This window comes from Ixodes scapularis, unplaced genomic scaffold, assembly GCF_016920785.2.
Source record: "Ixodes scapularis isolate PalLabHiFi unplaced genomic scaffold, ASM1692078v2 PGA_scaffold13__105_contigs__length_92229423, whole genome shotgun sequence".
Classification (NCBI taxonomy): Eukaryota; Metazoa; Arthropoda; class Arachnida; order Ixodida; family Ixodidae; genus Ixodes; species Ixodes scapularis.
In genome coordinates this window covers 53441337-53512344 of record NW_024609839.1, presented here as the reverse complement: position 1 = coordinate 53512344, position 71008 = coordinate 53441337, and the positions used below count along the sequence as shown (strand labels likewise).

Here is a 71008-nt window from a genome sequence, read left to right as displayed (position 1 = left end):
GAATGTTGACCTTAGGAGACCATTTGTTATAGGGACATTTCCATGGAATTTATTAAGAATACGAGATAACGGACAAACCCGTCAATTAAAGTGACGTCTGTCCTCCCTATAATTTCCAAATAAAATTAAATGGCGCAAGAGAATGGGCCTTCAGCAAGCTTGGCTCAAGTCAAAAGCCAGGCATCATTTCATAGATCTGTGTAGACAGATTTTTATATTATTTTTATTTATTTTTTTACCATATATTCTTCTTCCTTTTAGCAGCGCCGAGAGTAAATCCGGTAACGACAACGCTGCACCCGAGTGATTTCCAACGGCTTCTTTTTGGCTGTCTTTGACACGTTTTTCACCCGGGGAGCCCAACCATTTGTGCCTAAATAAGTTAATTGAATTGGATCTTCACAAAATTGAACGAGTGCACACATGAAACCGAGCACATTTGTCTAGTTTCTTTGAATTCATAAATCAATTGATGAAACGAATGCTTATAGCGGAAAAATTAATACCCTATATAATTAAAAGCAACTGTTTTGGATTTGTTATAAAGGCAGAACACGATATTTTCAAGAAACACACAGTGACTCCTTGCGTTGACTATATTTGCTTGTTCTTTGATATCATAGATATACCTTGCGCTTCTTAAGGTGGCACTATGACTTAGCCACTATCACTGAAGCAAATTTCCGTTGACATAAATAAATAGCCTCTCAACTCTCGTGTGTCTTAAAGTTGGTTCACACAGGAGCGTTTGCTTACGATTTTTTACATTACGTGAGGAGTCACCAAGATTTTCGAAGATCTCGTGCAAAGATGCTCCTTGAACCGGACGCCACGCTTCATTGGAAGCACGGATGTCCCGGGTGACTCGCCACGTAAGCGGTCGGAACGTAACGTAACGTAGGAAAGAGTCCCTCTACGCACAGTTGCGTTTGACTGCGTTGCGTGGCCAGAAACAAAAGCGAGTCAACGGCCCACCTGTGCTTCGTATGAAGCGTGGAATTAAATCCAAAGAATAGTGTGGCACGCGACATAAGAAACAGGGATGTCCTGGTTTCTCGCAGCCGCAACGCAGTCAAACGCACTCAAACGCAATTGTGCGTAGGGGCCTTTAGAGTCATCTACGTACGTGCGCCAGTGCCACGGTAGAAGTATTTCTTCCACCGTGGCCAGTGCTAACGCTGATTCCTTTGCTCACGCGTATCCGGTACGCCGACGGTGCAAATAGACAAAACGTGCTATAATGACGGCATGCAGTTGGGCAGTAAAAATAAGTCTAAAGGCTCGTTCACACAGTTGCGTTCCGAGCGACCACTATGCTTACGAACGAATGCAACCGGTTGGCACGACAAGTTACCATATATAGCACCGAAGCGCCAAACGGTCGTTTCGTTCGTGTTCGTTTGCAACGCAAGGAGTTGAGCAGGGCTAAACTTTTTCGTTACGTTCGGGCACGACCACAACGATAGACCAATCACAGGTCGAGGAGAGCTCGGTCGCGCGCGTTGCATGCCGGTCATGCCGGGCTCCTTCTATCTGCGAACATGGCGTCGGTGGTGATCGTCGATGTGGACGGCGTGGAGGAAGCTCATCGTTCCGCGTAAAAGCGCTAGCTATCCTTCACTGTGAATTTTCGTCGTGTGTCGTTAGGATAACCCAGCACGTACTGGAAGGGAAGATTCACCTACTCGTGCGGCGATCTCGTGGCGGCACTGTCAAGACAGCAGAAACCCCCGTGTCGTCGTGTTTGTTTACTTCGACTACAGTGGTGCTTTCTTAGCATTTGTGTGCGCGAACATCACCCGGATTTCTTTTTTGGGCGCATTCCATGCGTGTGCTCAAGTTCAAGGTATTGCTGTTGCGTACCGTATAAAGGATGCGAATTTTCACGCGTTTTCATCATCCGAGAGAGGTGATGAGTGTTAGCAATTCTGAACGCTCGCAACGTCTATCTGATCACGAAATTATATTTCTACGTTGCTATATCGCTGCTAAGCTTACCTCGTTTTTTAAGATCCTAGAAAAAGCGTGTGGCGAGATTTGTGCTGTTGAATACTGAAAGCGTACCTTTCAGGTATAACATGATTTATTAAAGTTTCCGGCCTCATTTCTTTTGTTATATCAATGTATCTTAGTGTAATCCCACTATTAGTGTTTGATTGTTTTTGTTCCTATGTTTCTGTACGTTGTGCTGCTGACTGTACAGGGGGATGGAGCCCTGTCAGGCGATTTAAATCGCCTTTTGCCCCATCCTCCTAGACACTTGTCTGAATAAAGAATATTATTATTATTATAAATTTGAAATATTCCCGTCGTGTTCAAAAAAAGGTTGAATATGATCCACAATATCCGTAAATGACAATCGCACGTTTGTATTTTGAGCCTGGTGGCTGTATTTTTCGTTATAAACGGCCCACTCTGGCAAGCGCTAGGAGAAGGCCCAGCGGAGACCACGTGACATCCAACGGAATCGTGACGTAGGTCGTCTCAAGACGAGCAAAGCTACGGCGAGGCTGACGTCGAGAGGATGGCCTAGTCGTTCCAGCCACCGAAGCGGCTGCTTTTGTACGAATTTTGAGTGACGGGTTAATCTTCTATAATCTTGTAGGGGGACAATAGCGACTTCTGCGACACACAAAAGGCAATTTCGGGAAGAGGGGAGTTCCTCCTGCCCCTCTTCTCTCGTCGTGGCGGAGACGAGACAACCTCCGTCACTAGCTGTCAAGGTTCCTAGACGGGCATTACAAGCGAGGCGTTAGCGACATCCACCAGGTGCTCTTTGCTAATCGTTTAATTCGTTTTAAAATTCCTTTTCGTGACTTTTTTAACAAGATATTGATATATTCGATGTGATGCTGCTTTTTTGAACACATATAGACCAAAAAATGAGCGCCGAAATTTCGTTGTAGTATCCCTTTAAAGCTAATTAAACGATCTTTCACTGTGCTCCTGGATTATGCATGTGGAGCCTATTTGGAAGGTAATCTAGCAACGTTGGGGAACTTGCTACTTAGTCATGACGTAGCAAGCTCCATGGGAGCAGCGCCGCTCTTTGGAATTTCAACGTTTTCCTTCTTAGCTTTCCTCCTCAACTCACAAATCGCGCATTCTACCAAACAGTCCAAGAAGACGGAAAGAAAGGACTCCCTAGAGTTCCTGTATAGGCTCCCTACGGGAGCCAGAGTTGCGCATTTGTTTTCCCCGCGCCGCCACGCCGCTATTCGCCGAGATCCATCACGTGAGGAGCAAAGCATCCGGTGGCGTGCAAGAAAGCCACCTTTACGGTCGCTCCGCCGACGTTTCTCTTGCCCCGGCGTATGTTTCCCTGCTTTCCGCCTCCTTTTCCTCCTCTCCTGTTTTCCATGCGCGGCGGCGCGCGCGGCGCCGCTATTCGCCAAATTTAGTCACGTGTGGAGCAAAGCATCCATCTCGTGCGGGAAAGCCGGCTTTACGGCCACGCGCCGAGGCTGAATGCGCAACTCTGCTACCGTAGGTAGCATATACAGGAACTCTAGGACTCCCATCTTTCTCGGACCCTCGTTCGTGCAACCGGACACAGCCATGATCCCCCTAGAAGATTAGTCCGTCGCTCAAAACTCGGACAAAGGTTGCTTTCCCCACCCCGTTCAGCCCTAAAGTGACAGTGTTGTGGAAGCTACGTGCTTCTTGAGCCAGCCACACGCTCGTGACCCCACGGGTACTTCGAACGGCTCGGTTGTAACGTCACACCACCACAACGCTGACAACGCCACCAAGGGCAAAGCTCATAACCACGCCAGCCTTGCCACGTCACGAATGTGGGGAATCTTTTTTTTTCTGTTTTTGTTTGCGACGGATATCCCATGACGCATCACGCTCTACGTTCGCTTCTCTTCGTACGCTTGCTCGAATGCACCGTTTGGAACGAAAAATATAGCCAGTCGTTCAAAATACAAGCGTGCGATTATCATTTACGGTTATTATCCGTCATGCTTGACTCATTTCCGAACGAAATTTTAATATTTCAATTTTTGTTTCCGTACCTCTTTAAGACGACACTTCAAGAAGCAAGGCGAAAAAGCGCGGTAAAACGCGAAGTCCCTCAGGCGCGGAGAGGAGAGAAGGGCGACGAGTTGAAGGTTGAAGCCACCTTATGGCGGACGCGTCACGTGATTCCAATATGGCAGCGCCTATGCAACGGAGGGTGAAAAGTCCACAAAGAAAAACGGCCAGTAAGGCTATGGACAGCAGATAGAAAATAAAGACATTTTCTTTTAAATATGTATGGCCTCTATTTAGACTATTTTCGAGATATTTTTTTTTTTTTTTTTTAGAAAGTGGATGAATATTTATTGTTTTGTAGCGCAGCAAGCGTCCCAATGTGGAAGACGGAACGGATCTTCACAATAAGAAACCACCACGCTACCCGCACGTGCCAAGAGCGGCGCAATGCGTACACCCCGCGACACCGTTAGCGAAAAGCCGCAAACAAACCATTGCCGGTTTTGATTTTTTTATTTTTTTTTTCCTTTAGTATTGGAGGACCGGCATCAACACTGCTACAAACCAACACGCTGTCTACAAACATGGCCGTGTTTGCCCACACCAGGCGTGGTCCCTTCACGTGCGCAGAAACCCGATTCGCGTGAGAGGAAAAGTCTGCGCATGAGCCGTAGCGACAACAGCGCCACCGCAGGGACGTGACGTCATAGAGCTCAGTTGGTGTGTGTATGCGTATGTTTTCTTTAAGTCCCGTGTCCCCGTCTCGTTGCCCTGGCCGGCACCTTTAACATCAGAGGCAAGCCTCAATCCCAGAGCATCCGTTCTTCCTTCGAGCGACCAGGTCTTGACGAGACCCGTTGCATTTGATTCTTCTCTGGTTTATCTCGTGGTTTCTCGGAAGTCGCTGACAGTGAATGGCGACCGCCAACCCCGCTAGAGACGCATTTCTTTCTGTGCTCGTTGTTTTGCGCTGCACTGTAGTGCATTGCGTCCGCTTCCCCACTCTGAATGCTCTGCCGCCTCAATTCTGTCGCGGAGAGTAAGGTCGCGTCGTGGGTTCGATCGAACGAGACCTTCTCAAAGAAGCAAGAATATGGAGCGAGTTAGCTCGCCGACCGATTATTTCTTCGGGTCCGTTCAGGAGACAACGCGTCGTTTGCCTCAATCAGCTTTCGACGCTCCCATCATTTTCTTGCACAGCGTACTCACAAGAACAAAAACACACCGACCAGTCTCTTTGACAGAGTTATAACTTATCTTGTATGCGTTTCTTTCGATATAAGACTCATCTCGGGGTCCTTGATATTATAGTTATTGACATTTTAAGAAACAGAGGGCGTGCCCTGCATTTATTAGCCTCAAGAGGAGCCTTATATCTAGCAAAGGCTGTATCTGTCGGATAATGAATCGGATAATTAATTTTTAATCAGATTTCGCTATCTTGTCTCCTGGCCTTGGAGAACTTTGTTTTCCTGCAGTTCGGTCGGTCCTGTATTCTAATAGCCTCCGAGTGGGACCGGTTGGAGCGCTGCGACCGCTCGATGGTGACGTAATAGGCAATATCACGTGACGGAGCCAGGTATTTCTCCGCTTCACTTTGGTCGTGTGATTTAGCGCGTAACAGAAAAAACTGTTTGCTAAGTATCTTTGTTGTTTTTGTTTTTGCTGACGCAAAACATGCGTAGGGCGAAACCTAAAAACAAATCCGAATACGCCAAGCGAAAGGATCGGAAGCTGCGTGTAGGTCACGATGGAATCCTGCGATAGCTTCATGGGCGCCAACACCGCTCGGATTCTTCGCCGTGGACACCGACGAGCACACCTCTACGTGCTCTTCCCCACTACAAGCAGCGAACCAGAGGCAATATGTACTCGACACTACAATTTCCGGTGAAGGCCGCTCGATTCACGGATTCCGTAAACAACGACACCAATCCCACCGACTTGAGCGGCCGGACAGGTCGCTCGGAAGGCCTACCAAGGCTCTCGTCGCTCGCTGCCTACAGCAAGCTGCCTTGTTAAGTAAAAAATGTTCGCGCGACCCTTTTTGTTTGTTAAATGGATCCTTTACGTATGAATAGTTTGAACCTTGACCTAGATCTTCCAGTTAGAAGCTAGGTGAGTCTTTTCTCTTTGATGTACCCTCGTCATTTTCGAAGCTTTGTGCGTTGTGTGGCGGTGGCGGACGCTCTCGTCACCGGAACACATCGAATAGACATGGTATGAATTATACTCGCATCATGTGGTACTTGCACTTTATTTTTCGTGCTTCTAGAGCCACTAGAGCAAACTGGGAAAAAAAAACGGCGACCGGAATGCCAAGTTCTCGCAAGTGATTTCTATTTGCTCTGTCTGTTTTTTACAAACTGAAGAAGGAGGGAAAGAAATGAATTTGGGGATTTATGTTGTCCCAGAATCTACATGTTTGGACACTTGACAAGCCTCCAAAGCCACGACGACGGCCGTCTTGGCCGAGGTCAGTAGGATAGCACGAAGCTGGGTCACTGGGTCCTGTTCTGTAGGTCGCGCGACGCCACTGCTGACCACGCTGTTGTCGCGCTGCTTGAGTTCAATTTTGACAAGCACAACGAACAAAAGTAGATGACAAAGCAACTCTAAACTTTCGTTCAAATTAGCGAACTAAACATGAATTGTGAACGATGCACCTCAACCTACATGCTACCAACGAAGTGCGGAAGCGTTCACGTAATCCTGGCTATATACGTTACGACGAGGGGCCGTCAGGTGGCGCCACTACGTCTTCTCGGAGCTAATAGCTTTGGATTTAGTCGTGAAACTGTTCCAATAACAAAATTAAAAGCGAACTAAATTGCCATTACTATAGCTACTCAAAAAAAAAAAAAAAAGCATCACTCGAAATGTTTTTTATAACCTTTTCCACGCCCAAACGATAATCTAAAAGAAGAAAAACCGGATGACGCCGCACTATCTGTCTCGGAAACTAGATCACCTGTTTAAAGTCGGGACTCTGTCACACTGTTATTCTTTTTCTTTTTTCGTACTACAAGAAACTGAATTGGTTGCCACCCTCACTATTTCCTGTATTATATTCACCACGTCGTTCCTTCTTCAATTTTTTATATAATCATCTCCCGGCTATAATACCCCAAGGGGCGCAGTAATATTGAGTGCTAATAAATCAATAAGAAGTAACACCCTTCGTCCGTTTTCCGACGATAAATTTAATGATCATCTAACATTATTGCCGAACGTCTAAAATAACATTACCTGATGGCGTATCTAGGCGGTTCTTCTTACGAACCCAACTTTTATATATAGTGCGCATCTTCAACGCACAAAGCTGCGCAACGGTTTCAGACGGCCTGTGATTCTGACCTGTTGTCGGCGAGGTTATGCGGAGAGCGAGTCGTCCGCTTCTTGCGAAGGGGTGCCGGTGATTTCAGAAGGACATCCAGTTCTGATTGGCTTTGATTGGAAGGATAGTGTGTAGACCTCAATGCTAGATGCTTTGAATTGTACCCACTATTTTTTTTTTCAATCAGAGCTCGGCGCTCTGACATCGTTGCAACCCCGGCACAATTGAAGCAGACGAACTTGTGCTTCGCATACTCACCGACAACTCAAGACATTCAGGGCGTGGCAAGTCCCGTGCATCTCATTATCGCTTCACAACCAATCAGATGGCATAAATTACCATTAAAAACGTCGAGGAACCAATCAGGAAGCAGGAAGATAAGATGCCACGCCCTTGCAGGCCGGAGTGACACCGTTCATCCGAGTCCTGGCCGAATGCTGACGCAACGCTCGTGTGCAATGCGGAGCGCAAGTTCTTCTGCTTCTTGCGCAGGAGTTGCGGTGACGTCAGAACGACGCCGAGCTCTGATTGGACGAGAAAAGAGTCAAAGTAAAGGCTAGCTGGTGGAAGTCCACCATTTCGTCGATTACCCTGAGACTGGGGTTTTTTTTTAGAAGAGCAGAAGTAACAGAAAAAACAGACAGGTCTCAAACTCAGCTACCAAATTTCCAAAACATGCCTTCTTTTGACATACCACGCACGGTCGAAATGTGTCCTCATAACGGCGCTCCAAAGATGGTAGTCTCCATGCCTCCTGAAGTTCTTTCCGAGAAGAAGATTCCAGAGTCTGTCACAGGCGCTGCGGATGTCTTGAACCCGTTGACCCGTTCCAGACCTGTAGGCTTTGATGACCTTCCTCTTGTCCTTTCACGGTATCCCGGAGGCGGCCAGTTGTTTGAAGAATAGCGGGTCCACATACTTTTTTCCGCAGACACATCCCGAAGAACGCAACGTCGGCTTCCAACTCCGCCATCCGACGTCCCATCTTGTCCAGTGCCACGTACGCTTGACTTATTAGAAAGGCCGGCGACGACGAAAACGTTGGTTCGAAAGAACCGGTAAAAGAAAATGGTAAGAAGCCTGCTTCAGGTACGATTAACGAGAAAAGAGTCAAAGTACAGGCTAGCTGGTGGAAGTCAACCATTTCGTCGATTACCCTGAGACTGGTTTTTTTTTTAAAAGAGCAGAAGTAACAGAAAAAACAGACAGGTCTCAAACTCAGCTACCTGAGTAACAGAAAAAACAGACAGGTCTCAAACTCAGCTACCTGGTAGCTGAGTTTGAGACCTGTCTGTTTTTTTCTGTTACTTCTGCTCTTCTAAAAAAAAACCAGTCTCAGGGTAATCGACGAAATGGTTGACTCTGATTGGCTTTGACTGAAAAGATAGTGGGTAGACCTCAAAGCAAACTGCCTTGAGGTCTACCCACTAACCTTTAATGAGAACCAACGTTACTAAAACACTCAGTTGGGAAACTCCCATAGAGACAGCTTTAAAAAAATGGCCCCAATCTGTCTCCGAGCACCGAGCTAATGACGAACACAGCGCCCCCATTTCTCCCGCAGCGGCCACTCGAGGAACTGCACGTGACTTCTATTTTGGCATTAGGAACAGATACAGAAGTAGAGGTTACAGGGGTGCAACCCCGTCTCCCCAGCGTTAAGTTAAAATGCACCTACCCCGGGACGCGCTACCTGAAAGGCCCGCTGAGGCATGGTTGTATAAAAACGATATTATTTGTTCCGCAAAACCTTGCGAACTAAAGATGATAAAAACATCACGCGCCCATCATTTGGTACTAAACTCCAATAAATTTCATACAAAAAGTGTCTTCTGCGTTTGTTTTTACGCAAAAACAGGCTTTAAAAAAAACTCAAGGTGACCATAGTACAGACAAACGATAAAGAGTGGCGCTGTTGTCGCATTTAGCTCGGTCTCGGTGGACGCCAGCGGCCCAGGTTTCGACGGCGAGTTTCCCAAATGAGTGTTTTAGTAACGTTGATGAGAACCAATCAGAGCTCGGCGTTTTGACGTCCCCACAACCCCTGCAAAAGAAAGCAGACGAACTTGCGCTCCGCATACACGCCCAGAGTTCGTGCCAGAACAATGGACGACTCGGATAAAATGGCGCGGCAGCTACTAGATCGCGAGAACCTTTGAAAAGGATCTATGTACCCCATCTAGCCATGATGCCCCGTCTCTCTTCGGTCGTTTCGCATAGGGGGAACTATCGAGAAATCTATATATAAGACGAGAACCGGCAGTGGGTATAAAAGAATGCCCTCTGGAGCCAGACAACTCATAACGGAGCGGGGAAAGCCCATCATTTCTGTATTTTTTTTTTTTTCTTCTTTCCGCGGATGGAGTTATTATAAGCGGGTCGGATTCAAAGTCTGTCTCAACAAGGTACACCCGCCATCTACCCCCGAATGTCTCCGATTCCTCTCTCGTACAATTTGGGATATCGGCGTTTCGGGGGATACGCTTGAAAACTCGGTATCCAAAGAGAGTGCCTAGGTTCCTTCGTTTCGATCAGAAGCAAGTTTTGTTAGTGTAAGGACGAATAACTTTGCGTGTTTTCTTTGTAACCGTCGGCTCCATCTGCTGGCATTTTATCGGGTCGACTATAGTTCCGACAGCTAACAAGCCGCCGTTGTTATTTTGTTTCGTTTATATGACCATCAGATATGTACCGGCTGCGATGATGTTCCAATACAGGTGTGCCTTTAAAATTAACAAGGTTAAAAGCACCTCAATCGAAAACTCAAAAGAAACAAACATAACATGATGGATTCCATCAAGACTTTACAGATGACGAACACGAAATTGGGGTCAATAGCAAGTGTTATACAGAGTGCGGCATGATAAGCAACCCCTTGCGTTTCTGAAGTTTTACCAGTGACACAACAAGATACGAACATTTAGGATGTTTGTCACTTAAATGAATATTTACATAAGTTTGGTCGACGTTTACATCGATCCGTTGCAATCCAGCGCGTCTACCTAACAGCACACACACTTTCGAAAGTACAATCTTCAAGAAAATAATTTAATGTTCTGACGTCTACAGTCCCTGACAGTTTTATAATCTTTACCTGGGGAGGAATTAGGGTTACCACCCGTCCCGCGACTTGCGGGACTGTCCCGCATTAAGGGCTCGTGTCCCGCGAGAAATTCCCAAATCTTCAAAATGTCCCGCATTTCACACTGTCGTAAAATTCACTCCGCAACTCTTGGTGCTGCCGAACAACGGGACACGGGGAAGTGTGGAGGTCGCTGGTAATTGTGTGAATTGAAATGGTACGCCATTTTCTATCCAAGCACTGCAGGAAGCGACCGTCGTTCTTGCAGGAGAGCCGCCGCGCAAGCGCCATTGTGCCTCTCCCCTTGGTGGCAAAATATTGTAAGAGAAAACTGCTCGGAAAAAGTTGAAATATAAAATAATGTAATTATTTTCAAATCTCTGTGTCAGTGCGAAAGGGTTGCTGTGGATTTCTTTTAGTCAAAAATATCCACACACACAACGGTCGAAAAAGAACATGATGTTGAAAATTGGGGTTTGACCAAGTTGATAAAAGTAACCGTTGACGGGAAACAATAACCCGAAAAAGATTGACTGCTTGTTATTTCCATTTGATGCACTGAGTTTTGATACAGTTGATTTTTATGTTTTCAACTTCGACACATTTACTAACATATTTGGCATAAAAAAGTATATCACTGGGAGTGAAAATTATTTGAGCTTAATTTCTGCAATACAATTAGTAGGTGTGTAAACATTAGAGGATCCCCCCCCCCCCCCCCCCCCCGCATTTCGCCAGCAGGAAGAGGATCACCCTAGTTGGAATGAAAGGATGGATGCCAACGGCTGTACCCTTTATAACAGCGATAGCTAGCGCCACCTAGCCTAGAAACTAAACACCAAACTTATGATTCATTCCTTTCACCCCACTAGAATATATGTTTACAAGCCAGTCCGTGGACTCGCTTGTAAACACCCTCAGTAAAATTGTTTTTGCATTTTTTTCTTAGGCCATTTTGAGGAGCGATCGCTTGAGCTTTAATTATTGAAATCAATAAACGTATTTCATCATCATCGTCATCCTTCGCCATTCTAAGCCAATTTCCTCCCCCTATGCAGTTTTCTAACTATCAGCAGGTGGTGAGGCATATTACCAGGGTGATCTATGTGGGATCGTCAAAAAATCTAAAAAAAGCATCACCCCCCCCCCCCCCCCCTCTCCTAGTCTGCGTTGCCTTTGCGTAACGCTGTGGATGGCTGCTTCGAACGCAGCTTCAGGCAGGCTGTCAGTCTGAATGAGTCCCGGCACTTGGCGAAACTGAGCGCTCATGCCTTACACGACATGAAAGAAACCTACCCTCGCGATATACGTCGTGTCATCACACGGTGCGCGGCGCCGGCACATTGCAATGTATTAACATGATCCATCACCGCGCCGCTGCGACGAAACCAACAAGCAGGCAAACAGGGCTCGCAAGGCGGCTCCACAAAACACCGGGTTCCTGTGTTCCACGAACGAGCTCATACATATCTACATCCGACTGCGCACCTCGAGTTTCCTGAAAAAAAGAAAACAAAAACAAAGAAAGGAACAAGAAACAAAAAAAATGCAATATGTCTCACCTGTGTTTTAAGACGCGTTCCACGAAGGACGCGAGCGGCGCCATAAATCAGACACCCTGTCAGGGATCACTCAACTCTAAACCGCGGGAGCGGTTGAAACAGTGTAAAGAGAACAAAGTAAAAATAAACCTCAAGTTCTAAACAACAAACAAAGCGGGAAAAGGCTAGAAATCGATCAATTCCCTCGTTTTCCGCGACTGCGTTTCATATTATGTAAATTGACGGATGGTAAATTTATGCTAACTAGATCCGGAAACCAGGAAAACGAAACAAAACAAAAAGTAATAGGTGTATGAGAAGAAACCGAGGCATTTTGCTAGAAGGTACCTTTCAACCGGCATCAAAAGGCAGTCAGCCGATAATTGCTACAAGGAAATAAATTGTGTAGAAAACAGAACGCAAAAAGAAAGATTTGGGCATATCGACAGGGTCACAGTACGCGAACGATCTGAAAGGTTATGCCCAGTCATTAAACCATTTGCGGGGAGGGCGGCCAGCCGGTATTGTTTTACAACCTGCGAATGCGGTTTGCAGAAGGATTATTGCCTATGTTGCTGTTGTTTTTTTCGCACATTTGTTTTGGTTATGGTTTTTATTATCGCGTGGTCGCCGTTTAACATTTTATAATCCGTTTACGAGTCGGCGAGCCAAGCGTAGCGGCGACGAGGATCCGTGATGGTTACGATAAACCGGGTTTACGACAGTAATGTTTGCGTTCCACTGGTGTTTAACGATCTCATTAGAACTACATGGCTGTAGTTAAAATATGTCATCATATACAAGCCATTACCATCTGGCAACGGCTGCGAGAATCAATTGAAAAGTTCCTGCCGGAGTCGAAGACTATAGACGAGCAAGTTCGAAACAAATCACTAACCATTGAAACATACAAAACTTGAAAGTATAAAACAGAGAGGACGAGGACGGGAACGGGACGTCTTTCACCTTTTGAAAGATGTCCTGTTCCCGTCCTTTCTGTTTTATACTTTCAAGTTTTGTATCTATTAACCGACACGCTCGTTTTCAATTGTAACCATTGAAACGCATCATTATCTTTCAGTTGCCTTGAACTCAAATGACGAGTAGATAAAAGCTAAAAAATAAATTCAAATAACGTGACGAGGCATAGTCAAACCCCCCTCCCCCCCCCCCCCCAAACGTGTCTAAATTGACGAGTTATTATGATCAACTTTTGCAATAATAAAATTCCTCCTGGATGATACTTTAATTCAATGAACCGTACAGTTCATATATATATATATATATATATAACGATTGATTACTCGAACCTTACAATCATGTGCCGCTACATTCTTTTTTACAAAGTGTATTTGAACAGCTAAGCAACCCGATAAAACCAAAGTGAAAGACGCACTTACCTAGCAGAAGACTTCCCTGCCCGACAAAGTCAATGAGCACACAAAAACCAACGAAACAAAGTTGTCGAAACAGACTCCCATAGTTAGAAGAGAAAAAAAAAAAAAAAAAACTCTTCACAGTCCCGTCGGAAGACTTCACGGTCCTGTTGCCGCCGTCTTCAACTTTGTCAGATCCCCCTCAAAAAAACAGCCGATGCCACCGAATCGAAAACTCCAATCGAACACCGAGAAAAGCACTCCCTAAACCGTGAGTAAAAACAGAATACGAATAAAGAAACGGCAATCAATCATCAGGGAGGTTCAAAGCCCATAACGCATGTCGGGGGCAGCGTTGAACACTCGGCAGCGACCCTTGCGTCGGGTCTTCACTTCTGGCGGTTCTCCGTTTTTCTCCCGATTTCTTCCCCGAATTTCCCTCTCCCCTTCTTCCCGTCCTCCTCTCCGATTCCCCTTTCCCTCACTCCCGCTAAACGGAAGAGGGAGAGGAGGGTTGTCTTCTCTCTCTCTCTATCTCCCCCTAATCCTACAGGCGAAGGTAAGCAACCCTTTCTCGCTGTTCGCCTAATGTCACGCCATCAGTTTTTATATTAACCAAATGTGGACGAAAACTCGGTTGTCGTTGCGTAGAAAACACGTTATAAACGATTACAAACCCCAAAAAGAAAACACCGTCACTCTTTAATTTGGTTTTTGATAATCCTGTTTGTTAAAAGTGAGTGATCGCGTTTCTGATTGAAATTGTTTGTGTTGTGTGTGTGTGTGTGTGCGTCCTTGGGTGAGGAAGGTGACTTACGGAACGATGTTGACGGCGAGATTTGGTTCCTGGAACATGATGATAATAATGCAGTGGCTCCAAAAATAAATTAACCGTCCGTTGCATTTATTTTTTTTTATGATTATTTTTACTTGATCCCTTCGGCGGTGCTGGCTTAACCCGGTCGCGACTGCATTTTGAAATTAATTTACCGGGCTATTTGAGGAATAATTAATCCAGCGCTGGATTACGACGGTCAGGAATATAATTATAAAGTTAAATGTGGAGGGACGTTCTGCTGGGTTCATTCCCGAGGTCACCCGCTTCTTTGTCTGGAGTTTTGCGGTGAGTGCATAGCGAGAGATTAACGTGACGGGGTCCCACTATTTTGCACGCTGCCTTGATCGGTATCGAGCAGTCCGTGAGTTTCCCATTGTGGACATGTGTCGATGACGTTCTCGAGAAAACAATTAGAGCTCAGATCTTGAATGTGGCCACTAAAATACAGTTCATACGTAAGCCAAAAAAAAAATAAAAAATACATGCACCATACGCATGCGCCTAGTGAGGACGGATTGCTTAAAAAATGACTTTTCAGACTTTTCATTAGTGAAAGGAACAGCCTTACCCACTTACATTACAGGCGCTTCACTCATCCAAAAAATTTGCGTCAGAACTTTATGATTACGTTTCAATTTCATGCTCCTACGCATTGTTCGTTGCTTCATTTCTGCACGGTTGAATTTCTTGTCGTAATAATGTCACGAATAAAAACATAAAGTTAATTAATAAAAGTTAAAATAAACGTTTAATGCGGCGAAATTGTGCCGAGAAACATAAAGTAACAAAGACCCTCTGACGGCCACGGAAGGACGACAAGCAGCCATGCGAAGTTCCTTTTGTAAGCGCGTGGGTATTTAGTAGTTTCCGAGCTCGAACAAACAACAATAATCTCGAGTCATCTGGAACATTCCAGTCACGCAAATAAAAGAAAGATAAAAAGGACAAGCGCTGGAGGGGATCGAACCTCAGACGGCGGTGTGGGAGTCGAGCACGCTGCTGAATCAGCTATTTACACACGCCACCATGCCCTCCTTTGCTGCCGAGTTGTGGCCGTTTTTCTTTCTTCTTTATTGCATAATCAAAGCACCATCGGTCAAACTGCGTTAAAACACTCTACAAGTCTTTTGCAGAGTACATTAAAAGCTTCCCATTTCAGTGAGCAGTTTGCAAAGGTTCAACAACTCGGGTTTGATAGTCCGGTTTGAAAACACACTTTCCACCTGCTTAACCAGATTGAAAAAATAAAGCCGTACTTCCTTCGCATTAGAGTCGGCATGGTAGACGGCCATGCGCGACCTCCAGATACTACACAACCCTAATGACATAAACATGTCGTAAGGAACTCCATCATCATTACTTACATTCAAAAACCGTATGCCGGATCGGGTAATGCACAAAATGTTTTTTTCAGCGTGCGCTGAAGCCCACCCCCCCCCCCCCCCCCAAAAAAAAAAAAGAAAAAAAACAGCGTCCCAGCAAAATATAAATACATGTTCGTTGGTCTCGGGTTTCTTACATAAAATACAGTCAACCGACCATGGCACATCGATACCCTTGGCTTGAAGTCACACTTTGACAGGCAACGTGCTAGAGTAACTTAAAAAAAAAAAAAACAAAAAAAAAAAAACACCCCTGCCCGTTTTGATCTGGATGAGCATCGTACCGGCGTGCGGTCGTGTATCACTACTGCGTGGTGCACGCTAAAGACCCCAGGCTAGCGGCTGTACCGCACTGGCTAAATTTCTCATCTACAGCTGGGAGACTCGTCGCCCCTGTGAGGCAGACCAAGTTCTAGGCTGTATAAACACACACACAACCCAATTTTTTTTAACTTAAAAAAGAAAGTTTTTACTGAAAGGGGTCATCCTTTTTACTCCCTTGAGCACATTCTGGCCCCCACTAGGAACGACACTTCTATACAGGGAAATTGGAAATAAACTGGTTAACAAATCGCGTGTAAGCGTTTTTTTACTGACACCCGATAATTATTCAAAAAAAAAAACGTGCAGACAAAAACAGAACTGCATCAACGGCCTCCTTCTAATATCCAATGAATCTTTTCTGTTCGCCGCCATGGGACGAAACTAGAAAAAAAATGCAAATAAGGTGACACTTTTGTTTGAAAGAACGTTATAATGAAGGGATGCTCTTGGTCTAACAGCGAAAATAATCGTGAAACCAGCTGCTTGACAAACAAATGCGACAGCCCGAGTCCTCCCTCACGTACATGGTGGAAGAGGTTGTCTTGTCTCATCCGCTCAAATTCAGATCTCCAAAAAAACTTTGCAAAAACGCGATGAAATTTCTGAATATCCACGCGCGCACAATGGATGCCCTGCAGTACGTATCAAAGCTTTGCAATCGAAAAGGTATTACAGACTGCCGCTCTAGCGAAAATAGACAGTTCACGCTGCTTCCAGCGGGAAGCGCGCCTGTCTAGGTCGGTGGCGACTGGTTTTCAAGGTGACAGCCTAGTAGAACACCAAGGTAAGTGCACGGCATCCGGTCCCAACACACTCCTTCAAACATAGAAGGAGTTGTGGCCCACCCTCCGTGCCAAAAACCGCGGCACTTGCTCAGATTTATGGTTGCCCTTGTGGCATGACAAAAGTCTTTTGCCAACGTAACGGCCGCACTGACAGCAGGCTTATCAGAACAAAACAACGCGATGTTGTCTGCGTAGCTCGTTATCTTTATCTCTTCGTTTTCTAGCTGGAAACCGCGACATTCCTTACTTCCGAGAACAAAATAAATCCAAATGAAGGTTGAACAATAGCATCGACATAGGGCACCCTTGCCTCACAGATGTTCGTACGTGTATTGGTTCCGTCAACTCCTTGTTGACAATGAGCCTGGTACTGCAATCTTTGGTATGCCATCTTTACTCCCTCAAAAATAACTTCACCGACATTTACACATTAAAAATAACGTCATGCTTTGCTTAACATAATCAAAGGCTTTTTCTGAGTTCAATTGCAGCATGGCTACTTGGTCCATGCCATCGTCGCATGCTTCTAAAACACTACCGGCAACGAGCACATTGGTCAAGATATATCGACCCTGGATGCCACATGTCTGGTGGTCGCCAATAAGTTGACAGACGACACTCTGAAGCCGACGCGCTAAAATGTTCGCAAAAATCTTGTAATCTACGTTACACAGGGTGATTGGGCGGTAACCAGAGACTTGGCGCACATCGCACAGTCATCGCTTTTGGGCAGGGATGGGCAGCATTTCAAATACAAGTATTTGAAATACGTATTTCAAATACTTTGTGTATTTTGCATTTGTATTTAATTACAAATTGGGTAATGTATTTGACGTGTGTATTTAAATACTAAAACGTGGGTATTTCAAATACAATTGTAATTAAATACAATTTTGTGGGCGAAAATACATCCCTCAAATTTATTGTCACTATTCAGAGCAGGAAGAAAACTACGTTCTGCATCGAATGCAGTCTCTCAATCAATCACAAGCGTTTAGTGAGTTTGTGATTACGGTGCTAGTCCAGGGCAAGAATAGTGACGAAACCTACGTTCACAGGCAGACTGGCTAAATAAGTGCCTGTGACAACTTGTGATGCTTTCCAGCCTGATTTCCATCCATATTTTTTCCTGGAAGATTCTAAATGCACGGATCGTTCAGATTTTCGTAACTAGTGCGAGTTGCAACAATAAAAAATTTTCTAGCTAGTGCTGCGCGTCTTGGTCGTCTCGGTTCTTTGTTGGTCTATACCAAAATGTAATCGACAAAAAAAACTGCTTGAAGCTCTGTACTTTTTTCACTACTACGTCCAAGCTGATTACATTTTTTTTTTTTTTTGTGATTATATTTCTATTACGTTACTAGAGCCTCGCACACTGACTCCTGAGTGTGCGATGCAAAATTAAAATGAGATACCCAGAAACCCGTTGCAGGTGCCCTGAAGTCGCTGACGCAAATTTTGAGGAATGTATTTGGAAAAGTATTTGGGAGGAGACCAAATACATTTGGTTGTATTTGTATTTTGTAATTAAATGCTTTTTTGGAAACGTAATTAGATTTGTAATTAAATACATTTTTTACGAAGTATTTTGTATTTGTATTTCTATACATATTTGCATGTATTTTGCCCATCCCTGCTTTTGGGCATTAAAACAGTGTACATGCGCAAAAAAGACCAAGGCAATGTTTTGCACTCGTACGCTTTAGAAAACACTTCCAGTAGAACACTGGAGACAGTATATTTCCACTTTTTTTATGAAATTCACAACATAGCCCATCGGGTCCCGGCGTTTATGAGTTGGGCAGCTCGTAAGTTGCTCTCTCGACTTGTAAAAAAAAAGAATGTGCGAGCTTTTTTTTTTTTTTTTTTTTTTTTTTCTCCTCTGCCAACTGCCGGAGGAAGTCAAGAATTTTCCCACACATCGGATCCTTCCTTTCAATCCCATGCGTTCCAAAAAGCTTTTTTTTTAGAGTGGTTGACAAATGATTGCTTAATGTTACTTGGGCTCGTGCTTGCCCTCCCATTGTGCTTACGCAGCGCGAACCTTCTCTCATCTGCTAAACTTCGTTTTGTCGGTTGCTCTCCCATCTGATACTTCTCAGCGCGAGCTCGAACAGTTGCTCTCCGGTAGCGCTCCAGGTGGAACTTCTCCAGCCGTTCCTTGACGTTTCCTAAATCTTCAAGAGCTATAAAGGCCTCTCGCACCCCGCTCTCGACAGCGCTTTTAAATCGTTGTTTAAGTTGCGTTCTTCAATTCGCGCCTCGAACGCTAAAATGGAAGACCCTTCCATCGCTAGCATCTTTAACTCCTGCTTGATGATCTTCCACGTTTCAAAAATATCGTCTCTCATGCTTTCCAAATGCGTTTTAAAAAGGTTATCTACCTTTCCAAGGAACAAAACATCCTCGAGAAGCTTCGCGTTTAGCATCCAGAGATCCCAATTAAACTTATCCTTCCTCGGTGTCATTTCCCCTATCGTGGTAGAAATGGGTCTAGGACTTTTCGGTGTAGGGCGTTTCGGTGTAGGACGTTTCGGTGCGGTCTTTTCGGTGCACGGGAGTTTCGGTGTACGGACTTTTCGCTGTACGGACTTTTCGGTGCACGGACTTTTCGGTGCACGGACTTTTCGGTGCACGGACTTTTCGGTGCACGGGCCTTTCGGTGCACGGACTTTTCGGTGTGGGACTTTTCGGTGCACCGACTTTTCGGTACACGGAAAATCCAAATCACGAGTTTTGTGTGTGTGTGTGTGTTTTTTTCTCTAAACGTAATGAGCACTATTTTAGCTAAAAATTAATTTTTTTCGCACTATGTAAATTCTTAGACTTGGTCATCTATTTACGGCCACTTACTGATATACCACCTAAGTGACTTTGTTAGGCGTAGTACCATCTTACGTGAGGATTGGAGACGTTGGACGTTATGGTTCGTTTTGTCGGTGTCTCTTTTCCAACGTACGCACTAGTGGCATCACATGTCTCGGGTAATTTTCAACAATCTTAAAGGGGCGATGCAACAATTTCTGCACTTTTCGCAAATACCGCTTAGAACGGACCCCTGACGTTAATGACCTATGAAGCACGCGTTCGTTTTTCACTCCACGCAATAAAAGTCCCAGAAAAAAAAATTAAAAAAAATGACCAGCGTTTACCCCCTCAACTCGCAGCCAGAACAAGCGGCCACGTGATCTGGAGTCGATTATATGCCGTCAATGTTGATCATAGCTACGCGCTGGGGTTGGCAAAGCACAGGGCACTCGCCGAGTTCCAGATATTGTTATGGCTCGGCTATTGTCGTCGATGCAGCGATTGGACACGGGCCACTAGCCGAATGCTTCTAGAGCTAGTAATTTTCACGAGCCCAAATTGAGTGCCCACGCAATGCTCGGGTCCAATCTATAAACCACATTCAAATATCGTCATTTGGGTGCACTGCAATCCACATGTTACATCATCAGATTTTGCGAAGGAGAGATTGAATGAAAATGATCGCTTTTGTCCTTGAAATTACGCCGCAACAAAGGAGTTTCTTGGCTAGTGGCGTTGCGTGCGAGTATCCAAGGGTCCCACTAGCGCCAGTAAGCTCGTGTAAAGAGAAAAACATTCCAATTGAATATCGTTGCACCGCTCCTTTAAGCTTCTTGCTGTTGGTGCCTTTCCTACACAGATTACCAATAATAAAGTTCACACCTTTACAGAAGGCACCGAGAACGGCTGTACCGACCCAACGCGTAAACACACGTGATGCGTCTAATGCGTACGTTGGAAAAGAGACACCGGCAACTTAAACATATTGTTCAACGTACCCAGTCCTCCCGGAAGACGGTGCTGCGCCTAACAAAGTCACTTAGGTCGTATATGAGTAAGTGACCATAAATGGATGACCAAGTCTACAAATTTATAAAGTGCGAAAAAATAAATTGCTAGCAAAAATCGTGCTTATTACGTTTAGAGAAAACAAAACAAAAACAAACAAAAAAACTGTGATTTTGATTTCCAGTGCACCGAAATGTCCGTGCACCGAAAAGTCCGTGCACCGAAAAGTCCTTGCACTGAAAAGTCCGTGCACCGAAATGTCCGTGCACCGAAAAGTCCGTGCACCGAAAAGACCGCACCGAAACGCCCTACACCGAAACGTCCTACACCGAAATGTCCGGATCCCGGTAGAAATAAGACAATGGTCAGAAAAAAATTGGCGTGACCCGGTACTTAACACTATTGCCAGGGAGGCTGACACATATACTCTGTCTAGGCGACCGTGCGATGATGTTTGGAAATGTGTGAAGCGGATCTCGCCTGTTTCGTTTTTCACAGTTCCAGCATCGATCAAATCAAAGTCACTCAAAATGCTGACACTTCTATCGTCATTCTGCCTCGGGGGAATTCTATCTGCTGCCCGAAGGACGCAGTTAAAATCGCCACACAAAACAACCGCTCTGTCACAATCGTAATCCGTTAAAAAAGGCAACACGGTCTTTAACCGTACTAGGCGCCTAAACGCAAATAAGGCGCCACGTAATAAGCGAAAGCAAAAAATTACGCATGATGAAGCGCCCTTCCGTGTCGGCAGTAACGTTTAACTCCGACAAGGGGCAGGGACTTCTTCATAAAAAGAAAACAGCCGGCAGAAAAACCAACGGCGTGGGTGACACATATCTCATACGACCGCAAAAATGGGCTAGGTGCAGTGGCGACCTGCTCCTCTTCCGCCATTTTGGTCTCTTGCATCGCCAAGAAATCGAGTGTTCCCTTGAGCAGCAATCGCTGTAATTGATATTGCTTCTTACGGGCGTTTAAATCGCTAACATTTAAAGATGCGACCGCAATGCTTGGGAGGAGCGTACAAATCATGTTGTGTGTTGCCTTCAGGCTTTCCCACTTGCCTTGGAAGTCTTGATGGCCCTTGGAAACCAGGCGTCGGGCGCCTTATTTGCTGTCTCGCCGTTCCCGGCCGTCTGGAGGGGTGAGGGGTAAGATCTTGTAGCGCCCCCTCTTGTTTTTCTCCATCCAGGGATTAGGAGCGGGCGTCATGCATGCATGCCCTTCATCGGCAGGGGTCCTCGTCATCAAGGTTCTCTTCGAGACCACGCTTCACAGACGTCCATGCTCTCAAGGGGTCTGGGGGGCGTCTTCTCGACCACCCACAGGGTGGGAGGCGTCACGTTGTGCTCCAGGGCGCTTAACCTGCGTCGCCGTGAAAGGGGTAACTGCGCCGCTGACGTCGCAGGAGCCGCCAGTCATCTCCTCCAGTTCCTTTGCGAACGAAACCGCAGCGGGGCTGTTGGATTCCGCAGGGTGACATTTCGGTTCACCTGTGAGAGGAGGCTTGCCAGGCGGGCCCTGAGCGGCGTTCTCGGTTTCCTCGACGTCCATGATGTGCTGGGACAGCTCCTCCACCACAGCTCCGCCGGACACGCCGGCGTAGGTCTTGACGCACGTCTCCTTCTCGTGGCCAAAGCGAGAGCACACCGAGCACTTCGGCACGCGACAGTCGCGCCTAATGTGCCCGGTGCGCTTGTATCGAAGGCAGACCGGTGCTCGCCCCGGGATGACGGTTAAGACGATCGCCTCCTGAAGTCTCTGCTGGTGCGGGACGTCGTCTGGCGTGAGGCCGGTCTTGAGCGTCACGCGAGCGACGCTGGTGGTCGACTCGACGCCCTCGAACCCTTCGACATGCCGCTCCTCTCGTCCTACGTCACTGACCTTGCCATAATGCTCCAGCAGCTTGCACACGGCATCGCCTGGTACGTGGAAGGGAATCCAGTGTGGGCGGACCCGTACCTCGGTGCAACAGGGGTCGATGACGACGCACCGCAGTTTCTTAACCTCGAGTTCCTTGGCATCGAGAAGACGTTGCTTGGGTTCAGGAGTCCTCAGCGTCGCCATCCACACAGTGCAGCGCTTCAGTCCCTGGCGGAAATGTTCAATCCGATAAGGACGCCCCTCCAAATCGCAGTGCAATAAAACTGAGTTTAAAACTGTCGCCCCCTTGTAGTCCTCGGTATGCGATGACGTTCTAGTGAACAAAGGTCCGCGGCCACCAAGGGCTGTTGTCGCAGCTCCGCGTTCGAGCCAGCCATCCTGCGACCGTTCTCGGCGAGAAGCAGAAGCAGAATCTTGCCAAATTGTGGCCGCTAGAATGTGTATACAAATATCAATAAACAAACGTTTATTGTTTCCCTGCCTTAACCTTTTCTCGTTTTCAAGTCGGTAGACGTATCCCGTAATGCCATCCGATCAATGGTATACGGGTCCCATACAACACACCCTTTCTCAAATTTAACCTGGCAATCTGAATCACCATCACCATCTCAGTGTATGCATGGCATTAGTGCCACTAAATAAGCTAAGCTTCCGAGGAACGGCACTTGGCCATATTGTGTCTTAAAATTATGGTTGCCAGTTATCTGAAGCTTTATCTGAAATCGCAGGAAACGCTTTTCCGTCCTCCACAAATGTTTAAACAGTTCGCGACAGAGCAAAGCAATATTACATGAGCTTCCTAACACCAAACTATATATATAATGCTGGGGAAATCGCTCTTCTGATTCATGACAATCGGCAGTTGCGTCTGCTCTGCATTCAAACCAAAATGGCGGCGCCCACAACAATGTCGAGAACCGGAGTGCCGACACTCTAAGCGCAGCTCATTTAGTGACTCTATATGGCATCTGTGCCAGACTATACTCTGTTTCACCTTATGATGTACCGCAGGAAAGGCTACAAGCGCGAGCTCCTTGCTCTGGGGCACATCTCGGCGGCACAAGCTCTCGTGGTGAGCGGCTGCCAACGCTATGAGCTCGCGCTTCTAGCCTTCGCTGCGGTACAACATAAGCTGAAACGAAGTATAGTGGCGGCCTTCTATAGAGGCTAATGAAAGAGGAAGTTGAAGACTCTACCAAGCGGAGAATATATGAGATCGGTCGAGAAGCCAGCACAACGCACGAATTAGATGCAACGGCTGCGTAAGCGTCTATTTCGGAGTGGGGTCTAATCAGTCCCTTAATTGACTCTAAAGCTTTTTGATGGCGCAAATGTGATCAAGGGGCTTACGGGTCGCCGCTTTGTAGTGGTCAATTCTTATATTTCCCAGCTTCGAAACTGAAACGAAAATCAAGAAAGAATTATGAGGAGATCAAAGAACCGATTCTCATCAGCCATTGACGTACAAAACTGCCGAAGCCTGATGAAATACAGTTTAATCCTGTTTCATGACCGCCATTAGTTTGTCAAAAGTGAAGCATTTTGAAAAGGGTTTATTTCCCCGTTAGATTGATTTCTTTTTAGCACTCATTAAAACTACTGGACCCTATAGATCTAGGGACCGTAGCACTCACAATTCTCTTGAGTGTCGTGTGCGCGCGGTAACCTCCCCAGACTCTGCTAACAGTGTAGAATGTGTGGAGCCAGTGGCGTAGGCAGGGCGGGTTGAAACACTCCCCCCCCCCCCCCCCCTAAAAAGCCAAACCTACACCCCCCCCCCCCCCCCCCCTCAACGCGGGGCTCGCTCGCTCCATTTGCTCACGCAGTCGGTTTTGCGCGGGGCATGGAGCGAATGGGGAGGAGGGACTATAATATCTCCAACTTATATGCTTTCGGGAAAAGTGTTTGTGGGGTAGAAAAGGCTCAGATAAATAAAATAAGCAAAATTTCTTCATTCCTGTTTATTTGATGGGATGCGGAACTTGATCTCAGATATATAGAGAACGGATATTTCGAAACATTTGTGGGGTGAAGGATGGCAATTTGAACGCAAAATATAACAAACTATCATCACTAAAATACACAGCTCAATAAAACCAAAGCCAACATAATGAAACGAACACATGGTGATAATATAAAACAATGTCAGTGATGTATTAGTAAATGATTTGTAGAAACAACTGCTATGTAAGCAACGCAAACCTTGTGTACTGATCAGAATTGCGTGCTTTCGATTAGAAACTGCCACGATTAAAAAAGTAACTGTGGCTATATAGTTATTTCAGAAAGCAATTCACTGGCTCTCTTGATCATCTCATTTATGCCAAGCACCTACACAATAAAATGCAGCCGCCTGCGTTCACGGCAAAAAATATCCAAGACGTTCACCGCTTGAACCTCAATGTCGCGGAGAACATTCAAAAGCTCTAGACCGAGCAGTCACTCATTCGAAGTGGGCGCTCTCAGGTATGTTTTCAACCGCCGTAGTGAAGAGAACGAGCACTCAGCTTCCGCCGTTGTCACGCGCAGAGTCGCTAGGATCTTGAGGAGACGATGGACGTTTGGGTCTACGGACTGAGGGCGACCGCCTGTAGTGCAGACGTGACGGGCGTTTCGCGTTTTTTTTTTCCTCTTGCATTTGGCAGCCCGTATACGAGCAGCACAAACTGGAGTACAGGAACTGAAACCAGGCCTGAATAGAGCTCCAAAAACTCTTCAGCGCCGGGAGCTGCCCCGCTTTCCAAGATCATTACTGGCAAAAGCGACGAGGGTAATTGCAGCGTACGCCGGTGCTTTTTAAATCTCCCATGTAACTGTGTGATCCGGTAATTTATGAAAGGAAGGAGCACGGAGCGCCTAAAATGCTCTTTCGTGCTTCCAGCGGGAATGTTAGAGCGGTGACGTTGCCGACTTGTTACTCGCGGCATCTGAATGTCAACTTCCGCTGTCTCGACCATTTTAATGGCGGCTCGGAATACTGACTAGTGTTTGTTGGTAAACGCTTGCTCTAATTTTTCAGTGTCTGGATTTTTTTTTTTTTTCTGCTTAAATTTTTGTGACAGTATAGCTATCCGTTTGTTTTGTTTGGCCGGAACGCGTTGGTAATGTAGTGGTACCTCAAACAGCGGGGAGTTGTGTGTTATGAGGAAGCTTTTAGAGTTAGTGGGCCGCAACTACAACGAGAGTAGGACAGTGAGCCACCACGCCCGTATTCTTGTAAATCAAGCCTGCTCCGTTTTGAAACATGGCAATGCTACGAATGCTAATCTTTGCGTGAGCGTCCGTACCGCCGAGTTTACCCTGCTTCGTCATTGAGGGGGAGGGGGGGGGGGTAATAATTCTGTTACCCCCCCCCCCCCCCCCCCCCCCGAAATAACATCTTGGCTATTAATGCTTTCGCATTCACAGCTCATAAAAAGTGCTTAAATGTACTCCGATTTTTTTTTTTTTTTACGAAGTGTACATTAAATTGCCAGGAGGACCACAACATACCATATTAGATTCTATCAACCAAAACGGCGACAATATACCGGGAGCTTACCGCTATCTTTCCCAGGATCCAGTTACACTTCAGTGTGCGCTAGCCCACTCGGCCACCATGATTGAGCTCGAGCTTCGGCAGGTTCATAACATATGGCCATCCACTTTACTTTCTCATAATGAACATCCGAAACGGCTATTTTCACACCCGGATGTCTACAAACCGGTCGATGTGTCAGCTCCGTTCATAAATAACGCGATGTGGGACGCGGCGAATAAGCATGCTCGAATATGTAAGCAAATCGAAGCTTATACACTAACCTGCGGTTCTTACGTCGAGGCGCCGCGATGTGGCGCTGCCATCGGTGCATGCACAGACGCTCTGCCCGCACACGGTTCGGGCTAACACGGACACTCCGTGCGATGCGACTGGCGCGCCGCCGCGCGGCCGTTACAGAAGGTAGGCTGTGAGAACCCCAGAGAAAACGAAACCGAAACCACGCCACGTACATTGATGCGCATTGAAGTCGGAGTGGTGCGTTTGCGCTGGGTTCACAGCATAAAGTGCTGCCTGTGCTGCGTCATTAAGTGCTTCAATAGTTATGCGTCATATCTCGTGGGGACAAAGTTTCAGTTTTTCACCTCGCTGATGTTTTGTGGGACAGCGATAACGATGGACCCGTGCGTACTACGCGAGAAATTTAGTCTCTTGATCATATCTGCCACTGTGTCGGCACGGCTGACATATTCTACACTGCCGCTTTGCGCTCTGCGTTTGTTTTCGTACCAGTGGCGCCTACATGTGTTAGCGCCGATGGGACGAACTGAAATGCCATCCCACACTCGCGGGTATGCAGTGTCAATTTCGTTGGAGGAATGCCCTCCAAAGAAGTTTCGTCCCCATTGTACGTGTCGATGATATTTCCGGACACGTATGGCACGCAATCTGTACTTCATGTAAAAAGATTCGAACGGTAAAAAAAAAAAAAAAGTGACAAATATGAATTTAAGGAAGACTACTATGAAACTCGGAATCACTGGAGAATCGACGATTGAGTATGGAAGTTTATGTGATGTGCTTTCTTTTTTTATCAGCCTCGTTTTGGATGTGGAAACGCTGACACCTCGAGTTCTGTAGACAACAATTTTTTTGTTTCTCGGCTTTAGAGCCACCTATCGCAAAGTTGTTCAAACTGGAAGTACCGTCCACTGGTCCCTTCCTACCTGTAAAGTGTGCACCTCCCACGATGAGTGGTAATATCTGACAGCCTTTGACGGTCAAAACTGGTTCCCCATTTAGTTACGCCGCCCAAACTAAATTTCCACTTGGTTTTGCTATGCCACCTCTTTTTGGTATAATAAGTGTTGTGTCAAGTTACGGTCATGTCAAAGTACCTGTGTGTCGAAAATCGCGCAACAGGTTATGACACAGCAGCTGACCGCAAAAGCCTTTGACGGCCAAACCATGTTTGCCGACAGCTTTGTTTTCTCGGCTTTAGAACCACCTTTCGTAAAGTTCTTTCAATTGGGAGTACAGTCCACTAGTCCCTTCCTACCTGTAAAGTCTCCACCTCCCACGACGAGTGGTATTCTCTTGACAGCCCTCTCATGGTCAAAACCGGTTACCATTGACTTACGCCGCCCGAACCAGATTTCCACCTGATTTCCACTTGGTTTCCCACTGCAACCTCTTTTTGGTACAATAACTGCTGTATCATGTTACTGTCAAGTCCAAGCGCCTGTGTGCCTAAATCTTCACTTCGATTAGCCCGGTTATAACACAACATTTTGAGTCTAATATTGGATATCCCGTACAGCTTTATTTCTTTATTCGTTAGAAACATAACTTTCACACCTGCTGTCTTAATGAAACTTGGCACACTTCGTGCACAAACTTAGTGAACATCTCACTCGCCTCCAAATATCATCCTTCCAACAGTCCAGTTTACAGCGACGAGCGAAACAAATTTTCCACTCAGAGAAATTATGGTGGCGGCCGTCTTGTTTTTCGGAAAATTGCTCCAACCCCTTTTTCGGCTGCAACTAGAGAAATTACCCCAATAACGACTCAGACTGAATTTATAAGAAGTGGGGAACAACTAGATGCCCTTCTTAGGCCTGCCCCAGCACTCCTACAACGTCACCCTCCACGTATCGGCTCAAAAAGCAAAAGTTTCGTCCGTGCGCTTCCGCCGCCACAGCTTCGCACGCGAAAAGGCGCCGCAGGCTGCTGAACGCGCCTCACTGTCGAACACCAGCTCCTCCGCTAGCGGCGCTACGCGCGTTTTTCAAAGCGCCCCCTATAGTTCCCGCACGGAATGTTATATGCACTCTACTGGGGCACGTTAAATACGCCAGGCTAAATTGTTCATCTACAGCTGACAGACGAGTCGCGCCCGTTGAGGCAGGCTAAGTTCAGGCTGTATAAACATACACACAACCCAATTTTTTTTTTTTTTTTAATATATATATACACTTTAAAAGAAAACTGGAGCGCCTGCTTTCCCGCAAAGCACCGGGGAAAGCCATTCGCTCCAACCCTACGCGTGAGCTCGGCTAATGGCAAAGATTAAAAAATATGTCCGTACCGATAAAACAATGTGCCGTCACATTGAGCATGACGTTGGAATAGTGTTGGGTAAAGTGCATCTAAAAAGTACTCGAAGTAAAGTATACGATGTAAATGAGAGGTCATGTATACATCAGCCTTAGGTAAAGGGGCAATTTCACCGGGCTTGAAGTAATTTACTATAAATGCTACGTACTTTCAAAGTAAATTATAGAAGTACATTTTAACACATTGGGCATAACTGGTATGCATTGCCCAGAGGTAATTAGGGGTCCATGACCTATGTTCTCGAAAACAAAGGCGGATATTTGATAAAGTCAAGTGACCACAGAGTAGTGCTTTTGTGGAATGGAGCCGAATTCAGAAGTCCGTCTTTTGAATTCGGCGCCCCTTGCGCTGGATTGTTGCACCCAAGGGGGTTAAATGTACTAGGAGAGAGCATGACGTCAGCCCCGTATATAGCTTCCGCAAGCAATCTTCTCATAGAGGAGTGTCCTCTCCTTAATGAAAAAAACAGTGAGTGTGCAAGCGAGCTGGTGATAAATAAGCATAATGTGACACCTCAGATTGAGTTCTGGAAAAATTAAGGAACTTTCAAATAGAAGGAAAAGAAAAAAAGAAATTGTCTCAAAACATTGTGACGTTCTCCTCTGTTGTCTTTTACTTCGACTTGAAAATTTAATTTTTCCGTACTACAGCCTCAGGTGCTACATTATGATTAATTTTGCTCTCCTCTCTCTCTCTCCTGATATCTTAAACCTTCGTGCTTGATATTTTAAACCTTCATACCGAGAAGTAGCGAGAGTTCAAAAAGCCTTATATCTTACACCTTCATACCGAGAAATAGCAAGAGTTCAAAACGCTACGGGAAAGCCGACCCCGGAACAAGCGGAAACGTGAGCGTTGTCTGCCCAGTATTTCTTCGGAGTTGACAAAGCATAATTTTTTTATACAAATTTAACAAAATCAAATTTGGGGAATGTACTTTGAAGTCGGGAATAGACAATTTGCTATACTACCCAAGGATCAAGGAGAATGCAGGGATTGGTGTTCCACGCGCCCCACGCGCACGCCTTCCCCGTATCTAAGATTCGAAGCAAATAACCAAGATAAATCGTTGACGAATGCGCGTGCAAGTTGCCATTTGTTTTAGTTATTTGCTTTAGAAAAGTTACTACTGCTGAGGCCAGCACGTGAGGCGCGTGGAACACCAATCCCTCCCTTCTCCTTGGTGCTTGGGTACTATACGCCTCGCAAGTGGGCTCATTTTCGTCTTCTGCGCATAAGAAAGGAAGTAGCGGTAACGTCAGAACGCCGAGCCCTGATCATCTTAAACCCTATCTGAGCGTCGTCTGCTCCTTAGCAACGTCGTCTGCTCGCAACATCGTCTGCGTCTGTCTTACCTTTCCTGCGACTTTCGGAGCGAACTCGGCTTCGCCTTTACGAGAGGGCAGACGAAATAACTCGAGCGGTACGTTGTTTTTGTCTAACAACTAGAAGACGCACATCAAGGAGGGAAGTCAAAGGACTCACTGGCGAGGTGTCCCGGGGCGCCGAGGTTTTTTTTGCTTGGAACCGAGAGTGAGCGTGTTAGTGTCCGCAAGTTCCCTCCCGAATACTTTTTCCCGCCATTCGTGTGCGGCCAGATCCCTCACTCTTTAACGGCGTCGGCGGGTTGGCGCAGTTAGCGTCGTCTGCTTTACGTCTGCTAGTCAAAGCGGTCAAAGCGATGGCTGCTTTATCTTTGCTGCGTCTGTCGGAGATTCACCGCTTTTTCACCGGCGAGAGTCACCGTTGCCTCGGGAAGCAAGGAGATAACAAGAGGAAGAAATTGACCTCTTAATCTAAAACTGAGGTCAGCGATCAAAGTATAATACGGGAAGGGTTCACAAGGGTCGCGCGGGCATATTCCACTCAGCACGCCAGCCGGTCGTGGGCAGCCGGTCGTGGGCAGACGGTCGCCGAGTCGCGGAGTGCCTGCTAGGCCTAACTGCCCAGCTCGTTTGGTCGCGTTCGGTGGAATCGTGGCCGTGGGAGCTTTTCCCGGGTGTTTGTGGATTCAGCGTTCTTGTTCGTCATGGTCTGTTTCAAGTACTTTTTACTTTTTTCTTGCTGCTTGAAGTCGGGATGCGTCAGAAGCGCACGTAGAAAAATAAACGTCCGTGGGTCGTCGCGACCGCGACGCTGTCGGCCATACTGATTTGATTGTAAGAAGTGCGTAAGACAGCTTCGGAGCTGTCGTAGGATTTTGTCGTAACCTGCGCAAAACTTACGAAAATTTCGTTTCGTAAATACGAATTTGTTCTTATGTTTTGTCTTACGCACATTTTTGGCGTAAGATCGTTTTGTGAACCTGGCCTCTGCACTTCCGAAAGTCGCAGGAAAGGTAAGAACTGACGCAGACGACGTTGCAAAGGAGCAGACGACGCTCAGATAGGGGGTCGCGATCAGCCAATCAGAGCTCAGCGTTCTGACGTCGCCGCTACCCCCCTGCGCGAGAAGCAGACGAACTTGCCCTCCGCATAGCAATAGGTCTATTGTACTTTCCTCGGAAAGTACCAAAACAAAATACTTTAAGTAAAGTACAAGTATACATACTCGGAGAATGTACTTCAAGTATAGTACAAGTTTCCTAAACCTACTTGAAGTAGTACTTTAAGTACAATGTACTTAAATTATTTCCCAACACTGGTCGAACGCCATCTAGACGCTGCGTTTCGAAACGTGTACGTATCCCATAGAATACACTGTAGTTCCCATAGCAGCCGTCGAGCGCGTCGAACGGCGGGAGGCGAGTCGTGGTGAATGAAGGGGGTACTGCTCGTGCATGCAGCGTCTATGAGCAGTTCCGTAACTGATCTAATCTAATAACGTTGGCAGTGCCTACACACGCGGACGCGGGCTTGTTTGTAAACAGTGTGTTTGTGTATAGATGACACGCTTCCCGAATGAGTATACAACCGAGCAAAGTGTTCTACTCGGGAAACGTCGCGCGGCTCATTGATGAACGTCTTCATACACTGCAGAGTGTCGCTAAACAAAAAGTTGCGGCGAGCCGCAACGCTGCTCGAAATGTAGGCCTAGCGACAAGCGAGAAAACACGCGGCAGGGAGTTCCAATAACACGAAGAGAGGAGGACACGACATTGGTTGGCTTGTTGGCCCAGCGCGCGCGCTCGAGTCGATCGCTGGATCACAGCTGTGTGCGCACAAAACCAGCGGGTTTCCGAATTCCAAATAGGACGCATTGTCTCGAAGAAGGTAGACGGTGGGTCGATGCGATCGAAGGCACAAGTCAGCGACTGCATAAACGCGGCTATGGTCACGGGTGGTGATAAAACCTAAAAGCATAAGGGAAGGGGGGTTCGCGGAGCGGTACAGAACCGTCGCCGAATTCGTTTAGTTCTGCTAGTTCTGCTGCCGTGGTTTTGTTGTCATCTTTTTTTTTTTTTTTTTTTTTAGCACGTTTAGAATGATAACATTTCGTTCCACCATAACTAAAACTCCGTGTTTTCAAAGCTTTTTTTTTTTTTGGTAAAGCTTGGAGAGTGCTCTTTGGAGTTGATATATCGTTGAACATTCGAGGTTTAGAGGAGTATCTTTTTCGTAGATTTCTGATTCCTCGAAGTTCAGAGTTTAATTGTACTCTGCTTTTATTTTATAGCACAGCTCTTAGGCGCCTGTTTCCGGCTTGAGCGCCGTCGGTGTAATCGTGCGGTGCATTATGGGAAATGTCCCGTAATGCAACGCGCGGGACTCGTGACGTCACCAGGGTCACGTGACCCCACGAGGGTCACGTGATGCCATGGACGGGCAAGGAGGACAGGAGGAGGAGATGATACGGATGAGGAGGAGGGGCATAGCCTCTCTGTACCTTTCCCTCCTCCTCCTCAAGAACTGCGCTCTATTTCGGGGTTACAGGAAGTTGTAAAAGCCTTTCACTTTTTTTATATTATCCGGTCAAAAGCGTAAACTAAATTCGTGAAAAAAAACGGTATCGAAGATAATTTTGCAGCTGTATTTGGCATTGCCGTCCTTGCGATTAGCAGTACTACTAACTGTCCCACCACAAGTCTTGCAAAAAAGTGTTACTTCAAGGAACGTCAGTACTTGGAAATAGTGAAGCTCCTAGACGCTTAAAAACTTCAGCTGCTTTCCCCATCCTATAAAATCTACATGTTCACACAGGCACGTAGCCAGGGGGGCGGCCCATGGAACGCGCCCCCCCCCCCCCCCCCCGAAATCTTCGATTTTGCTGGGACCCTCCTCTCCCTCCCTTCTCCCCCTCATTCAGCATTTTATCATATGGGCGCCCCCCCCCCCCCCCCCCCTAAACAAAATCTTGGCTACGTGCCTGTGTTCACATCTTGCACTGGTAGAAAACACAACCCCTCCTCCCTCCGAGAAGCACAGATAGTATGGTCCAAGTTGGAAACCGGAACAGCGCACGGCTTTTGTCGCGGTCCAGTACATTGGCCCGTTGTACTGAACGAACCTTGACGAGATAAACAAGGCCTCTTTTTGTCAATATTCCGACATAAAAAAGTTTTAAACAAATTAGCCGAAATCGTTGCTATATACTGTTACGCTGATTCTCGAAGAAATGTACGTAACAAAGCATGGAGAATGCAGCCTGTCAGCACCTTTCCGCGGGGTGTACATTCCCGAAGCCCAGGCTTCCCCCTGAGCTCGTTGCACGGCACGCGCCCCCCTCGCCCCCCCCCCCCCCCCCCGAAATTTTTTTCTGGGTACGGCCCTGGTCGGTGGCGGTGCACTTGCAGCCAGCCGATTTTAATCTCCACCTCTGCGCACGCGCAGTGGCACCGGTCGGCTACCGGGTACCAAACCGGGACCGGTTCTTCGGTTTGCTATAACTCTCCATTATATGCCACCGATGCACATGATTCATAGGCGAAAATAAGACAATAGACATTTTCAAAATGGCCGCCGTTGTCCCCGAAACCCCCCCCCCCCCCCCCCCCCCCCCCCCCCGAAATTTTTTTTTCTGGGTACGGCCCTGGTTCGAGCCCCACCCCTGCCCGTTTCGATCTGGATGAGCATCGTACCGGCGTGCGGTCGTGTATCACTACTGCGTGATGTACGTTAAAGACCCCAGGCTAGCGGTTGTACCGCACCGGCTAAATTTCTCATCTACAGCTGGGAGACTCGTCGCCCTCTTTTTCTTTTTTTCTTGACACCGAAGAACATGGCGGCGCTTCAAGCATCTACATCGTAGGGTGCCTACATGTCTGTCTGTCTCAGGGTGGAGACATCCATTGTTGTCCTGAATATGCCAGCGCGTGAGGCTCTCGCGCACTCGGTGCGTGACTTGGGCGGTAAAATGGCGTCTATGCATTAGCCAAAGCTACGCGCTCGAGCTGAGTGACACCGGATTGCACGCACTTCAAGATGCATAAAAAAAACGATTGGGGGGAAAAATGGCTGAGATGTCACCACTCAAGCAAAAGCGCGCGTTTGTATGTAGGCACTCTACTACATCGTCGGCGGCCGCAACCTCGACAGTAGCGAAACCTGCCCGTCCACGTAAGTAGACCGCAGACGAACTAAGGGAGCGAAATAACGCAGCACAACGAGCGAGGAAGCAGGCAGCAAAATCCACCATCGCTGTCAAGTCTCCGAATACATTAGGGGGATCGGTGGCCGAGTGGTCTAGCGCACACCAGCTCGGAGCACGTGGAGCGAAAGCTCGCGCTGCAGAACCCAGGGATCCTGGGTTCGAGCCCCACCCCTGCCCGTTTCGATCTGGATGAGCATCGTACCGGCGTGCGGTCGTGTATCACTACTGCGTGATGCACGTTAAAGACCCCAGGCTAGCGGCTGTACCGCACTGGCTAAATTGCTCATCTACAGCTGGGAGACTCGCCGCCCCTGTGAGGCAGACCAAGTTCTAGGCTGTATAAACACAAAACACAACCCAATTTTTTTTTTTTTTTTTTTTTTCTCCGAATACACGACGGGCGGAACGAGGAGCGGCGCAACGCGCGGGGAGGCAGAACAAAGCCTTTCGAAAGCGTGAGGCGCAAGCGGATGGATGGATGGATGGATGAATACGGCTGAGCCCTTTGGATCGGGCGGTAGCTTACGCCACCTAGCCATTTTGTTTTACCATTTAAGCTTAGAATATTTAAATGTGAAATCTATATTCACTCCGCAGTGCAAAGAAAGTGAGGCTATGAAACCCCCTTGCCATCAGTGAATAAGAAAATACCTAGTTTTCTCTCGATTTCTGCCACCATTCACTTAATCTTTGCTTGGTAATCTCTACAATCTTGAAATCCACTCTCCCTTCGCTGTCTCTAAAACCCAATGACTTTATTAAATCTATGTTGTCTTCGGTAGGCATAGGGTGAAGCCCTTTACAGTAGAGTATCAAGTGCTCAGCCGTCTCGTCCTCCTCTCCACAAGCAGCGGATCGTGATTCAAAGCGTTCCAGGCGGCAAAAGGACGAGGCGCTTCGACAACGCGAGGCGGAAGCAATGTGTCGCATGCGGCATGCTTTCGGATTCACGACTCATAAGAAGTGCTTAGATATCCTCGGACATTTTTCTTTCTTTTACATAGTAGCAATTTTTTTAATGCAACATCGCAAGTCTTGTGACATATCCAGCTGCCATCGTAACCTTTAAGTTCCAGAGAAGAAGTCCGCAAACAAAACAGCTTCTGGTCGGCTTTGTTCCATAGACTGAACGTTCACTCCTCATGCTGCACTGGGTTGGATTCTCAAGTATTCGGGTACTTGATGAAATCAGCAAGGCTGCCTCGGGGAAATACCCCGTCAATCTCCAACGGTTTTGTTTTGCACGCTACCTTTGAAAGTGGGTCCCCTCTTTGCTTTTAGGACAGAGGTTGGGTACTATTCATGATCTGTGAAGTGCCTCGATTCCGAATTCAGTGGCACTTAACATGTAAAAAATCGCCAAGTTCATTACGAAAAAAAAAAATAGTGCAACCACTAGAAAACTTGCTGCTGCTCAGCCAGTTTCTGGGTGACTAACCGTAATCTGTCACTTCACACCATTTACTCGACCCTAAGACTTTGTTACAGCAATTCAACTAAAATATTTCTAGCAAATCATTACAGGTCTGCAAACAAGGCCGCTAACATAAATAAAAACAGACATTTGCAAGAGCAAGAATGAAGTACCTGCTGAAATAGTTTGTCCGTTTTTATTCCGAAAACACAACTTTGTACACAGGCATAGAAATCTGACTAGAACCTCAAGAACTCGCACCTTCCTCGAGATCTGGAATGAATCGGACCCGCCCATTAACACACACACACGCACACGCTCGAAAATGCATGCTTCAATAAACTCAGGAAAAAAAAGGATTGCAACGGGCCGATTGTTTTACTCCAACCTTCAGCTGAAGCTTTACACCAAACCAGGTATATGACGTCCAACACTCACTCTGGCATCCGGATATGTGAGAGCACCTATCACTGCTGTACCTCCTCTACAATGAAAAATAAATTAGGGTAAAACCAACACCTCCTCGATAACAAAGCCACAGTGCCGAGTCTTCCGCCTCAGTGAGGAGGGCCTTCTCGTCCCAGCCAAACGCCAGTGCCGCACTCCTGTCCAGTCCGCACCGTAAGTGGGCCTACCTTACTAACACAGAAAATTCAGTACTTTGTTGTCTGGGAGGTGTCAGTACAATCGCCTTCGTGTCACCCTGACAAAAGCATCTGTGCAAGTCTCCTCAGCTCAAAGTATGTGCGCTCTGCGATTAGACGGCCTACAAGAAAGCTCGGGAGACGTCCGAGGAGTGGTTCCGGTGCTACGGCGACCTTGAGATGATCAGCCAGCTGATCACGAAGTAGAAGAGGCAGATTGGGTAGATGGCCAACGCCTTCTTGGACGCGGGCTGGCTGTCTGCGAGGAATGCTGTGGATGCTGCGGAGGAAGAGAGATGTTCCGCAACTTAGGCGTGTTTTCAGCACGAATGTTGATCTTCGTGCATTTTTACCCTAGAGTCGTTGCACGTCTTCGAGTAGTCTGCAGGCTGACGCTTTCACTATTGAATATTGGTTCGAAACTGCTTGAAACTAGAATTATTCGAGAGCAAATGGTTTCTGAAACTTTAACCCTTTCGGTAGGTCGTCACCGAACACGTACTGTGGTGGTAACACATTTGAAAGTGCCCGCCTAAATGTGAAACTGTGCACCCTGCGGGAGGTGTTGCTATTTGTTACGTCTTTGATGAACTATGAACATTATATGCACACATTGTTTCGCATCGTTGGGATAGTTGTAGTTTTCGAAATAGACGATCCGCGAGCATGGTGCTTACTTCGTGTACCTTTTGCTCTGGCGGTAGCGCCAATGGGGGCACTGGCTCTCTCGACTCAGACTTCCAACGCTTTTCCGAGTTAAATTTCAGAGGACGAGGACTCATCATCCGACAAAGAAGTTCTGGAAAGCACCTTCGGCTAAGAATTTGAAGCCGCTGGAATGTTGTGGATGCGCCAAAATCAAACGAAATGGAAGAAAGATGACAACTTTTTGCCTTCAATATTTTCCTTTGATGCTCCTAACCCTAAATAGCTTGCAAGATTGGAACCACTTACCGGAAACCACTGTAGGTGCCTGTAGCCGGGAGGAGTTTGCATCTCTTACTTCAACATTTGATACGGGCACGGGTTGAGTTTGTTGTGTTCTATTGGAGACATTGCAACTAATTCATGTATGCATTGTGTTTGTTCCGGTGCAGGGCGGCGCGAACTGGGTTTGTGCATGTTTGACGACTGATTGTTGGGTTGTAGTTACTTTATTGTGTTAAATCTACTCATGTACCCTACTCCTATCCCGGTACTGCAAGGGACCGATAGTATTTTCAAATAAATAAATAAAAGCATCTGTGCATGCTCATGCTAGAAAATAAAAAATGTGTGCATTGACCCTTTCTTTAAACTATTTCTTTGCAAACAAAACCAGACCACCGGGGAACATCTCCTGGGGAAAAAGCTCGACCGTCGAAGGGTTAAGGATGACATACCTAAATATTCTAAATGCTATATATTGTAAGCACTGCATATTTGTGAGGTTATATTATGCATGATAAATCTTAAATTAATTTGATGAAATATTAGAATTCTTAAAAGAAAAATTTCGCAGTTGGAGCTGGTCCATGGGCTACGTAGCTAGGTGATTTACTTTTCGTGATTAGTTTCAATTTGTGAAGTCAGAAAAAATTAAACCAGTATGCAATTTATGTTATTTACGGTACATTCACCCGACGTTCCTGTCACCTGAACTAATTTCTGGTGGTAGTGTGAGCTATCCTATGAAAAGAGGTGCAGAGTCTTAAGGACACAGATGCATCTAACGGACCATCAAAGGCCCAGACTCACCAAAAGTGGCCCATCCGAAGCCAAGCATGGCCACAAAGAAACGGAGAACGAACAAGGCAATCGTCTGGCTTCCAGCAAGCATGATGAGTCGGCAGATCACCAGGGCCACACAAGGGGCAAGAAGGCAGTAGCCCAAGACACAGACACTCTGGAAAAAAGAGCTGAAACAACGTGGCACCTACCTTCAGTCAACAAGCGGCACACCGACAATGAGATCTTTCTTTAACCAGTTGCCAACACTCGGTGAAAGGGGCCATGAACCGATTAAGGCAAACTTGGGGGTTTGATGTGCTAAATCAACGAAAGGCATCTGGCAAGCCCCAGTGGAGAAACGACATCTTCAAGTTTGACCACCCGGGGATCTTATGACGTGCAATCGAAATTTTGGTTGCACGGTGCTTTCTCCGCAATGGGCCTCCATCAGAGTATGGGCAACTTGGTCGGGATAAACCATGAAACGATATTGGGCCCAGATTTTAATACCTGCATATTGCTTAGTGAGGCACAGGAACTAGCACTAAGGCTAGATAGCCACAAACGATTTCCAATGTGAAATCTAAAAAAAATAAGATTTTACGCATATTTTTTTTCTTTCTCTTTCTACGTTGGAAAGCTCTTTGACAGCTAGCAGGTGCAACTAGAAACAAATCAATGCCTCGTATAATACGAATGTCAGGGATAACGTATAAACGGTATTCAGTAAAATCGAGGGAAAGCAAAAATGCTTCGTGGTTCTTTAAAGAAAATTTAGCAATTTAATAGTTGAACGGTACGTACATCGTTCCACCCAGTAACCTGCAGTTCAGCGTCACAACAGCAGCACCGGCCCAGACGAGCACGAATATCTGGGCAAACTGTGGGGCTCCGTTGTGAACCTTCTCGTCTTCAGACTGCTGCAGCATCCTAGATTTAGAGTGGCAGGAACATTGGATACGTAAGTATGAATATTTCTTCAATTCAAAGAGCCCCTCATAATCAATCCTATTCTCTTGCCACTTGTTTGTGAAGGAAGTGAGACCAGCCATGCTGGTTCTCAATGTGCAAAAGAAAACTACTTGACGAATGGCCATGCCACTATGAATTTGCAGTCCAGCTACCGAGGAGATGGTGCCGCATTTAAGGGAGGTATGCACTGTGGTACTTTCCCTCATGCTGATCGCAAGTCACTGTATCTATGCTCTCAAAATTTCAAGCTTTGCAGCAGCCCTACCACTGCACCAGAAGGAAATTCCATTGGTACTTACGTTGCAAGGAAAACACAGAGGATGAGAGGTCCCCACAGGTCCCCTGTGACCAAAAGCAACACATTAGTAATGATGTCTTTTGGTCTGTTAGAAAAGCACCATTGTCTAAACAATTTCGAGTACAGCCACCTTTCCAAAAATTGCCTTTTAAATGGGCACGCTTTGCGTTTTATAGTCTGTCATAGCACTGGACTTGCCTACTTCCAAATGCTGGCGTTTGACTTACAATCTCTGAGGAGCGTGTTCTTTTGTCTGGGGTACAGCACATGGATGAACTTGATGCCGATTGCTTTGAGGTCCCGTGTCTGAAAAATAAAGCATTCAACGTCTTACACTAAATACACGTCAAGAATTTAGGTGTTAATGTCAGATTAAGAGTGACTGTGGGGGAAGGCACTATGAGAACATTCCAGTATCCTATGAGATTGGGCAATACAATTGCAGGTCTGTCAGAAAACTCATAGACACAAGTAATTTTGGGGTGACCGGGCAATTCACCGTTCTCGGAGATCGACAACGAACTCTGTTTCCTGTAAGGAATAAAATCTTAGCCTTTCTCTTATGCGAAACAACAAAGGCAGAGCAAGGAGGAAAAAAACGGACTAAGCGAAGAGGACACTCCCAGCAATGCCACATTATTTCTCGAGACTATTCTATACTTTGCTTACCTCTAAGCTGACAGTGCATTGGAACCTACATGCTCATTGAACCAGTCATATGTCCACCTTTTGCCACATGATCATGCTCCCACCCCTAAACACACGCAGAGAGCATGGTCGGGTGATTAAAGGAATGCCGCTGATTGGTCCGGCAAGCACGTAACTCCCACCACACTGTCACCTAAGGGGTGAACGATGTACAGTAAGGACCACAGGAATCAACCACACACCAGAATGTAGATGTTGGGATTCAACTGAACACGTTTCTCCACTTACGATGGTTGTCAGGACGGGCTCATCCAGGGTGTTGAACTCTCGTTGTTCCACCGGTGGCTTGTCGGCAGCGATCTCACCTTCCAACTGGGCATCATAGTCCTGGTAGGGGGGTCTCTGATAGCCCGCTGAACCACCCTGAAATTGGAACACTTATTGTGTATTGTATTTGTAACAGTGCTCCCAAGTTGAGCAAAAATATGTATAACGTTATCTATGGATTAGCCACTTTACTTGTACCATTTTACCTAAAAAAGAGAGCAGTGATTGTATCAATGAGGTAATCAACAGTCGAACTTGTTTTAGGACCGCGGACAACTCGGCACAAGGTAATGCACATAGCGTCTTTAACCGCGCTCTAATGGATGCGTGCGATCTTGAAACTCCACTTTCTTCGTTACTGAAGCGGCAGTTGTCTTCTTAACGGGTCTATCGTCCAGGGACCAGGGAAACTCTAAATCGCACGCAGCTTTCCCGAGTTTAGAATAAACAGTATTCTTCTTCGAGCACTGTCAGCTTGCCTGGGAACGTTCGCAAATATGCAAAGAAACACAACAGCTCAACGACCGTTTTTCTGAACTCCTACGCGATGATCGTAGTTCAACGTATTGTGAACGTGTAAAAAATTTTTTTGTCGGTTTATTTTCGGCACAGAGTGACACAGTGAGCGACGACGAACGAAGGTTTTTATGGGGCAATCCGCGAGGGGACATTTGTGCACCGGCGAATCTCGAGCAACAGCTGAACCCTGTGATGTTTGGTACGCCTAGGGCTAGAGTCGCTTGAGTGCAGCATAAACTATTAAACCTAATAGTAGGTTTGACAAACGAAGGCGAACGCCAGAAAAGGTCAATGTTGACACGTATGACAACTTACCTGTAAGATGCTCTTGTGTTCGGCCATCTTGCCGGAGATCAAATGGAATTTTTCTTTCAGCGTTTCGTCGCACGTTCGCAGCATCATTTATTTTATTTTATCATTTAAAGCTAGTATTTTTGATTATTTAGTTTTAATGCGTATGCGAGTTCATTGAAATATAATAATGCCGAAAAATTAATGGTAGCTTATGGTATTTCTCTAAATTTAGCCATTCACCGGGTAAACCTAAGAGCGCTCAAGCAACCTCGTATTTTGTCAACAAATGTCGTCTGCTTAAACTTTGCAATTTTAGAGTCTGAAATCATTTTTTTTTTTTTATATATATATATATATTCTACAAAATGCATACGGACGATTTTTCGGCGCTTGAAGATCCGGGCTCGTCACGCAAGCGGCTAAAGCGGCATCAGCGTTTCGAACTTGGTACCGAAACGGAATCTGAGAAGCTCCTTCAACAGATGCTCAACCGTCAGCTCGACACAAACTTCTCAATGAGACAGTTGAGTAATCTTTGCCCGTTTCTCTTTTTCTTTAAAGAAAGATTTAATAGAAACATTGTAACGCCGTGTGCATAGTAGAATTTACCAGCAGTACGTCCGATGTGAAGGCTTTTCCGACGCACAACTTCCAAAGTGGAAAAGCCACTTCAAAACTCCTTTTCAATCTGCCATTGCTTAGTTATTTTCAATTTCCAAACAGCAGCCGATGTGTTGGGAACATTACAAATGGTTTATTGTTTTAGGTGTGACCCATCATATCTGCATTACTTTCTCTTTGCCTTTTTTTATTTTAATGTGAAGTTGTCTTTTTGTGATGCCAGCCGGGAAAATAATTTACCCGAAATTCTACGTCCCATTGGCTGTCTAAAACCACGAGCAAACTGCCGGTAGAATACAGACTTCCTTATTCTCCCAGCACTTCGTGAAAACACGCCTTATAGACAACTTTTCGTGGATACACGTTTTGTCGAAACGAACTTTGCACTTGTAGGCACATATTCAACTTACCTAGCCCACCCGTTCACGTCGCTTCGCGGCGACAGTCTGCGGCGGCTCGTTAGAGAAAAAAGCCGATATGAGCTTTCGATGAAACGATCTGTCGATGGAACAATCTTTCGATTAAACGTTGTTCGATAAACGGCCGGCAGAATTTCGGGGAAGTTATTTTCCAGGCTGCGGGGTGAATAGACACTACCATAATAATAATGATTTTATTCATAAAAAAAATTTATGCAGAATGTTCTGGTCCACAAAAGCAAAGACCTGCTATAGAACATTGGTGTACCTCGGAAATCTTTTCGAAAGGCTTCTATAGCCTCCCCCTCTCTCTCCCTTCCTTTCCAGCTAAGCCCTTGCTAAAGACATATATGTATATTTTTCAGAATAACTTTACTGGCTTTCTTAATGTAGCCCGTTGTATCTCAACAAGCAATTTATTCATGCAGCCTAGGTGGTAGATTTCTGTAATGCACAGTCATTTCTTTTCAATGCAGAACCATGCAGACGCTCGATGCACAATTCGTTCCAGGCTAGCCCAGCAGCACAAGAGCTTTACACCTGCCGGAAGCTATGTCCAGCTCCCAGTTGCAGGGGCCTGCACCCTCGGCGAATACATCTCGGCCGGTTCCGAGGATCAGCAGAAGCAGCAACTTCTGCAGTACGGCCTCACCGACGAAGAGATTCAGCTCTACCTGCAGCACACACGTCCCAGGGTACTTGCAGTCTTCACATTTGCAACCTTCAAAGAAATCTCCAAAAGTGACACTCCTTCGTAATTTTGACATTTAGCAAGTCGGAATTGCGAATTACCGACGTAGAAAACGTCCCGTGTCGGACGCCTCTTTGATTAACCGCAAATTGAATCTTTGCCGACGTTCAAAGGCAACTTCGTCAAGCCGAGAATACGAGCGTACAAACATCGGAAATGCAACAAAGACCTGTGTAACACAGGCGTCCATGCAAAGTAGTTACACAGCAAAGGGTAGCGCATTAAAAAAACACTCTCTGCCATTCACACCCCATCGACGGCTATATAGTATTTAAGTTTTACGCTTTACCGTATTCCAGAGCACCGAAAAGTTGCACCCGTTGATGAACCCTGGAGTCCTCGAGGGCAAGCTCGACGAGATCCGGAGCAAAATCGAAGAGAGCCGGAGGTCCCAGCTCGCGACGTCCGAAGCCTTCTCGGGTGCCAGACAGCTGACCAGGTCGGAGATGGACGTCGAAAGAACGCTCTACGCCGACTGCCCCGAGAGGAAACACTACAAGGGACTTGTCGTCGAAGCGCGGCCGCGCACCGCGCCCTTACCCACGGACCCCATGAGCCACGTTGCCGAGTTCTCCAAGGCGCTCATGGAAAGGATCAAGGCCAAGAAGAAAGACCGGAAGTGCACTCGTGCCGTGGAAGACGAGAGCAGCGACAAGACCGCGGAGGAGGCACGGGGCGGGGACGGCGATCCGCGGCCGGATCCCACGGTGTTCCACGCCGTGGTTCCGCTCTCCGAGGAGGAGATCCGAGGGAGCAGGCTTGGCGTCGACGAGATCCGAGAGCTTCCGAGGTTCCGGAGCTACAGTCCCGGTGCCGAGAGTCGGGTAGGGGGTAACGTATCGACGGGGATGTACTGCGGCTCATAAGCGACCGAAGATGTGCGAGGAAAAAAAATTAATTGTTACAATAACTTGATTATCGTAATAATTTGACTTATTATTTGTTACAGTCGTAATTTGATACCTTGTCAGATAGTTGTAATTGGATTATTGCAATAATTCTCCTAAAAAAGAACCAGGTGTTAGTCGATAAGAACACCAAAGAGTACATCACGGGGCAAGAAGCTTAAACATAATACAGTGAAACCCGTTTAAAACGAACCCACGTACAGCGAAATATTGTCTATATTGAACTCGCATAAAAATTAACATAAAAATGCATGCAAAAAGGTACTTTTTATAGCAAACAACATATTGGCTATATCAAACTTGTTCCCCTCGGGAAGGCTTCCAGAAACGTGCAAACAATCGTCTTCTAGCCTGTCCCTTTCACCCAAAAAGAAGTAGGAAAGAAAGAAAATTCTAAAAGCTCGAGTTGCGAACAAAATTGAGCGAAGCGATTCGGGAGGGGAGAAAACTAAAAAACACACTGCACGCACGCACAGAAAAAAATATTTTCATTCCAAAGGGAGGCGATTCAGAAGGGAAGATAAGCTAAGAAAACAAACTCTGCACATATGCAAAAAAACAAAACAAAAAAAAACGACTTTACAGCGATTGGTTACAAGGCGGAAGTGAAGAAATGAGAAAGAAAGAGAAGCTCTCGCCTTACAACGAACGCATCATGGAAGTTCGTTGTAAATGATTTTTGCTATATCGAACTGATCGTAGCGTTTCTTGCTGTTCGCTATAAACGGGTTTGACTGCAAAGCAGACCCTGCGTTTCTTAAGCTTCCAGTCACTACTGGGTTTCTGATTTCTTTAAGAAGAAAAGCATGAAATCGACTAGTCCCGTAAAACTTTGTGCTGCAAAGTAGGCATCAAGAAGGCAAGAGTGCGAACAGCCCGCACCCACCATTGACTTCTTGAGTCACCGCCGCGGAAAAGAACAAGGGGAGTAGTTTTCAGACAAAAATATAATGTGCAAAATCCTTCGAATTTTTTTTTTTTTTATCAGATTAACACATATGCACTGCTTAAAAAACGTGCCCAGATGAACTAATTTGGCATTGGGCAGGTTTAGATTGTTTTTACTACCAGAATGGCGGGGAGCATTCGCCAACATTCGTTTATGTAAGACTTGTGAGGACCCCACAAACCTAACGCAGTTGCCCATTGAAGGCTTCCCTCGGAGGTGAGCAAAGGTCTTGCATTCCATTTCCCTGGTTTCCTTTGAAACTAGGCTTACACAACACTTGTGCATCTTCCTTAGGAAGTCTATACCACATAGTGAGTCGGCATCTATATACACATCCATCGTGTCTGAACGAAGTGCGTGTTTGAGTTTGATCCAATTCCATCCCAGGTTTTGTACCTGAAGAACCTCCACGCCAAGACCGACTTGAGGGAGATCATGGCACTCTTCTGCCGTTACGACCAGGACGGGAACGCCGTCAAGTACCGACTGTTGTCGGGAAGACTCAAGGGCCAGGCGTTCGTGACGCTTCCAAGTGAGTAACACAGTTCATTAATCTCCAGTGTCCAAAACCAGAAGCACTCTGTTGACTGCCTTTTCCATTCTGCATGTCTACTTTTTAGGCTTACAAGCTGCGAGGGACGCAATGGAACTGTGCAACGGCTATGTCCTCAGAGGAAAGCCTATTGTCATCGAGTACGGGAAGCAGAGGGACGAGTCGTGAAGAGGGTTTATGCGAGTTGTGTCATTTTGTTAAACAGCACCTGACCGCTTTGCAGCGCAGCGTACCATACTCGAAAAGCCACATGCAACCGTGAACGCCTCCACGCTGGAACAGACAAATGGAAATGAAGACGGAGCAACGTCGGGTAATCCCCGTACTTAGCGGAAGCTGGATCTCTCTTAGTACCCTTCCTTCCAGGCAGGCTGCAACACGAGTTGCACAATATTCGAGCACAAAGCAGTAAAGAATGCGCATGCTAAAGCTTCGTGGCAGCAAATGTTTTATTCTATCATGCAATGATGACAAATGTGCGACGGCACTGACGCAGACTTCAGCGCAGGAGTTTGTCGCACAAAACACACTTCCTCCTATGCAACATGAAGAACTGACAATGACCCCTGTCCAAAATTCAGTACGGTAACTTTCAATCTATTTGATCCAAGCTGGTGGCATCTGCTAGATGCTAATGGACGGCTTTTCGTGGCCAATCAAAGAATGGTGGAAGACATGCACTGAAACAAATAACGGAAAGTTTAGGAATTGTAGACAGCTCAATGAGACGCACAAATTAGAAGTGCTGCGTCGGCATTTATATCAGAGTCGCTGGGAACCAATCATTTAGCACACGCTCCCTTGATGCGGTGAATTCTATCAAGGGTTTTACTCAGATCAGCGCTCCGTACAGAGCGGTACTCTCTTTGTCACCATCAAAACTGAAACCAATAAAAAAAGAAATGTATGGTGACAAACACATCCCAATTTGCCGTTGACGTAGGAAAGCGACAGCGTCCGATCGAACATGCTGCATTTTTGCTGATATTAGCGTCACGAAGTTGGACTCATGCTTGGCACTGAATTTCGGAAAGGGTCTGTTACAATTTTTATGTTAAGTATGGCTTCGCGATGACCAGGGGTGGCAAAATTCCAATCGCGTCATGGAGATGGGGACGACAAAACTCCGACCTCGCCGTTCGATTCCATTAGGGCGACTTGTCAGGTTTGAGCCGCTCGGTCCAGTCGTAAGGCTTCCACCAGTTTGTGAACTCGAGAACCTTCTTGCGCTGCTCGTCGAACTTCTCGTGCTGGAACTTGAGCCAGAGTCTCGGCTCCAGGTCAAGCATGCCACCTACTATTTCCTAAAAGACAAAGAAATGGCCAGTCAGCAATGTGTGAGTCTACAAAGAGCATTCTCATGTCTCATACACTAAAAACACATAAATCTCCGCCCCCTCCCAAAAAAAAGAAAAATATTTAGTGTCAAGATACAGCGTGTACATCCCAAATAAACTTTCAGCAAAAAATAATTAGATGTCTCATAGAACATGTGTCCAAAAATAAAACTCCTATAAATTTTTTTTTTTTTTTTTTTTATGCGTTTGAGTTTAACATGCGCATCCAAAAGTAACATCTCCTGAAAATCTTTTCATTACAATATTCAGGTCGCAAAACTCGTTTCCATTCATCTGATGTGCCGAAATAGAAGCGCGTTTCGGAATCACTCCTTGTTCAAAGTGATCCCCGCAACGGACATTGCTCTAAAAAAACTTTCCAGGAAAAAGACTATTTTGTGTTAAATACCTTTTCAAAAGAGTGCTTTCCATCGAATGAAAAGGGATAAGAAGGAATACCAATACACAAAAACCAAGAAAGAAGACAAAGAAGTACCTGAACAAGCTAAAGTTGAGGCTTGGGCGAGTTGGTACATACTTCGGAAATTAAAAACAGCGCGGAAAGACGAGGACCAGACAAAGAAGTGAAGTATGTACCAACTCGCCCAAGCCTCAACGTTAGCACAGCGCTACGTCCGTGTCACTTCTTTGTCTGGTCCTCGTCTTTCCGCGCTGTTTTTAATTACCTGAACAAGACCAACCCCTTCACAAACCCCAATTCTCTTCTCAAAATATTGTAATACTGTTGCAAATAGAAAAGGATCGACCAGCGTAAAACTGAAAATAAAGGTTCATTCGGCGAACTTGTGCCAGAAACAAAAGAAAGAATGAGAATGAAGAAAGCAGCATCGAACATAGAGGTTTCGGTGGGACAGTATCTCGAGCGTTCGGCCTAGAACATTCAAGCATCGAGCAAGGGCGAGACTGACTCGGCAATGTCCATGTTGGCCTTTTTGTCTCTTACTCTCGATATCTCAAACATTGTGCGTCAAACATTTGGGATAAGAGTAAAGGCAAATCTTGTAGAACTACAGAGTAGCGTTCCTTCTCGGCCATGAATGCGGCAATATAAAACTTTCCTTAATCTCTCCCTTAATGATATTTCACAGTATGTGTCCTACTTAGCCACTTAACAAAACGAAAATGTTTTTCAAAAGTTTGGTGTCCCTTTACGTCGTCGAAACAATCCGGCGTTCTTTAACTTTGGGGTCCAAGATGTTATTCTCACCCTTCCGAAGTAGGACGGGAAGTCCTTTTCGTCTTCGACGACGTGGGCAAACCCACCCTGGAGGCCGAAGTCAACCGAAAAGTAGGGCAAACCTTTGGGAATCTAGAACGCAGTAAGGAGAAAAAAATTAAAAAAAAAACAGGCTCAGTGCAGCAGGACACTCTTTCGCTTCTAAAAAAGGCAACAGAACATGCACAAGATTGGGACGTCTGAAAGACGAGTTTGTACAGTATCTCGCAACGATGGAACTGAACAAGTGTGCTCAACGAATCTTGAATAAGGCTTAAAGGTGCACTAAAGACGTTTCTGGGATCATCTGTTCTTGGTGATAATTTATCTGACGAATCCAAGCATCCTAGAAATCCAAAAATTATGCTCACGCGATGTCTATTTTCCTTCTAAAAATGTGGTAGAAGTTTGTGCCACGCCTCTTTCTCAGCGGTAAAACCTGGAGCACAGAACCCAGCGGAGGCGCTGCCGGTGCCTCTGCTGACGCGCGCCCGTCGTCACGCTGCCAGCGCCTACACTGAATTCTGTGCTCCAAATTTTTCTGCTAAGAAATGGGCGTGTCACAACCTTCAATCACATTTTTAATAGGAAAATAGACGTTGCACGAGCATAATTTTTCGATTTCTAGGACGCTAAGATCCTGTAGAATCAGTTATCACCAAGAACACTATTTCAGAAACGGCTTTAGTACATCTTTAAAGAACACATGCAAAGGAATAAAACATTTTTTTTTAAAACAGCCTAGATGGAAAAGGAATGTAATAAAACAAAATTTACAGCGATTAGAAATTTTAGAGCTATATTTACCGAGAAAAACGAATTTGTAGTTGGCTCCCGCGGGAGCCAGCGGAAAAGTGGCCGCTATGGTCATGTGGTGCTTGCGCTCTTTCAAGAGCTTCATATGGGCTCTAAAAGCTACTTATTAATCTTCGTTTGAAGTGCAACAAAAAGATGAAGATTAATAAGTAAATTTTAGAGCCCAAAGGAAGTTCCTGAAAGAGCGCAAGCACCACATGATAGACCTGTGTGCCTGTCACAAATAGACGGCGCCGGCATGCCAGAGTGTTCCCTTCCGGTGACGGTGGCGTGGAGAAAAGCATTCAACTGGCAGCGCGCCATGCTCGGCGTGCTGCGGCGCACATGTGTACCATGTGACCAGTGGCGGTTCCCGCAGGCACCAACTACATATTCGTTTCGCACCGTAAATATACTATACTTCATCTCACTTAGCACGGACTAACAGCGAAGGTTGTGCAAGCGCGAGCGGCTAGCTTCGACTGCCTTGACTGGAGCACTCGCTGCACGAGCGCTCGTGCAGTCGCCGAGGCTTCACCCAAACCAACTAGCTCGGGCTTTTGGCACGCGCGGCTAACAATAGTCCATGCTAAGGAGAGACGAAGTATAGCTCTAAAATGTTTTTGTTCTTTGAAAATTCATTTTATGGCATCCTTTTCTCGTCCAGACTATTTAAAAAAAATATACATATATTTTTCCTTTGCATGTGTCTTTTAAAGAAATAAGAAAAAGCTGTGCTCCACAGAAGGAAAGGCTCGTTCACACACTTGAGCTTGCTTAGGACCGAGTTCTTGCAATCTCTTACAAGAGAACACCCTGGCAGGCTAGCACCACTTATGAGTTGACTCTAAAACTGCATTTAACTAGAGCAAAGGTTATTTGCAAGACCAGAGGCAAGTACTATCTATCAGAAATAGTCTTTTAAAACATTGTCAAAAGATTTTTGAGCCAAGAAAGAAAGAATGATGCGCTACAAATATAGGAAATGCATGGTAAGTGGAAATGTTCCACCACTACCCAATAGATTTCACCAGAATATTCTCTCGTCATAAGAGCTTTTAAGAGGTTTTAAGGCACACGGTCATAGATGTGTGGATGAGCCTCAGGTCGGTAATGCTTTTGCCTTACCAACCATTTTGCAATTCTGCTCGATGAACGTTAGAAAAAAGGAAAGTAGAGGATCACAAGGCGCTTGCACGTAATACCAAGTATATTTTTTATTTAAGAGCGTGTAAAGTCAGACTTACGGAATTGCGCAGACCTTTCTTCGAGAGATCCACCAGTTTTCGATTCTGAGCCCATTCGCTCTCGCACTCCAAAATTGCTTTCTGAAGAAAAAAAAGATGAAAGGCAGTCATGTACCATTAATACAAGCCCCGCTAATATGGATACCCTGCTAGATAGACAACATGATGAGGTACAAACTGGATAAATATGTGCATTATTGTCTCATTACGTCGTATTATGGTCAACTCACATTATGGGCTTTTTTTTTTTGGGGGGGGGGGGGGGGGGGGGGAAGAGAGAAAGCAGGTGTTCACATTAACGGGACATTGCTGTACTGTAAACAACTTAATTTGCGTAAATATTAAGGCTTCAAATATGTCGCAAAAATTCTATCACGCGAGCATATCACCCCATGGTAACGAATGCATTACTTATCACTTCAAATCGTGAAAGCCTGTGCCTGTAAATTCTTCCTGAAACTCGCGCTTCGCAAAATTTGTGAAATGTTGAGCCTGCAAAAATAAGGTTATTTACAGTATGTACCAGATTGGAAGCCTGTTTAGCCTGGCGATTATCCATTCATGCTTTTTTTAGCCTCCCCAGAATGTTCGCAAACTGAATTAGTATGTACTTAGTTCAAACTACAGAGTGCCCATATGGTTATACCCCCAGGTGAAACCGCTCTGCTAAGGAGAACTTTGGTTTAAAAAGAAATTAAAGTGGTTCTGTGCTATCATACTACCTGATACAAAAAATGGTTTCACCATGCGGAGAGCAGTCATTTGCTTCTTGCGCAGGAGTTGCGGTGGCGTCAGAAAGACGCGAAGCTCTGATTGGCTCTGATTGAAGGATAGTGGGTAGACCTCAATGCAAGATGCCTTGAGCTCTACCCACTATCTTTCATTCAGAACCAATCAGAGCTCGGCGTTCTGACGTCACTCAATTCCCTGCAAAAGAAGCAGACGAACTTGCGCTCCCCATTATTTTAGCCTTGACAATCACCAATATAATTACCTCACCATTAATCTGTTGATCAGATGAGGAAACATTTTTGCAAATAGAGCTGAAGCTGCCTCCCCCAAACTGATGTTCTATGTCAGGGTCCTCAAACTCATTCGAGTGTTAGGGCCAGAATGGCCTACCCCCGAAATGGCGGGGGCCAACGGGAGGGAGGGTGAGAGAGAGGGGGGGGAGGCAATATTTTGCTATTTTGGGACAAAAAAAGGCTCGAGGTACACCTAAGCACTTCTTACGAGTTGTGAATGTGAAAGCATGAACGCTGTTCTTGTGCGCGTTCTCGTGAAGTGGCCACGCTGCGCTGACATCGGCTGTGCTGCCACTCTGCAATCTGCTCGAGCAGCCTCTGCCGCACTGGCGGCGTGGGCTTGCAGCGCCACGGGGTGGCACTCCTTGAAACTATGACGCGCACCAGCCAATGGGAGCTTATCCATCAGATTTCGGCTTCACTTTTGGAGAGGTGAATTTAGCTACCGTTTTACGTGGCTTTTTGCTTGGCTTCAAAGCTGGGAGGCTTCAGATCGCGGCCTCACTTCGCACTATCGGGAGAGAGAAATTCAGCTGCCGTTTGGTGCGGCTTTTGGCGCGACTTCAAAGCTGATGACGTCTGCTCGCTCCATGGGACAGTTAATGCTTTCGCATCAAAATATAAACAAACAAATAGCGGTGGTGTTTCACGTTGCAAGGCAGCCGACTGTTCCAGTGACACCCAGAGATTTTCTAGACAAGGAACTTTGTGCCGACTGCTTTTTGTAACATCACCGTTTTGCCACCTTTAGCTTTCACTTGTATATATGACTGCTTTGGGCCCACACCTGATGTTATCAAATTTAAAACACCGCCACACCATATTACTGGCAGTTCTCAATACATTGAACAACAGCAAGCACATCGTCCTTGCCCTGTCACATAATTCACTAGACTCAACAGGTGTATAAAAATCTCTTCATACAGTAGTCTCTGCCTTCCTGGCTATTTTTATAGCAGCATTATAAGAAAATTATTTTATTCTTAAGGTGTTGTTTGACAGCTGAAAGCCCAAGCTCATAGCTTTATTCTTGGAAGTCTCTCCTGCTGAGCAAGAGTTTCTGCAACCGGAACGTCTCCTTGTGCTAAGAGCTCACGCTTGTAGCTTAGTACTGGTATTGCCATTCTGGTAGATTTACACCAGAAAAGAATGAAAAGTGAAAGCCGTTTACAACTCCCTGTAACGCCGAATTAGAGCGCAGCTCTTGAGGAAAAGGAGGGAAGGGTACTGAGGGGAGGGTATACTCCTCCTCCTTTCTCCTCACCTCCTTACCCACCTCCTCCCCTCATTCTTGAATCTCCTCCGGCGGGGGGTTACGTGACCTCGGGGGGAGGGGGTCACGTGACCTTGGGGCAGGGGGGTCACGTGACCCTCGGGAGGGGGGGGGGGGGGGGGGGGGGAGGTTTGCACGGTGCATTATGGGACATTTCCCATAATGCACTGCGCGGTTACGCCGACGGCGATGCTGCTCAAGCCGGAAATGGGCGCCTAAGAGCTGCGTTCTAAAAGCCAATATTTAGACGAAGCAATACTCAGTCCAAAAGATAATCAGAATAATGCAAAATTTGTGAACCCGTTATATGAGCATAGTTTCTTTTTGAGGGGAAATAAATTGACGATATAAAACTATTAACCATGTTGAATATACCTCAGACTGGGGCAGAAAAGAACATAAAAGTCAAAGGAACAGAAAGGGACAGGACGACGTCTCAATTTGAGACATTGTCCTGTCCCCTTCTGTTCCTTCGGCTATTATGTTCTTTTCTGCCCCAGTCTCAGGTTTGAGACATCTTCCTGTCCCTTTCTGTTCCTTCGACTTTTATGTTCTTTTCTGCCCCAGTCTCAGGTATATTCAACATGGTTAACATTCACTTGCTCGCCTGCACCCTTACTATTTTATAAAACTATTATTTATGACACATGTGACACTCGAGGCATGGGGGCTTGCATCCGCGGAATTCTGTGGGCCGCTGCTACAACATCAGTACCAGTATATCTATATCTGGTATCAGTATCAGTAATGATACTGATACCAGGTTTTAGTACCTGGAATTAGGTACTGATACCAGGTACTGCCAGTATGTGCTAGTTCTAACACATGCTTTTCCAAACCACCCGACATTCAACAAACCTCCGAGTGAGCTGGATATGGCCTTACTAAACAACAAAAAGTAATACTACTCTGAATGTAAAAAAACTGTCACAAAAAGAATCTTAAAAAAGTATGCCAAGTACATAGATTTACTTACAAAAGTAGAAAACATTTTGAATTTCAACATCTAGACTTGCACGCCGCGACCTGGTCGCACGGCACACTGCAATCATCGCACAGAATCGTAACTACCAATAGGCAACAATGAGAAAAGTAATTTTCTTCATTTCTTCATACTCCCTCGGTTTCTAATTATTAAAAAAATATTAGCAGAGACTTTTACCTCCAAAATTCTGTAACGCATAGAAGGAAATATTTAGGAGTAAGAGTTTAAATTTGTTTAGAAGACAATAAACGCCATGTGATGTCACGGTGTCAGGTCGTGGGCCATGTGCCACGGTGTAAGTGCAGACACGTCGACAGAAGAAATTCTGGGAATAAGAGGTGGTTATGAAGCATTTCACGCTTGAAAGAAATGATTAGAGAAGAACGGGGCTTATTTCTTTTAGACGTCCCAAAAGCCGATAGATCTAACTTTTGGCCTGGTTTCCCCGCAACAAACTATTACACAGTTGTCCTTTTCATTCACATGCGTTTGAGGCGTTCGTGTAATAATAGAAAAAAGGAGCGGCCAGGTCCAAACCTTGAAGTACATTGGCGCCATGTCACCGATTCCCTTAGGAACGGGGATGCACTCCAGGTATGTGTGCGGATGGTGACGGAAGGCAACTGCGGTCTCCATGAACACCGTGTCTTTGCCCATGTCCTCAAACATCCTGGTTAACCCCTTCCTGAACACCTGCGAGATCGAGGACGCATTTACGCCCGCGCCGAACGAGGAGCCTTGGCGCGCGCACGCAAGTGTCCGATTTGGGAGAACTGAAAGATCTGCCACTGGACCCTGGTTCGTTACCTGGACTGAGGTGACCAGGAACACGTCCGCGACTGGTGTCCCTTATCGCGTCCTCAAAAGCGTCAAACACTAGCGGCGCGTAAGTGTTCGACTCTCTGGGGAGCCGAAAGGGCCGACGTAGGAACCAGGTTCATTACCTGCACTTCGAGCCAGACGTCCTCGTCTAACAAGGTGCCAGCAGCGACGTGAGCCTGTGGAACCACGAGACAGTGTCCGTCGGTCAACGACTGGTGCGCTGGGAGGCAGAGGTACGTCTGAAATGCGACGCAGCAAAGGTCAAGTCCATCGAAAGGCTTCTTAGCCCATCTAAGGCCCATTCACACACACAGCAGTGTTATACACAAAGCACTGACTTCGCACTATGTCAGAGCTGTGTCAGTGCTGTATCAGTACTCTGACGCATGAGACCCGGCCATTCCCTGCAAACACGCGCAATACAGCGCACACCTACTGCCGACAGTACCACTGTTACAGCACTGGCTTTGCGTTATCTCGGTGGCAAGATGCGTGTGTGAACGGACTCCCGAGACGTACCCTGATGCCGATGGCAATGATGAGATGCTTCTTCATTTCGGAACTTTCCAGACAGTACCTGCACTTGTCCAAAGCCTTGCTCATCTGCTTGTGCTCTGTAATAAAAATAAGAAATGACAAAACCAGTTTCAGTCTTTTTTTTTCTTCTTTGATTTTGGATCTTGTCCTTTGTCTGACGCCCGAACATCCCGTCCGACGTTAAAGAGAACTTTCAAATGCAATCCTTGAAAACTATCGTCAAAAATGAAACTTATGCTGAGAATCTAAGAAAGAGATGAATTTGACTGCAACGTCACTATCAAGCTCGTCACAGGCACGGCGAGCAATGCACGTCACGCGTGTGTCCCATCCCTCCCCCGAGGACGTCACTTATCTGATCGGTTCATCAACTTGCCAACCAATTTATGGGGCAAGAAATTGTTTGCTTGATGGCAGCAAGCGTGCCGGAACATCGCTTCAATTAGCCATGCTACCTGCCACAATAAGAATAAGCTAGATTTTAATACAGCAGAAAGAGTTTAGCTTTTAAGAGAGCTGAACAAGATTTGCCGTAAGAGGGAACATGCTTTGTTTTAAAAGAATGGCACATCACGACGCATGTACCTTGGATGGCCTTCCACCTGTCTCGAGCGTCCTGCTTTGCAGAGGAGTCGTGTTCTGCTGCCTTGTCTAAAGCCGCATCGTCGAAGTCGTAGTCCTGGCTTGTGGAGGGGCGGGCCTGAAAAGTAACAATAATGATATTAAAAATACTTTATTATTCCATGCATCATCAGGACCAAAGTCTTTATATAAGCCACGTGAGTGACTATATACAACGTGCACAATGCACGAGTAAGACTTTTGTAAAGCTCCGCGTCGCAAAGAACAGAAAGTAGGCGCCGACAGACCTTCCCAGCCAGTCGAGCAAACTCTGCGTTTTGGTCCTCTGCCGTCGTCAGCTTCTCCCGTTCAAACTGTGCGACAACAAGAGACGGATGTCACCTTTTGTCCCCCAAAACTGATCCAACACTCTGATCCAACAAAACTGATCCAACACACGAGACTATATGTGGCTTGTTTGGTCAGCCACAAGTAGCAACACATTTTTTACAACGGCGGGCTTTGTCAGGCACAAGTTGACTGGTCGGACGATAGCACACGTACCATGTTTTTCAACGAGAGGCGGTCGTCGTCTGCAAAGTAGCGCACGCGCTCTCCGTCCTTGTTGTGCGTCGCCATCTGAAAAGCGAATTCGGACTTTGTCACAAATTTCTAAGCTCGAGACCCTCAGTTAATGCCGCTCGCCGGAAGTTTCATTTTGCAATTTTACGCTACAAGCTGCAAAGTAGTTGTTATGAATTTCGGGAGGAAAACAATAGTGTGGAATCTTGCTTGCACTTAAATACGAGTGCCAACGTATGCAAGTTCTATCAACGCTTAACTCAGCTGCATGTTCAGGTGGTCTCTCTGCAACCGCAACATTCGCACCACCACCTTTTAAGTTGTCTCAGCATACTCTTTAATTATTGAGACAGCAACTTTGTGCTACCGCAATGCTGGTCACACGTGCGACTAAAACAAACTAAAACAAAAAGGGATTGTCTCGTTCATATTTTGCTCCTACGGGCTTCAATGAGGATGGATGCTTTGATGGCATTAACTCCTACGATCATTACGGGGTATTTTGACGAGTTTTACCGCACTAGCCAAGTCAGCCCTCTAATGCAGACGTAAGATGCCACTTCGAGGTAGGTTGATTTCCCGCTGTCCAAAAAGGGGCAGATTTACGCGGAGCGCACGTTTACCTGCTTCTTGAGCAGTGGTTGCGGTGACATCGGAACGCTGAGCTCCGATTGGCTCAGATTGGAAGGACAGTGGGTAGACATCAAGGCAGCTAGCACTGAGGTCTACCCACTATCCCTACATCAGAGCCAATTAGAGCTCGGCATACTGACGTCACTGCAACCACTGCTCAAGAAGAAGACAAACTTGCGCTCTGCATAGGTCAGGCCTATGCAGAGCGCAAGTTAGACCACCCCCTCACCCCCGATTGGTCGGGGGTGAGGGGGTGGTCTATAAAAAGATGCAACGTCACGGGTGGGTTTTTCTGCTAATGAAGAGTGTCAATACCTTACTCCGTCTGCACAGCTCAATTTTTTGCCTATAGCTGGGGACAGGTTAAGAGTTCAGAAGAAGCTACCCCACCTTCCTCCACTTTAGCAGAGTGAATGCTGGAGGGGAGGCAACCTCCTCTCCAGCATTCGCTCTGCTTAAGTGGAAAGAGGTGGGAGGAGCTTCCCCTCAACTCTTAATCTGTCAGCATCTATACACCTTTCCAAAAACCGCTCCTAGGCCGCCGCCATGTTGTTGATGCTGATGCGGCTGGTGCGACTCTCGCGCCCTCTATCAGCTAGAAATTTTCTGCCACTCTCTGGGACTGTGAAGACCCGCTCAGCGCGCTTCTCTACCTACGTTTTTGCGGTTTTGCATTCGATGATTTCTCGCCCCTCTTGAAGTTTTCCACTTATTTTTTTTTATGCGTGCTGCGTGCCCTTTCTGTGTTATCTTCCATTGTGAGAAATAAGGCTGGTAAGTGCCTGCCATTCAAGCTTTTCTGCTCGACATTCACGGGAAACGAAAGACGTGAAGGACGTCGAACGACCCTCGACGCGATTTTGCGAACATTGTTCTCCCCCTCCCAGAGATAATCCGTGTAGAATCCTCAGCCATCTCCAAAAACAGTTGTCCGGGTTGGGGTGAGAAACGGGTCAGTCACGTTTGTTTCTTTGCCTTGGTGCGGTTGTGAAAAAAGGAAGCTCTCCCCAAGACGTGCCCCAAAACGAAGTCATCCCGGATTCCGTCCGATCGTCAAGATGTGACTGTCGTCGACTGTGACTGTGTTATTTGAGATCTTTCTCAAATAAATTTGTTTCAGATAACGCTGCATCGTGTGGTACGTACGAATGTGAACACTTCCTCAATTGTATGTCCGTGTCCTGTCCATCGGTAAACACGTTATTTGTGAGCGTGAAAAATGCATGCCTTTCGGCCCTCTTCTGTTGCAATTTATTTTTGACAGCAAAGCCCTTTGTCGTTTCACATGCGGCGAATCCCGCGGTGCCGTCAAAACTTATCGCAAGAAAAAAACAAATAACTAGAACTATTCATTCCTGTCGCATTCGTTCTGTCGCGCGTGTACCCACCAAAAATAGTTTAGATTTTTTTTTAACTTTTTTGTTTTTTTAAATGTGGCACAATGCTTTCTCAATGTCCTCGGGAAAATACATGTACCATGAAACACAAAATATAGCGGGAAAAGACGAGAATTTAGCCGCCAGCAGCGTTTGAAACTGCACCTACGCAGGCTGCGCCTATTGAAATCACAGTCCACTCGGTTAGGGTTAGGAGGGACGCCGGTGAGAGTCTAGCCTCAAACTCAGTGACTGGGCTCACAAGCGGTTTGTTGCCCCTGGGGTCGAGTGTTTTTTGGAAAGGTGTATACAGATTGCCGTTTAACTCAAAAACAAAACACTTCTTCCTAAGCTGTCTGGGGTTGAACAGAACCATCACCTTCGTTTTCCTGCGCTGCTGCGAAACGTCCTGCTCAGGCTCTGCCAGTGGATGCGAGAACCCACGACTGTCCGTCTTCATCAACACCACCACCTCCTCCTTCCGCGATCCGCGCTGCGATCCGTCTGGGCATGCGGAAGCTCCCACGGACTGCCTGGCCTTCCGCGCTTCTTCGATCTCGGCCTTCAGCTTCTCATAAAGAGCCTTGTTCCCCAGCATTTCGGCCTTGATCAACTTCGCGCCGAGTGCGTTCAGCTCTGTGTCGGACAGCAATCGGGCCGGCGCATTCTGCTTTTCGGGTGGGGCAGCGTCTTCGTCTGAGCGTTCTCGAGAAACGGCTGGACTCGGTTTCCTTGGCGTCACCTCTGGTTGTGTTTCTTCGGTGTCCCTCCGAGCTGGTTTCCGTTGTTCGGGTTTCCCATGTTCTTTTGCTATTGGTCGCCGAGACAAAAGAAGAAGGGAGTTAACCTCCGTAGCTCAGAGGTGGATTTATTAATGCTTTCCATTCAAAATCCTGCAATCCGTTCAAAACCCCGTTATGCCGTGCAGCCCTCATTTGGTGGGTTGCCATTAATTTTTTAGACTTCGCAAATCATAAACACCGTACCAAAATCGCAAAGTTGGTCTTTTAATTAAAAGCACAAAAATTCCCAAATCTGGGGTGACTTGAATCAAGCATCACTGCTGCACTAGCAACCTCCATATATCAGGGCGGATGACAGCAGATTGTTCTTAGTTGTGATCAAAGCTGAGAGCAACAGAGCACTATTCGACCCGCAAGGTCCGCAGCATGCCATTCATAGAGAGGCCTTCCATGAACAGTGTTACCGTGACATTCCTAGAGATAGCCCAGCCCAGACAGAGGTTTATTGATTTTCTGTTCTTGAAAAACATGAGACACTTTGCAATCATGGTACCTGGCTTCGTGTGACTTGAAGGCAAAGTGGATTTCGACACTAACCGCAACTCTTTCTTTAACTCGAAGGGCAATCAAATAAACAATTATTTTCACTTTCAAGTCATATTATAGTTCTGGTGTAATCTAGGTCAGTCGATGCCCTGAAACCTAGCTCGCCTCCCCCTTTTTCTCATTCCAGTTGACCTCTGAGGAGCGTGGGCTATCTCTAGGGGTATTACGGTACTTATTTTTTATGCATGACAAAGATGTCTCAACCTGGAGGAGGCTCCTTGAAGAACTCCTTCTTCATCCAGCTAGGCTTGGACGACAAGTCCTTTCCGCTGTGGTTATTCGACCGAGACGTCCAGCTTGGGTTTCGTGCGCCATCTTCGTCTGGTCTCTGGAACCCACGACCTTCTCTGGTCCGCTCTCTCGTGCCCCCGTGCCGTGAGCTCTCGTCTGTTAATAAATTTTTTCTTTAATAAATTGTGTTTTTAGTTTTGTGAAAACAAAGCTAAATGGTCACAAATGTAGTAGAAATGGGGGTGCAACTACCAAAGTTCAGTCAGTCAGTAATGTCTCAAATGTATGTAAAACGGTCAGGCTGAACTGAACGAGCCGATTAACATGCATCTTGAAGAGAAAAAAAAAAAATAAATATAAACTAAGCAAGCACACAAAATTGCCAAACCTTCTCGTACTTATCTTATAAGCATCTGTTCCCTAACCAGATTCCAAGCTGACCTCGGGATTAGTTTATCGACCAGTGCCTAGAATACCTTAAACAATGTGGACAGGCGTAACTTTTGTTGAACATTTTTCATGGTGAAAGAAAAAGGTATTATAGGAAGACGGACATATAGGCAAACTATTTTTGTCTGATCATCTTTGTGCACTGACACATCCAGTTGAAAGTTGGCGCAATTGAACCTTGTCTATTCCTTGTCAACATGGTTCTGCAAGCAGGCAACCCAAGGTTTCTTCTGCTCCCAGCACCAAACCTAAAACAATGTTGTAATAACGTCAAAGAGCTTACGTCGACGTTCGGAGCACTGCCTGCTAAAGTCACCGCTGTCGTCGTCGGCGGGTCTCTGCATTCTACCGCGTTCCCTCGGCCTCTCGGCTCTAAACCTCTGGGAGTATCCGCTCCTACCGCTGACACCCGCTCTGTCTTCGGCTTCCCTGATCAGTGACTCCAGCTTTTCTAAAGACTGCAGAAAAAAGAAAAGAAAGAGCCGTAACCATAGCTTTTGTGGCCGATTCAACTTGACAGGTGCTCTGAATCATGCTTCAGGGGGGTATGCATCATAGAAGCTTGAACAACACAGAAACACAACTAAAGGTAGCGAGCTCACACTTGAGGTGACATAACTAAGGCAACACTGTTTCGCTGTTTGAAGCTTCACTACCGACTAATTTGGAGCTTATAACAGATCTCTGTATGCTGCACTGAATCATGCTTTGGTACAGTATGCACCACTAAAACACAGACATCAATGAAGTACAGTCGTGCAGATGCTGAATAGCTCCACGCGAGGAGTTGTTTTTTTCTGAGGAGCGCTTGACTGGTGACTGACATTCTAACTTGCACTGATGTCAAGGCTCGTCCATGTGGAGCAGATAGGAGAGAGCCCATCAACGCAAACTGCCGTTATTATCAGCGCCTGTGTCACCGCGGTTTGATTGAAAAGGGGAGACGACTCTTGAAACAGCAGATGACAACGGCAGTTCGCGTTGATGGGCTGCCCCAATCTGCTGCACATGGACGAGCCCTGACGTCAGCACTAGTTCGAACATAAGCCATTGGTCAAGCACACCTCGGAAAAAACACCCACTCACAAAGAGCTATTTAGTACCTGCATGACTGAACAATTGAAGGTAATAAGCTCACGTTTGAAGCGACAACAAAAGCAACAATGTTCTACCATTCCGAGCTTCATTGCCGAAACATTTATATATGTGAAAAGCGTAGAAAATATGGTACCTACTACAGGTAAATTGTGATCTTTTACACTACTTACAATGTAGATATTATAGCATTTATTGTATACAGTCGCCGACAAATTTTTCGGACATTCGATTATTCGGATGCTTTTGCCGAACTGTCCTCACCCCATAGAGTTAATGTATAACATTGACTGCAATTTTGGACGCCACAAAGCTTATTGCTCGATATTTCGGACATAATTTGCATGATTTCCTCAGTTTGCAGCCACAAAACAGCCGCCGCAGAGAGTTGGAAGCTTAGTCGCCGCCATTTTGATTGTTCTGATTTCGCCCTGTAGCCTCGATACCACGTGTTACGCAATATACAAGCTGGGTTAAGCCTATAGTCGGGTTTCCCGGATCCAGTATAGCCAACATGGCCGCCGTCTGCCCATTCTTATGATCCTTCCAGTTGTTCTCGTGGTCCGCGTTTTTCGGGTGCGACTGCGAGAAGAACGGCCGTTTGCCGTTCTTGTGGTCTCTGAGCACAAAGGTTTTTTGCGGATACGCTTAGTATTAAAGCGAGCTTGGTAGACTAAACGTTGTCTCCAAATAGTGCCAAATGGCGCCAACTTCAACTTCGCTTTTCTGCCAACAAAGGCGCCGACAAAGCTCAGCACCATGATCAAACAGAGAAATAAAAAAGTGAAAAATGAACAATATGAGGCGGAAGTTGCACAAGAGCTTAAACTTGACATCAAGCCAGTGGAAAGTGGCCAATATGCAGAGGAATATGCGCAAAAATTTTATAATTTGGCTGAAATAAATTTTTCTGACTACTTGACTATTCTGACAATTTCGGGATCCAAGTCCGAAAAATCGGTCGGCGACTGTAGTTGTAAAGAGAAACAATGGATGCTTTTTGGTTTAAACAGGTATATTCTTGTTTGCAATTATAGTCTGTTGCAACTCATGAAGGTAGGGTGAGGGAAAGGAAGGCCGGGGAGGAGGAAGCAGATGGAACACTGGAGAGAAAAGGATGTTTCCCCATCTCCCCTCCAGCATTTCGTCTGCTTCTCCCTTCCCAGCCTTCCTTTCCCTCGCCCTACCCTTCTTGAGCTCTAACTTACCATAGCGAACCTTTTGCAAGTGTCATTCCTCGAAATATCAAGCTTCATCGCAGGCACCGACACACTAGGCACCGCAATGACAAAGGTAGATGACAATGTGGCGTAGATTGTTACTGGGGAGACTCCACCGTGGGAGGTTTTATCGGGTAGCTAGCAGACGACAGACAAACGTTCCGAACTTCAGCACTCACTCCATATCGTTCAGCGGCCACTTCCTCTAGCGAGCGTCCCTCGTCGACAGCCTGTTCCTGGATTCTCTGATAGGCCCGCCTGAGCCACTTCAACCCGCCGTCACCGACAGATGACTTGACCAGGGTAGGCTCCTGCGGCTCCTCTGCCTTTTCCTCCGGAACGCCGACGCCACCGTCCTTCCAGTATGGGTTGAGCTCGCGTTCGTGCTGTCCTGGCTAGAAGATTGACATCGCAACCGATCGGCAAAAGGCAGCGGTGGACAGCAATTACTTCGCACCGGTGCAGAAAGTGCAGGGCGGTGCTATTCTGGTACGAGTTTTAAGACAGCCTGCACTCGTAGGTCGAATTATGGCAGTGTGCGCCAAGTGCAGCTGATGCGAGAGGTGTAGGTAGGCCGAATGAGCCCACCGTCGACGTTCTGTCTACTTTGGGCGTCTCTTCCGCTCTGCTTTCCGTTCTTCCTTTTAAAGGAACACTGAACTAAAAAACTGTCACTTTGAAGTGCCTAAAGAGAATGTGTGTGTCAACAAAAAGAATTACTTTTTTCAAGAAACAAATTTTTAGAGCAATACTTCGGTTGTGAGACTCATTTTCAGTGTCATGACATGCTTTTATTTTGGGAAAATGTGCCAAAATAGAAGCGGATTTTGGAACTGCATTGCCCTGAAAATGAGTCTTGCAACACAAATATTGAGGGGGGAACTTCATTTTGTGACAAGGGTGGAAAGTTGGGATATTCGGCGATTCATAACGTTTAAAAAGTGCAACGAGACACGGACAAGGAAGATAGACAGAGACACAGTGCTAACTTACAACTTAACTTTATTTACGTAGTCACCTAGTATATATAACCGGTGTCAACAAAAAAACAAGTGAATGAAGTAACACAAATACACACTGCTAAAAGGCTAAAATATTGTTATATCACTCATCACACTCCCTCTGTGCCATTGACAGATAAAGGACTATGGTTTCTCGACCAAGGGAGAGCAGTTTGTGTTGCTGTAACAATATTTTATTTTTTTATATAAGTAACAATATTTTAGTCGTTTAACGGTGTGTATTTGTGTTTCTTCATTGGCTTGTTTTTTGTTTGCACCGGTTATACAGGGTGTTCCCAGTCACCAGGCTCAATCTAAAATGGGCCGTAAAAATTGATGGCTGCACGTAGCAATATAAAATAAAATTTTGGTTGGGGCTAGTTGGTTCATATCGATTAAAAGGTTAAAAGGAGCGAACAAACAGGACGAAAAAGTCCTGTTTGTTTGCCCTGTTTGTTCGCGCCTTTTAACCTTTTAAGCATTACTATAAACTTTTCGTCAAAGGTGTATTTCACAGGTCGGTTTTTCCTTGTAAAATTTCAAAGTGCAACTCTCTTTCTGTAAAAATATGGGGCCAAGAAACTTGCCAGTGTCAACGGCGGGTGGCGATGCAGATGAGCAAGTCGAGTAGCAGGGCAGGTTTGGCGCTTGAATTGATAGATGGCACTACCTCCTCAACGAGACTGCTCGCGACCACCATGGTTTATTCAAATGAACATAATATTTTTGTAATGTACTTTTGTTAAAAAATAAATGCGGACAATAAAAGCAAAACTGAAAGGGAAATAAAATGTGTTTGCATAACAATGACGCTTTTGCTGCCAACGGATTTCATGTGCGTGTCGTCTGCTTTCTTTCGCTGGTCCGCTAGACCTTCAGACGCTGCTCCCGATGCCATCTATCAATATGTGTGCCAAACGCACCTCGTAACTAGACTTCGTCGTCTGCGTCACTGCCCGCCGTTGAGCCTAACAAGTTTCTTGGCCCTATGTTTTACACAAAGAGAGCTAGGCTTTTTAATTTGACAACAAGAAACCAACCTGTGAAATAGACCTTTGACAAAAAGTTTAGACTGCTACATGCAGGCGTCGATTTTTATGGTCCATTTTAGATTGAGCCTGGTGACTTGGGACACCCTATAGACCTTTTCCGCAAAGGCGACGCCATCTTGAATTGTCGTCACTTCCAGTATGGGCGAAAACATTGTTTTTCCGTCACCACGCCAATAGAAGGCATTTAGGATATAAGTGTAACCGCCACCCATTCTCCTTTTGCCTCCCCTCTATTTTTTTACTGTTTACGAGTTGAAACGTTTTATTATTTTTTCGTTGTCCATACCGGATACGCCTATTAAAGGGGCCCACCAACACTTTTTTGACCGGTTTGAAGTTCGCGCTGAAACTGAGCTCCATGAAAGCAGGAACACCGAGGAAAAAAAATATTACAGAAATTCGCAATATTTTGTGAGTTATTAGCAAAATAAATATTCCAGAAAACAACTTTAAATAAGCAAAACATTCCGCTTCATGACGTAAAATGAAACAGTTTAGCGATTGGAGCAAAGCGGTTGGCCAATTGGACGCGAGTTTGGTTGATAGCCTGTCGGCCCGGTCATTGGGCCTGGTCGGCTCGTCGGCCATTAGGCCTAGCTGCAACCATCGTAGCTTTGGGATCGGGTTGCCATCATCGATGAATATACCGGGCTTATCGGATTTTGAGTGCGGATCTGGGCGTCGCGCCGTACAAGGACACTCCACGCAAGCGCCGCGACGCGTCTCTGCCTCAGTCCGCATCGACAGCCGCGGAAGACTCGTCTCCCGCAACTCCGCCACCGGAGCCACCTCGGCGAGTAGGAGGTACAAACTGATGAGCGCCGCACTTCACTCAAACAGTGAAAAGTCTGTCACAGCACCAAAAGAAAATAAGGGTTCCCCTGGCTCCTCTTACTGCTTTTAGTTCACCGGGACCGGGGGCGCACAAGTGAAAATATGATGCGCGTTGTCTGCACCGATCACTTGTCGTCTGCTCGCAATGGTACGTCGCGGACGCCACTGGGAGGTGCGCATGAGCGACGAGGCGTTGTTTTCGCCCTTTTTGAACTTAAATTTGCAACTTTAGTAGCTCTATAAAAAGGACTTGTTAGAGAAATAATGACGGTTAACGTGTGATGTACTTCATTTCGCTTCAAAATTTCTGGGATGGATCTCGCCAATCACGAAACCCAGAGAATGTGACGTATTGTGAAAGGGAGCGCCGTTATGCGCGCGCATTCGGCACCTCGCGGCGCCACCGTCGGAGGAGGTGTTTCCGAGTTGTCAAATTAAAATATGATGCGCTAATATTTTTAAACTCTTTCGTTGTCCACTGGGTTTCCAGGACCACTAGCGTGTAGAAGCCGCAAAAAAAAGTTGATGCTCAAATACTGTTGGAGGGCCCCTTTAAAGGGCAACTCCACTTCTTTTCCAGTAGTGCAAAACTATACAGTTCTCTTTGTTATCATCTACAAAACCCCCATGGCAAATATTACGACGGAATTCCGCCTAGAAGTTCATTAAAATCGCTGTCAAAGTTTGACAAGCACGAATCCGCTGGTTTTGGATGAGACGTGCGGACCAGACAACACTGCCCGGCTTCATTTCCGCTTTCTCCAAATTCCTTCTCCCAGCACGTCCGTGACGTCATCAAGCATGTACAGCTCCTTTTTTTTTTTTCAATTTTGTTTTTTTTTCTTGGGGAGAGCACGGGTGGCGCCAGCACCGTGAAAGACATGAGTGACGCGCTCGGCCGGCCCGGCGCTCGACTATTGATACTACTGATAAGCCGATCGCCTCGTTGAGCGCGGCTTGTGTTACATCACATACTTTTGAACACCAAGTAAAAGGAGGAGAGGGAAGCTGCTTTTGTAAGAATTTTGAGTGACAGGTTAATCTTCTATAATCTTCTGGGAGGAGAATAGCGACGCGTGTGCTAATCCAGGAGGCACAAAGGAGGATCCTGATAAGAGGGGAGCTCCTTCTTCCCCTTGTATATCACATGGGTGTACATGCTCAGTGATGCCGAATATACAATGTTGTCCGGCTTTGCCACCGTTTCGGTTTCAGTTTGTGATCATGGCTAGAGTAAAATTACACAAAAAATATTTTATTTTTCGCGAAACAAAAGATTGGGTATTGTTTTTGAGCGCTTCAAAAAGCAAAATCGGACACTATCTCAAAAATTTTGAAATTAAGCGGAGTTGCCCTTTAAAGGGATCGTGAACCGAAATTTGGATTTCAAAAAAACAATGCTGGAGATGTAGGCGGGACGCTACGATCCCTACAACACTACTAGTAAGGCGATATCTCAAATGAACGGCTGTATTTTTGGAAAAAGAAGTCGAAATTGAACCAGGCCGACGAGGCGCGTGACTGTCAAGATACCTAGTTTCCTCCTCTCTTCGCTTCGCTCCCTCAAGGCCGCGAGGCGGAGAAGACGCTAGGCCGTTCCCTCTCCTTCTCGGAGAAACATGATGTCAACATTCCTGCCAAATGCACCTCTTTTTTTGAAAAATATGGTCATCCGATCAAGATATCGCTGTATGAGTGATATTTTGGTATTTGTAGCATCCCGTTGCACGCTTTTGCCGCGTGTTTTGGGGAATCCAGATTTCGGTTCAGCATCCCTTTAAGGTGGCTGGGGATGGGAGTACACGAAAAAGGTCTATATATACTAGGTGGCTACGGAAATAAAGTTCAGTTGTAAGTTAGCACTGTGTCTCTGTCTATCCTCCTTGTCCAAGTCTTGATGCACTTTTTAAATATTTCATTTTGGGAGTTCAGTGTTCGTTTAAGAGATTTTCTTTTTATTTACATACTGACCTTGTTGATTGTCGACAGCGCCCTGTTTCTCTTTTGCTCTTCAATCCTCCCGGCCCTCCTCTGTGACTTGTAATCTTTTGCCGATATAGTTGGAATGATGTCTCCGATGTCCATCCAGTCATCTCTCTGAAACACATTAAACACCGTTGAGCAGTTTGAAACCACTTGAGTGGCGCGGACAAACTGCTTGCAAAACGTGCAGAACCCTCCAGCGGTAGCAAGGGGCATTATGGGAACTGGCTATACAGAACTAGTTCTAGCAGACGGCGGAGGTGAACGTGGAAAGAAAGATTTCTGAAAATGGTCAATTTAATGTCCCCATAACTGCACTGGACAGACTGACAATGCTACAGACCCACTCAGCAATGCTTCTGTCAGGTTTGAGAACATTTCCGTAATCAGCCTATCGTAACATTTGAGTGCACTTGCTGGACCGTTGTGTCGAATTCTGCGGATAACCGGACTGGATTTCAAGAACATCTATTCATAACGCGTTCATACCCAGAACCATTCAATTTAAGATATATGTTCCGTTTATCGACTTCATCAGAGAATTGGAAACACGACAGTGTCTGTTGCACCATATTATGAACTATAGTGACAACATAGTCCCTATTTTTTAAACACATAAATACTCACAAAGATTGTGGCGCGTACGTACAACATATTAGGGTGATAAATCAAATGTGACTGAATGAGAGATGTTAGCATACATGAACTGGGTTTCTCAAAAACGACTTGAAGTTACCTGTTGCAGTTGCGGTGGCGACGGCGACGGGTCTTTGGCCAGTTTGGTCGGCGCTTCCGCCCAGTCATCGCTGCTACTGCTGCTAGAGTCCTGACGTCGGATCAAAACGAATAAGCCGACGTTAAGCTGACGGGCCGTGTGACATCAGTGGTGGGGTGGCTTGCGCTCACCGACTGATCCGGGCTCTTTGCACGAGCTGAGCGTTTCTTGTGTTTCCGCTTTTTGTCGCGCTTTTTCCCTTTCTTGGCCTGCAAACAGAGCGTTGGCTTGTGCACTAAAGTCGCTGACAAAGTAACTATATTCAATCGTGGCGACAGGCACACTTACTGATTTCGGTGTATCCATACTTCCCAGCACGGTCGGTTAAAATTTACGTAAAATTTACTTCGAAGCACTAGAGCAACGCTCGCTACATGAAACGGCGCACAGCCTTTCCAGCTATAGAAGAAAACGGTAGTTACGTTGATTTTAAAAGTTCGAAAACGACACTCGCACTACCTACACGGCGAGTACGCAAGAACTTCGAGCATTGAGGTTACGAATGTAAATACAACCGCTTTCTTCAAATATAAACCCTACCCGTGCCCCGTCGGGCGCGACGCCGCTATGCGTCGCCGGCATCGCGACGCTGCGCGTCGCCGCACCGCGAGTCGGAGCGGCGTTCAAACAAAGCTGTAGGCGTTTCTGAATAGGTTAATTTTAGCCGTAAAGTTACTATAATACACGCTAAAGGTTTAAATTTCGCTATATAAAAAACATATTGTTTATGCAAGTTCCAGATTGCAAACAGACAAGGTGCAAAACCGTGGCGTGCCTGTGGCTCAAGTGCATTCTGGGAAACATTTGGCGACGAAGATTTTAGTTTCGGTTTCCAGCCGCAAGCGAACATTGCGGACCTGCAGCACGCCCCTCAGCACAGCGTTCCTAGCCAGATCTCCGTTAGTAGACCTATGCATGTTATGCTGTACTTCTCGTGACCTTATGGACGGTAACTGATTCAAGGCGAAGGCGAGCCACGCGAGGTTACTTGCGATAGTGCGCTGTGGTGTGTGTTATCATGTGCAACCAACTCGCCCAAGCTGCTACGTTAACGAGCCACGCAAAGGTCGGGAAAGCGGAAGACAAATTGTGGTAGCTATCCCAGGCAAAAATCAGCCCACTTCCAGCTGGATTATGGAACTGGTCCCAGCTGGAAATTAGGCAGTCCAGCTAAATTCCAGCTGGGTCAAGCTACTCCGTTCCACCTTAAATTGGACCGCATCGGATGCTACGCGCTAGCGCAACCTCTCTCGCGCGGAGAATAGGGAGTTTTAGAATAGCGCACGCTAAAGCTTTGCGTACGCAAAGAATAGCGTCGTCGCCACTGCGCATGCTCCAAACGCAAACCAGGTTTTGCGCTTTGCGTGCACAATTTTAGCGTGCGCTATTTCTCGGAAATAGCGTGCGTACGCAAAGAGTCTTTGCGCTTCTCCAAGGAGGATTCGTGATGAGAAGTTGGCTAAAGCCAAGACAGCCAAGACGAGCAACAGCTTCCAGGATTATGTCGGCGGCTGCTTTGGCGGCGTCGTGAGTGCGACGTCGGCGGCATCCTCGCGACTGCGATTTTCAATACGGGACGACATTTTACGCGGTTTGGCAACGACCCCCGGCAACTTGATGCTTGCGACGCGCGAAAATTTCTCGGCGAAGGTACGATGTGCGAAGGTCAGTACACGAGACCTCTCTTGCCGAGGCGACGCAAGCGGACACGACCTGTCAACCGCTCGCGTCGCATCCTCATGTGTAAACAATTCTAAAATAGTACTCTGAACCAAAAAAACTTGTTTGTTTCTAAAGTTACAGCATTTCGTGTGTGAAATAAAAATTGTGACTGTATCTCGGTGGCGTTGCAAGCGCGAGCTGCTTGGGCTTTTCCGTCGCGGCGGAGAAACGCTATTCTGAAACTCTCTTGCGTCGCGTGCGCGCTAAATTTAGCGCTAGCGTGCGCTAAAATTGCGTACGTTATTTTAAGACTCCCTAATATAGCACGTGATGTTCCGTCTGTGCTCGGCGACGCGTGGAGCACTAGGGCATGTGACATGCTGGCAGCCTTAATTGGCTGGTGAAGTTCATAGCGTTGCCTGAGGTCCAACGTAAGGTGAAATGGAGTATGGTGGCCAAATGAATCTGGGTAATGAAAATTAAAGAAAATGGCTTAAAAACGATGGATAAAGGAAAATAACATGGATGTTATTTGAATCGCACCGAACAGTTTGTACCTTTGTTAACAATGTAAAACTGTAATTGATTTAGTTACAGCATTTTCCCTCATTAGTGAACAATGTTAAACTTCGAGTAACACCTTTTGGCGGGCTAGTTGGTTCATGATGTGTAGAAATATTTCCGGCCCAAACCTAGCGGTTAAATATATTCATAAAGTACAGGATAAAGTGGGTGGACTATGAAAGGTGTCTCTAATAATTACGTATTTCCTATGCCGGACAGCTTTTATTGGGCACCTGTTTTCTGGCTTCTCCCTACTTGCAAAGATTCCGAGCGTGCCGGATGTTTAGACGCAGAACAAGCATCTTCGCACTTATGCACGAGGAGAGATAATAAAGCAACACTTATTTATTGGAAATCGAACTATATTAACTTGGCCTTCACTTTATTTTGATCGTCTACATGCACAGGGAGTTACTGACAGTGTTACTGCGTAGTCCATTGCCGCCTCTCTTGGTTTTCCACGTGTGCTTCCTTCGCATGGTACGCAAATCCCCGATGCAAAAAAGCGCCGACGCTTTAAAATTTATTTTTCATTTTAAAATATACATTATTTGTACAGTTCGTTACTTACTTGTTTTAATTTATTACATCCAACCGAACGCTCACGTAAAATATCGTGGACGATGGGACGTTATAACTCGAGAAATAATTTTTTTCAATATTAGAGACTGTGGTCTATTAAAAGGTGAATAAGTAACTAACAACTAAAAATAATCGTAATATCGAGACATTAAATCATTGTTGAAAAATAGCTATTTAATTTGACATTAATTTTATAATTGTAAGATATATAGAAAGTTATAAGCCGTCAAAAAAGCACCAAAACGTCATGCACGGTGGGGTTGCACCTTAAAAAGCCTCTGACACGCCAAAAAAAAAATTTCATGCTAGGCGTTCAAATGGCATGTCAGGACATTACAAAAAAAAATGTTTCACTATAGAGGTGCGTAGTTTTTTTTATAAAAAATAGAAATACGAGGCCCAATTCAAAGTTCCCGCCAGTGCACTGTGACGTAACAGTGTACCGCAAGGTGTCGGGGCGGTCAGAAGGGAGGCATCGCCGGAAGTCACGTGAGTTGTATCCCTCCCCATGCTTAAAGGGGTCATGAAACGCTTTTCCAACTTTTTCCTGTTTAGCTTTCCTCCTCAACTCATAAATCGCGCATTCCACCAAACAGTTAAAGAAGACGAAAATAGGGAGTCCCCTCTTGCTCGCGCTGTCGTTTGTGTAATCCGGACACATCCATTCTCCCCCTAGAAGATTATCCCGTCGCTCAAAATTCAGACAAAAGTTGCTTTCCCCACCCCGTTCATTCCGAAGCTGACAGTGCTGTTGAAGCTACGTTCTCGTTGGGCCAGCCACACTTGCCACGTGAGCGTGGC

The 71008-nt window shown here is 46.2% G+C and overlaps 4 protein-coding genes across 4 annotated transcripts; 1 reads left to right on the top strand and 3 right to left on the bottom strand.

Moving 5' to 3' along the window:
• Window positions 1–35556: 35556 nt before the first annotated feature.
• Window positions 35557–40859, bottom strand: LOC8031383 (protein YIPF6). The gene is made up of 7 exons (XM_029995552.4): window positions 40820–40859; window positions 39947–40081; window positions 39238–39316; window positions 39012–39054; window positions 38545–38670; window positions 37768–37928; window positions 35557–36310 (listed from the first exon to the last, which is right to left on the bottom strand). The coding sequence occupies exons 1-7, from the start codon at window positions 40844–40846 to the stop codon at window positions 36195–36197; spliced, it is 687 nt and encodes a 228-aa protein (XP_029851412.2). The 5' UTR covers window positions 40847–40859; the 3' UTR covers window positions 35557–36194.
• A 163-nt stretch (window positions 40860–41022) lies between these two features.
• LOC115333025 (RNA-binding protein 41) lies at window positions 41023–45437 on the top strand. The gene is made up of 5 exons (XM_029995546.4): window positions 41023–41321; window positions 42350–42533; window positions 42889–43413; window positions 44834–44978; window positions 45067–45437. The coding sequence occupies exons 1-5, from the start codon at window positions 41164–41166 to the stop codon at window positions 45165–45167; spliced, it is 1113 nt and encodes a 370-aa protein (XP_029851406.2). The 5' UTR covers window positions 41023–41163; the 3' UTR covers window positions 45168–45437.
• Window positions 45431–59891, bottom strand: LOC8031382 (CWF19-like protein 2). Its single transcript, XM_029995544.4, is given in 13 exon segments — window positions 45431–46222; window positions 46225–46303; window positions 47565–47666; window positions 49616–49696; window positions 53436–53591; window positions 53843–53959; window positions 54240–54334; window positions 54843–54957; window positions 55127–55192; window positions 55383–55457; window positions 57789–58219; window positions 58963–59145; window positions 59723–59891. Coding segments are annotated over 13 exon segments (1623 nt in total). The 5' UTR covers window positions 59784–59891; the 3' UTR covers window positions 45431–46160.
• A 6709-nt stretch (window positions 59892–66600) lies between these two features.
• LOC121835440 (CWF19-like protein 2) lies at window positions 66601–67908 on the bottom strand. Its single transcript, XM_042289636.1, has 4 exons — window positions 67688–67908; window positions 67531–67608; window positions 67361–67450; window positions 66601–66738 (listed from the first exon to the last, which is right to left on the bottom strand). The coding sequence occupies exons 1-4, from the start codon at window positions 67703–67705 to the stop codon at window positions 66601–66603; spliced, it is 324 nt and encodes a 107-aa protein (XP_042145570.1). The 5' UTR covers window positions 67706–67908.
• Between the last annotated feature and the right edge of the window lie 3100 nt (window positions 67909–71008).

Coding starts and splice junctions, on each gene's coding strand:
- LOC121835440 (XM_042289636.1), bottom strand. Junction 67,451..67,530: donor CAAAGAGCCCGGATCAGTCG/GTGAGCGCAAGC, acceptor ATCCGACGTCAG/GACTCTAGCAGCAGTAGCAG. Junction 66,739..67,360: donor CGCCACCGCAACTGCAACAG/GTAACTTCAAGT, acceptor AATGTGTTTCAG/AGAGATGACTGGATGGACAT.
- LOC115333025 (XM_029995546.4), top strand. CDS start 41,164: ATGCATACGGACGATTTTTCGGCGCTTGAAGATCCGGGCTCGTCACGC. Junction 43,414..44,833: donor GTCCCGGTGCCGAGAGTCGG/GTAGGGGGTAAC, acceptor ATTCCATCCCAG/GTTTTGTACCTGAAGAACCT. Junction 44,979..45,066: donor GGCGTTCGTGACGCTTCCAA/GTGAGTAACACA, acceptor TCTACTTTTTAG/GCTTACAAGCTGCGAGGGAC.
- LOC8031383 (XM_029995552.4), bottom strand. CDS start 40,846: ATGGCCGAACACAAGAGCATCTTACAG. Junction 38,671..39,011: donor CTCTGTGTTTTCCTTGCAAC/GTAAGTACCAAT, acceptor CTCTAAATCTAG/GATGCTGCAGCAGTCTGAAG. Junction 36,311..37,767: donor CTTCGGATGGGCCACTTTTG/GTGAGTCTGGGC, acceptor CTTCCTCCGCAG/CATCCACAGCATTCCTCGCA.